Source organism: Peromyscus maniculatus, chromosome 1 (genome assembly GCF_049852395.1).
Source record: "Peromyscus maniculatus bairdii isolate BWxNUB_F1_BW_parent chromosome 1, HU_Pman_BW_mat_3.1, whole genome shotgun sequence".
Classification (NCBI taxonomy): Eukaryota; Metazoa; Chordata; class Mammalia; order Rodentia; family Cricetidae; genus Peromyscus; species Peromyscus maniculatus.
The window spans coordinates 38277247-38348222 of record NC_134852.1 but is presented as its reverse complement, the minus strand read 5'-3'; the positions used below and the strand labels follow the sequence as shown (position 1 = coordinate 38348222).

The 70976-nt window shown below is 43.4% G+C and overlaps 3 protein-coding genes and 1 long non-coding RNA gene across 16 annotated transcripts; 2 read left to right on the top strand and 2 right to left on the bottom strand.

The window, feature by feature from the left end:
- Positions 1-17077: 17077 nt before the first annotated feature.
- Siglec7 (sialic acid binding Ig like lectin 7) lies at positions 17078-28413 on the bottom strand. 5 transcript variants are annotated; one of them, XM_042273862.2, is made up of 7 exons: positions 26727-28413; positions 26262-26531; positions 25988-26035; positions 23491-23748; positions 23138-23231; positions 22741-22820; positions 17078-18065 (listed from the first exon to the last, which is right to left on the bottom strand). In XM_042273862.2, exons 1-6 carry the CDS (start codon positions 27151-27153, stop codon positions 22748-22750), a joined length of 1170 nt encoding a protein of 389 aa, XP_042129796.1. In that variant the 5' UTR covers positions 27154-28413; the 3' UTR covers positions 17078-18065; positions 22741-22747. The 5 variants fall into 5 exon arrangements, with proteins under 5 accessions (XP_042129796.1, XP_015860249.1, XP_076432826.1 ...); XM_016004763.3 differs by lacking the exon at positions 17078-18065 and adding an exon at positions 21934-22330; XM_076576711.1 differs by lacking the exon at positions 17078-18065 and adding an exon at positions 21934-22280.
- A 6995-nt stretch (positions 28414-35408) lies between these two features.
- Positions 35409-46531, top strand: LOC102918185 (uncharacterized). 5 transcript variants are annotated; one of them, XM_042273782.2, is made up of 5 exons: positions 35432-35596; positions 37913-38087; positions 39320-39452; positions 39714-39815; positions 43369-46531. In XM_042273782.2, the coding sequence occupies exons 2-5, from the start codon at positions 38028-38030 to the stop codon at positions 45747-45749; spliced, it is 2676 nt and encodes an 891-aa protein (XP_042129716.1). In that variant the 5' UTR covers positions 35432-35596; positions 37913-38027; the 3' UTR covers positions 45750-46531. The 5 variants fall into 5 exon arrangements, with proteins under 5 accessions (XP_006986221.1, XP_015860253.1, XP_042129716.1 ...); XM_042273766.2 differs by having other exon boundaries at positions 35432-35608; XM_042273772.2 differs by having other exon boundaries at positions 35432-35651.
- Positions 46532-49095: 2564 nt separating this feature from the next.
- LOC121828091 (uncharacterized) lies at positions 49096-50661 on the bottom strand. The gene is made up of 4 exons (XR_013052856.1): positions 50532-50661; positions 50244-50387; positions 49958-50041; positions 49096-49274 (listed from the first exon to the last, which is right to left on the bottom strand). It is a non-coding gene; the product is annotated as an uncharacterized LOC121828091 (long non-coding RNA).
- LOC102917665 (uncharacterized) lies at positions 50541-66472 on the top strand. 5 transcript variants are annotated; one of them, XM_006986158.4, is made up of 4 exons: positions 50541-50680; positions 57434-57682; positions 59725-59851; positions 61166-66472. In XM_006986158.4, the coding sequence occupies exons 2-4, from the start codon at positions 57611-57613 to the stop codon at positions 63130-63132; spliced, it is 2166 nt and encodes a 721-aa protein (XP_006986220.3). In that variant the 5' UTR covers positions 50541-50680; positions 57434-57610; the 3' UTR covers positions 63133-66472. The 5 variants fall into 5 exon arrangements, with proteins under 5 accessions (XP_006986220.3, XP_042129743.2, XP_015860254.3 ...); XM_042273809.2 differs by having other exon boundaries at positions 50550-50680; positions 57462-57682; XM_016004768.3 differs by having other exon boundaries at positions 50670-50780.
- The last annotated feature ends 4504 nt before the right edge of the window (positions 66473-70976 follow it).

The window sequence follows — 70976 nt, the reverse complement described above, 5'->3', positions numbered from 1 at the left end:
CTTGCCCCAATTTCTGGGCATCCAAAATAGACCCACACTTGTCTTCAGATTGGATTCTCACATGACCTGGCCAGAGCTCCTTACAATCCTCCTGCTCTATGCCCTTGTTGTGAACCCCTTGTACACCACAAACCCCAAGCTGGGGCTCACATGAAGAAGATGAGACAGAGGCAGCAGGCAAACAGGACTTTGACACTAGCACCACCAATGGCCATCTTTGTCTCTGAATTCCCTGCTGAAGAAGGGAATGTGGGTGATCTCTGGCTTTAATAAACAAGGGAAACACACACACACACACACACACACACACACACACACACCAAAAGATAACAGGAATTAACAATCACGGGTCATTAATATCAATGGTTTCAATTTGACTATAAAACGACACAGGCTGGGCTGGAGAGATGGATCAGAGGTTAAGAGCACTGACTGCTCTTCCGGAGGTCCTGAGTTCAATTCCCAGCAACCACATGGTGGCTAACAACCCTCTGTAATGAGATCTGATGCCCTCTTCTGGCCTGCAGACATACATGCAGGCAGAACATTGTATGCATAATAAATAAATAAATCTTTAAAAAAAATGACACAGGCTAACAGAATGGATACAAAAACAGTATCCATCCTTCTGCTGCATACAAGAAACACACCTGAACTTCAAAGACAGACACTATCTCAGAGTAAAAGGTTGGGAAAGGCTTTCCAATCAAATGGACTTAAGAAGCAAGCTGGTGTAGCTATCCTAATATCTAACAAAATAGACTTCAAACTAAAATCAATCAGAAGAGATCGAGGAGGACATTTCATATTCACCAGAGGAAAAACCATCCACCAAGATGAAGTCTCAATTCTGAACACTTATGCCCCAAATACAAGGGCACCCACATTTGTAAAAGAAACATTACTAAAGCTTAAATCACATATCAAACCCCACACACTAGTAGTGGGAGATTTCAAGACCCCACTCACACCAGTGGACAGGTCTGCCAGACTTAAACTTAACAGAGAAGTAAGGGACCTAACAGATGTTATGATTCAAATGGACTTAATAGATATCTACAGAACATTCCACCCTAACACAAAAGAATATACCTTCTCAGCACCCCATGAACCTTCTCTAAAATCAAACACATGCTTGGTCACAAAGCAAATCTTAACAGATACAAAAATTTGGAATAACTTCCTGTATTTTATCAGACCACCATGGCTTATAATAGGATTTCAACAACAACAAAAATTACAGAAATCCTACAACCACATGGAAACTCAGTAATGCTCAACTGAATCACCAATGGGTCAAGGAAGGAATAAAGAAAGAAATTAGAGATTTTCTAGAATTCAATGAAAATGGATGAACAACATACCCAAACTGATGGGACACTATGAAAGCAGTGCTAAGAGGAAAATTCATAGCACTAAATGCCCCCATAAAGAAGATGGAGAAATCTCACACTAGTGACTTAACAGCACACCTGAAAGCTCTAGAACAAAAAAAGCAAACTCACCCAGGAGGAAAAGATGCCAAGAAATAATCAAATTGAGGGCTGAAATCAATGAAATAGAAACAAAGAGAACAATACAAAGAATCAATAAAACAAAGACTTGGTTCTTTGAGAAAATAAGTAAGATAGACAAGCCCTTATCCAAACTAACCAAAAGGCAGAGAGAGAACATCCCAATTAAGAAAATCAGAAACGAAAAGGGAGACATAACAACAGACAACAAGGAAATCCAGAGAATCATCAGGTCATACTTCAAAAACCTATACTCCATAAAATGGGAAAATCTAAAATAAATGGACAATTTTCTATATAAATACCACATACCAAAACTAAATCAAAACCAGATAAACAATTTAAATAGGCTTATAACCTTTAAGGAAATAGAAACAGTCATTAAATGTCTCTCAACCAAAAAACAAAAACAAAACAAACAAACAAAAAAAACCCAGGAGCAGATGGTTTCAGTGTAGAATTTTACCAGAATTTCAAAGCAGAGCTAATACCAATACTATTCAAATTTTTCCACACAATAGAAAGAGAAGGAACACTACCCAACTCTTTTTATGAGGCTACAGTTACCCTGATACCCAAGCCACACAAAGATGCAACAAAGAAAGAGAATTACAGACCAATCTCCCTCAGGAACATTGATGCAAAAATACTCAATAAAATATTGGCAAACCAAATCTAAGAACACACCAAAAAAATTATCTACCATGACTAAGTAGGCTTCATCTCAGAGAAGCAAGGATGGCTTAACATAAGGAAATCTGTCAATGTGATACACCATATAAACAAACTGAAAGACAAAAAACCACATTATCATCTCATTTGATGCTGAAAAGGCCTTTGACAAAATCTAACACCCCTTCATGATAAAGGTCTTGGAGAGATCAGGAATACAGGGAACATACCTAAACATAACAAAGGCAATTTACAGCAGGCCACTAAAATCAGGAACAAGACAAGGCTGTCCAGTGTCCCCATATATAATCAACTTGAAGTCCTAGCTAAAGCAATAAGACAACAAAAGGAGATCAAGAGGATACAACTTGGAAAGGAAGAAGTCAAACTTTCACTATTTGCAGATGACATGATAGTCTACATAAGTGACCACAAAAATTCTACCAGGGCACTCTTACAGCTAATAAACACCTTCAGTAATATGGCAGAATACAAGTTTAACTAAAAAAAAATCAGTAGCCCTCCTATATACAAATGATAAATGAACTGAGAAAGAAATCAGAGAAACATTAACCTATACAATATTCACAAATAATATAAAATACCTTGGGGTAACTCTAAGCAAGTGAAAGATCTGTATGACAAGAACTTTAAGTCTCTGGAGAAGGAAATTGAAGAAGATATCAGAAAATGGAAAGATTGTCCATGCTCATGGATAGATAGGATTAACATAGTAAAAATGACAATATTACCAAAAGCAATCTAAAGATTCAATGCAATCCCCATCAAAATCCCAGACCTGAAAAGAACAATACTTAACTTCATATGGAAAAACAAAAAAACCTAGGATAGCTAAAACAAGCCTGTGCAATAAAGCCACCTCTGGAGGCATCACCATCCCTGACCTCAAGCTCTACTACAGAACTATAGTAATAAAAACAGCTTGGTACTGGCATAAAAACTGACATGAGGACCAATGGAATCAAATTGATGACCCTGACATTAATCCACACACCTATGAACACCTGATTTTTGACAAAGAAGTCAAAACTGTACAACAGAAAAAAGAAAGCATCTTCAGCAAATAGTGCTGGCATAACTGGATGTCAACATATAGAAGATTGCAAATATCCATATCTATTGCCATGCACAAAACTCAAGTCCAAGTGGATCAAAGACCTCAACATAAATCCAATTATGCTGAACCTGATAGAAGAGAAAGTAGGAAGTAGTCTTGAACACATTGGCACAGGAGATCACTTCCTAAATATAACACCAGTAGCACAGACACTGAGAGCAACAATTAATAAATGGGACCTAAGGCACTGAGAAGCTTCTGTAAGGCAAAAGACATGGTAAATAACACAAAATGACATCCTACAGAATGGGAAAAGATATTCACCAACCTGACATCTGACAGAGGGATGATCTCTAAAATACATAAAGAACTCAGGAAATCAGACATCAAAATACTGAATAATCCAATTAGAAAATGGGCTACAGAGCTAAACAGAGAATTCTCAATAGAAGAATTTCAAATGGTCAAAAGACATTCAAGGAATTGCTCAACATCCTTAGTCATCAGGGAGATGCAAATCAAAATGACTCTGAGATATCATCTTACACCTCTCAGAATGGCTAAAATCAAAAGCACTGATGACAGCTTATGTTAGAGAGGATGCTGAGCAAGGAGAACACTCCTCCACTGTTGGTGGGAGTGCAAATTTGTACCACCACTTTGGAAATTGTGGCAGTATGGCTGTTTCTCAGAAAACTGGGAGTCTTCCTCAAGACCCAGCTATACCACTCTTGGGCATATACCTAAGGAATGCTCAATCACACCACAAAGACACATGCTCAACTTTGTTCATAGCAGCCTTATTTGTAACAGCCAGAACATAAGAACATCCTAGATGCCCCTCAACTGAAGAATGGATAAAGAAAATATGGTACATATACACAATGGAGTACTACTCAGCAGAGAAAAACAATGAAATTTACAGGCAAATGGATGGAACTAGAAAATACCATCCTGAGTGAGGTAACCCAGACTCAGAAGGACAAACATGGTATGTATTCACTCACAAGTGGATACTATATGTAAAGCAAAGGATAACCAGACTACAACCCACAGCTCCAGAGAAGCTAGCTAACAATGAGAACCCAAAGAGGGATTCATGGATAGCCCTGGGAAGGGGAAATAGATGAGATCTCCATGAGTAAACTGGGGATGGGAGGCAATGGAGGGTGGTGGATAGAGGATGGAAACATGAGGGAATATGATGGTTGAGTTGGAGCAGGGAGGGAGTGGGGGAGCAGTGAGGGAGATACTGTGATGGAGGGAGACGTCATGGGGATGAGGAGAGGCCAGGTGCTAAGGAGGTTTCCAGGAATCCACAAGGATGACCCCAGCTTAGACTACTAGCAATAGTGGAGAGGGTGCCTGAACTGGCTCACCTCAGTAATCTGATCAGCGATTATCCTAACTATCATCATAGACCCTTCATCCAGTAACTGACAGAAGCAGATGTAGAGATCCACAGCCAAGCACCAGGTCAAGCTCCAGGAGTCCAGTCAAAGAGAGAGAAGAGGGATTCTATGAGCAAGGGGCATCAAGATCGTGATGACCTACAGAGACAACCAAGCCAAGCTAGTGGGAACTCATGAACTTTAGATCGACAGTTGTGGAGCCTCCATGGGACTGGATTCGGCCCTCTGCATAAGGGGGACAGTTATGTCGCCTGATCTGCTGAAGGCACCCCCTGGCAGTAAGATCAGGATCCATCCCTGGTGCATGAGCCAGCTCTTTGGAGCCCACTACCTACGGTGGGAAACCTTGCACAGCCTTGATGCAGGGAGTGAGTCTTAGACCCGCCTCTACTGAATGTACCAGGCTCTGCTGACTCCCCATGGGAGACCTTGCCTTGTTGGAGGAGGGAATGGGGGGTGGATTATGACTAGAGGGGTGGGAGGAGGGAGGAGAGGGAGGATCTGTGATTGATATGTAAAATGAATAAAAAATTCCTTAAGGAAAGAAAAAGAAAAAAATATTAATAACCAAAAAAAATTATGAAGGCTCAGCCTTAGCTTAGTCTTGTTTCTAACTAGCTCTTTTAACTTAAATTAACCCATTTCTATTCATCTACATGCTGTTGCATGGCTTTTGGCTTTCACTTCTTCTGTATATCTTGCTTCATCTGTGTCTGGCTGGCAACTCCACTTTCTTCTTCTCAGAGTTCTCTGTCCCTAGAAGCCCCACCTAACCTCTTCTAGCCTAGCTAATGGGCGTTCCGCTCCGTATTAAACCAATCACAGTGACACATCTTCACACAATGTAAAGAACTATTCCACACCTTGTGTTATCTTGAGGATGCTATGTGTTTCCACAAGGAAGTTGTTCAGTCTTCCCTAGATCACATGGGGTGCAGTCTACAGGGTGTCAAGGATGTCTATGAGATGGGGCAGTGTAAAGATGGGAAAAGAGTGGGAGGGAAAGGTTGTGCCACCACGGAAAGCATCTGTGCACCATGACAAGATCTAGACCTACAGAAAGGTTATAGTGCCATGTCACATATGCTATCCTCTTTCCATGACAGAACAGGTCCAGTCTGTGGACATGTGTCCCTAGATGATGTGCTGGGATTGACAGGCTCTGGAAGGATTCATGGGGAGCAAGGTGCAAGGAAACAGGACCACAGTTCACCCTAAGCTACCCTGTATGGTCCTCAGATTGGGACTGGTTTAGTTTGTCACCCCTCAATCACTTGTTCACCCTGTCACTCCTGAAGTAACCTGTTCACCTTGTCCCCTACCAGTCTCCTGTTCATCCTGTCACCCCCCAGTCCCTGTTTATCCTGTTACCCCTCCATCACCTATTCAATCGTCCCCTCAGTCACTTGGTCAGCTACACCAGCAATAGCTGCACCACAAACCATGAGGGTTTCCAAGTCTGACACATTCGCCATCTGGACCTTGAGAAAACAGATGAGCTTTTGATTCCTTACCTAGATGATACAGTTTAAAAGTTTTTCAACATTGTTTTGAGGTGTGAGCTGGGAAGGTATTTTACTCTGGTTAGATCTCAGGCATCCAAAGTCTTCTAATCCCTAATTTGTCATTTTACCTAAAGCGGGAGAAATGTGCATAGGCAAAAGAAGTGTGAATGCAAGGAGTGAAGACTTGGAGTGAAGGAAGAGAGAGGATGTTGGAGGGGAGGCAAGTCAGGACAGGAAAGGATTTTCTGTAGGGTTACAAGCAGGCAAGCAGGGAGTGAGGCTGGTTATATTTTTCCTTCCCACTCTCCTCCCATATATATATGGAGAGAGAGACAGAGACAGAGACAGAGACAGAGACACAGAGAGACAGACAGAGAGAGGGAGGGAGGGAGAGCGACCATACACTGAGCATGTGGACCCAGTTATCCAAGGGGGAAGAACCAGTATGCCCACCCTATATCTTTACCAGGATTCCTGGAGTGTCCTCAGTATGAGCCTTTATTGACTCTCATTGAAATATTGAGATGTAGGAATCTTGACACTCATTATACAGAGAAGTAAAACAAGATACTGCCAGGCGGCAGTGGTGCACACCTTTAATCCCAGCACTCAGGAGGTAGAGCCAGGCAGATCTCTGTGAGTTCAAGGTCAACCTGGTCTACAGAGCGAGATCCAGGACAGGCACCAAAACTACAAAGAGAAACCCCGTCAAAAAAAAAAAAAAGAGAGAGAGAGATATAGAGGGGACATCTTTCCTGATGTTACTCTGTTAGAAAAATGGCAGGGCACACACTTGATCCTATGCCTTTGACCTCAATGTTGAATAATTTCCACACAGTGAAAGATTCACATATAGCAGTCTATAACCATTGCCTATGGGGATGTGAAGTCTTTGAGTTTGGGCATCCATAGATTCATAGAGAACACAGGTGTTTTGGATGAGAGTGATGCTCCTGACAGCTCTTCAGTGGGTCTCTGGACCTCTGAGTACTAGGATGGAGGTAGAATGTGTCCTCCTGAATCCTCGACCCATACGAGCTATGGGAGGTGTAATATATTCTCTTATCTGTTTCTGGAGCAGAAGTGTGGTGACATATTGTGTCCCCCAATATATTGTGTATCCTAATAACGCCTATCTGAGGATCAGAGGAAAGAGCCAGTCACTATATTAAACATAGAAGTCAGGCAATGGTAGCACACACCTTTAATCCTAGCGTTCTGGGAGGCAGAGATCCTCTGGATCTCTGTGAGTTCAAGGCCACACGAGAATAGAGCCAGGCAGGGTGGCACACACCTTTAATCCCAGCACTTGAGATCTCATGTCTTTGCTTGGGAAGGACAATGGGTTATGGATAATTGTCATTGTTTAGGATGGTTGGTTACAAGTTGTTCATTGTTAATGGTCATAAAAAAGGTAAACAAAGGAGATTAGATTCAGGGTTCTTGTTTAAAAAAACAGAAAACAAAAAAAGAGGATATAGATAAGAGGTAGATTATTGAATCTACTCTGGGAAAAAAGAGATATAGAAATGATAGAATAAAGGGTAGATATTGAATCTACCCTGAAAAGAAAAAAGAGAGGATATAGATGAAAAGGTAGATTATTAAATCTACTTTTAAAAAGGCAGCTGCTGTTTTAAGTATTTTACATTGGATTGGATTTTTGTATATTTTATACAAATTATTACTTGTACATATTGTATATAGTTATTGTACTTATTGTATATAGTTTTTCTTACATTAGTTACAATTTTTTATTTTTTTTATCTTAGACCAAAAAGGGGAATTGTGATGAGATTTTGTGTCCCCCAATATATTGTGCATCCTAATAAAGCTTATCTGGGGATCAGAGGAAAAATCCAGCCACTATATTAAACATAGAAGTCAGACAATGGTAGCACTTGCCTTTAATCCTATCACTTGGGAGACCAACTTGAGTTCAAGGCCACAATGGGAACAGAGCCAGGCATGATGGCACACACCTTTAGCCCCAGCACTTGAGATCTCATGTCTTTACTTGGGAAGGACACATGCCTTTAATCCCAGGAAGTGATGGCAGGAAGTAGAAAGGCATATAAGGCATGAGGAGCAGGAACTAGAGGCTTTTGAGCAGTTCAGCTGAGATTCATTCTAGTGAGACTCAGGCTTCCAGTCTGAGGAAACAGGATTGGCTGAGGAGCTGGTTGGCTGTGGCTTGTTCTATTCCTCTGATTTCTCAGTTTTCACTCCAATATCTGGCTCTGAGTTTTTTATTATTACTATTATTATTATTATTAAGACCTTTTAAGATTCATGTTACACAGAAGCCTCCCCTGAAGAGCATGGGGGCTTAGCAGAGCTGTGTAACTTAGAATCCTGCATGGAGAGGAAATAGGTGAGTCACAATGGGGCATGGGGAAGAGCACCCAATGAAGGTAGACAAGGTCTCTGAGGTGAATTCATTCATCAATGAACAGTTTCTGAAGTCATCTATCTTAGGGTTGCTGTGATGAAATACCATGACCAAAGCAACCTGGAGATGAAAATGTTTATTTGAATTATGCTTCCACATCCCTGTTCATCACTGAAGGAAGTCAGGACAGGAACTCAAACAGGGCAAGAACCTGGAGGCAGGAGCTGATGCAGAGGCCTTGGAGGGGTGCTGTTTATCAGCTTGTTTCTTATGGATTGCTCAGCCTGTTTTCTTATAGAACCTAGGACCACCAAGCCAGGAGTGGTACCACTCACAATGGGCTGGGCTCTCCCACATTGAACACTAATTAAGAAAATGTCCTGCAGGCTTGCCTACACCTCCGTCTCTTGGAGGCATGTTCACATTTGAGGCTTCCTCCTCTCTGATGACTTTAGCTTACGTAAAATTGACATAACACCAGCCAATACAACATTACTTAGTCCATTGTTCAATATGAGAGCATTTGCTGGTTCTTGGAAGACCTGCTAAACAGACAGAAGACCTAGGTGAGAAAGCTACTTTGCCCATTCTACACACACGGGGAAATTAAGTGTGTGTATGTCGGGGGTCTTTCACAAGGTCATCCATCTGTTGCTCATGACCTCTAGCAGATCTCTTTAAAAGATCGTGTATGCAGGGCACTGGATCCATAGGAGGGAAGCAATGCAGAGATGGACCTTGTGCTTCAGGTGCTAGAAGGATGAAGACAGATTGCTAAATAAAGAGGGACATTCAAAAGAGCCAGGAAGAGATCGAATACTATTTTCTCCTCCTCCTTCTCCTTGTGGGTCTTCAAGTGGTGTGGATGACATAGCAGTGCCATTAGCACAAGTGAGGTCGTGACGGTGCCATTTGCATTGGGCCTGAGGTGCCCTTCACAGAAAGGTGCATGGAGCATCCTGATGCTACTGCACGTGACCAGTGATTACAGAATATGACCACTTCCTGATACCAGCCTATTTTCTAGCTCTGATTAACCACAAGGATTCCCCAAAGTGTTCTTAGCACCCACCATGCTCACCCTCCCCACATCCACCTCCCTGCTTCTCCCATCAACTTTCATCACACACCAGAGATATCTTCTCTCCAGGTTCCTAGACCCACTTGATCTATTCAGTTGAATCCCGGGGTCTTATCACCCCTGGCTCCCTGAACTTGACATCATCTAAGAAAGAGACATCCAAGCCTTTCCTTGACCCCTCATCACCTGTAACCACAGGACACAGTCTTCACTCTTCTCATAGGTGACTTCATTCAGTGGCTTCTCCTCCTAGCCTTCTTCCACCTCGTTTCCCTGACTCTGAGTGATGGGGAGCCCAGGGTGCTCCCCGTGGGCTTATCTCTTCTTTGTGGTTTATCCACATCAGGTCTTGAAGTCTAGGGTCCTCAAACCCTGCTCCACTTGGGCTCCTCCCCTATCTCTAGATCTGAGCATCCACTGTTCATCTCTTCTTGGATCTCTCAGAGCTTCCTCATCCTTGTAGGAGCAGGAGTAATAGTGATCCTCTGAAAGTTTACTTCACCTACAAGACTGGCCCCGTCAGTCACTGGCAATTCATTAGGTTCTTGAAGTTACTTGGTGTAGCCACAGAGCTGTGGTTTCTTACCTCTAGGGCCATCACTAGCATCTGTAGATATATGTGCAACCATGTTTGATGCTTATGACACTGAGCTAGAGAGAGCTAACTGTCTTGGATTACAAAACATAGGCAGTTATTTCTCTGTTGGCTTGTTCTTCGAGTTGCCTTATTGAACTAACACCAAAGAGGACTTTCCCATAGCTGCATAGATGGAGGCCCTGTTCCAGTCTTCCCCAGACTCTACATAATCTAGCCCCTCCCCCAGGCCATATGAGCGTTGCCAGGTGATAGGGACCTACTCTACCCCTCTATGCAGGGTATAAACCACCAACCAGCCCAGCTTGGATGATCTTTTGCAAGGGGGCACAGCTGAATTCCACTAGAAGACAGTTTGTTAGCTTAGAGAACAGTCAATTATAATAACATGAAAGTAGACAGGGTACATTAGAAAAAAAGATTCAGAGGGAGCCAGGGAGAAAAGGGAAGGAGGGCTTTTGGGTGGATAATAGAGGTGAATATCATAAGATCATATGATTACAATTTATTACAAACATGTAATTAATTGCTAAAGAGGGGTGGCAAGATGACTCATCAGGTAAAGGTGGTTGCTCCTAAGCCTGACAATGTAGGTGGAGTTTTCCTGTCCCATAGCTGTTCTCAAATAATCACTCAGAGGGTTAATATTAATTACAAATGCTTAGCCAATAGCTCAGGTTCATTACTAACTAAATCTTACTTTTTAAAGTTAACCCATATTCCTTATTTACGCTCTTCCACATGGCAGTCCCTTTATTAACATGGCACGTTCATCTCCTGCTCCCTCTGTGTCTGGCTGGCAACTCCAGACTCTGCCCTTCTTCCTCCCAGCATTCTCCTAGTCTGGCTCTTATTCTGTTCAGCTATTGGCCAGTCAGCTTCTTTATTAAACCAATCACAGTGACATATATTCACACAGTGTAAAGGAATATTCCACAGAATTTCCCCCTTTTTTGTCTAAATAAAAAGGTTTTAACTTTAACATAGTAAAATTATATACAACAAAAAAGTTATCAAGTAAGAATTAGTTACAATAGCTAGTTTATTTGTATTTGGCAAAATTTAAAAAAAATACTCTATTATCGATCTTATCTTGGTGAGTCTAAAGTTTTATACCTAATTTGTTTTCTATAATAACTAATTAAAACTATAAGTTAACTATTTAGTCTTTAACTCCATCAGAGACCCCAGAAGGATGAAATGTTAGCTAATGACAGGGATATAAGGCTGTCTGGACAGTTACCCAGTTCCTCTATAGCATTGGGGTATTCAACTCTAGCTTACAGACCTAGCATATCTGACAGACTTTCCTGTGAAGCAGGGAATTTTGAAGGACTGTCCTACCTTGTCTTAGCAAAGTTTGGCAGTTGCCTTTCTTGCATCCTCCTGGTCCAGTATGCATAGTATATTGTCAGTAATTGAGGCAAGGGCAGTTTCTTTGCCCACATGGCCAGCTTTTGCCATAAAGAAAACAAATTTCATATGGAGTTTCTTTGATGTCCATCATCTTCTCTGAAGTAAATAAGTGCTGCCAAGAGCAGACATCTCATTGTCACGAAAAGCCTTATGTTATTAAGACATTTTCTTTTTTTTTTTCTTTTTTTTTTTTTTTTTGGTTTTTCGAGACAGGGTTTCTCTATGTAGCTTTGCGCCTTTCCTGGAACTCACTCTGTAGCCCAGGCTGGCCTCGAACTCACAGAGATCCGCCTACCTCTGCCTCCCAAGTGCTGGGATTAAAGGCGTGCGCCACCACCGCCCGGCCTTCTTTTTTGATTTCTTTTTTTTTTTTTTTTTGGTTTTTCGAGACAGGGTTTCTCTGTGTAGCTTTGCGCCTTTCCTGGGACTCACTTGGTAGCCCAGGCTGGCCTCGAACTCACAGAGATCCGCCTGGCTCTGCCTCTCGAGTGCTGGGATTAAAGGCGTGCGCCACCACCGCCCGGCTATTAAGACATTTTCAATGCCATATTTTGTAGGTCTTTGAAGTGTTTGAAGACCATCTGTATATCTAAATATATCTGTGTATGATCTTAAAAACATAACCTAACATGACGTAAGTTTGACTATTATAGATTATTATTAACCTGTACTTTTGGGGGGACTTTCAAGACAGAGTTTCTCTGTAAAACAGTCCTGGTTATCCTGGAACCAGGGTGGCCTCAAACTCACAGAGATCCTCCTGCCTCTGCCTCCTCTGCCTCCCGAGTGCTGGGATTAAAGGTGTGTGCCACCACCGCCTGGCTAGCCTACATTAATCATACATTATATTTTAAATGATCTGTATAAGCACAATACCCCCAAGAAGAGTAGAAACATACATACAGTATAACAGAAATAACTTTTTAAATTTGTGTCAATAAACTAAAATCCATACCAATATAAAATATTTTGAGATTAATAGTCATTTTTTGGATTAGAGTAGATTCAATAATCTATCCTTTTATCTCATCATTTCCCCCTTTTTCCTACTGAAAGAGATTTTTGAATTTAACTCCTTTGTCTAGTTTTTCTTTCCTGACTATGACCAATAACAACTTGTAACCAGCCCTCCTAAACAATGACAAACATTTATAATCCATTGAACAACTAAAACCCCCACATACCCTATTTCTTGGGAATGTGGGCATCATTCTCTAAACTACTTTCTGTTGTCTGTGGGATACTGACATTTTGGGGGGAACCTTGAGAAAATCAGAATAATTATTAGGTTTTGGCTAGAGTATTCTATGAGGCTGAATCATCTCAGTCAACAGTCTTGGAGCTGTTCTGGATGTTGGATCTCTTGGACCATCCATATTTTCATTGGTGTCTAGTCTCCTTGCTCTGAAAATATATAAACATTTAAAAGTAACATGAATAATCTGCATTAATACAAGTATAGACTATGCATTGTACACAAGTCAGTCAAAGATTTTTTTTTTTGTTTTATGTTTGAACAGGTGAAATATATATCACATGTCTTGTAATTCTTTTAGGTTTATTTCTTTATGTTTATAGCCAGGATTTTCAGGAAGTCTTCCTTGATCAAACCTGATTGTTTTTAACCCAGAATGAATCCACAGCTTCTCATTCCCTGTGGAAATAAAAAAATAACCTCTCCCCAAAAGCAGCATACCATTTGACTTAAATTTTGAAGTCAAGGTATTTTTAAAACTTATAGGTTGGTTTAATCTAACAGCTTTAATCCAGTGTCTCTTAGCAGCCTTTGCTCCTTCCTCAGCAGTCAAAAAATTCAAAGACAACACAATAACAAACAGTATCCAAACTCTCTGTGCATTTTCCATCTTTATGTGGCCTTTTATTTTTATATTACTTTATTCCCTTTTTAAGAACTTTATTATTTTAAACTGTATTTTTCCATCTAAGACTGTATATACTCTTTCTCTTCTGTCTCCTAAGCCTTTGCACATTTTAAACATACTGCAACCCATTTAGAGATTTTTTTTTTCATCTGAACCTGTGTTTACTGCATATCTGTAGTCCTTTTCTGTCTGCATGAGCAAAATTTAAACTGCTGTGTAATTTAGATCAAGGCGTGCTGGTAGCTGGTTCCTCCTCCTCAGTTCCCTGAGAGACTAGTCTCATGCTGGAGGTACATTTACAGCCAGCTCTGGGAGCCATGTTTACCATACCAACTCTGGGAAGTTTCTGGGTCTAGGCCATCACTGAGCTGCATGTAACCCACTGCTTATAAACACCATATAAGTGGTTGGCAGCAGGGCCTCTCAAAAGAGCTGCCTGCCTGTTTTTGCCACTAGCACTGAGCCAGAAAACTGTCTCTTAAAGGAGCCAGGCCTCTGCTCACCGCCAGCCAACAGAGCCCACCAGAGAAGAGACAGTTACCAAGAAGCCGAACTTGACTCTGTTTTTGTGTGTTTAGAATCCTTTCCCAAGCTCTCTCAGGTTTTATGTGACATAGTTGCCCCATGTTTGGCACCATATGTAGGTGGAGTTTTCCTGTTCTGACCACCTGCTCCCAAATAACCAGCAGCCATTTTCCAAATAACTGACTCAGAGACTTAATATAAATTACAATAAATTAAATTAATATAAATTCCCATATGCTGAGAAGAGAGAACCACGTCCTGCAAGCTGTTCTCTGACCTCCACACTTTTTTTTTTTTTAAGATTTATTTATTATGTATACAGTGTTTTGCCTGCATATATGGATGCAGGCCAGAAGAGGGCGCCAGATCTCATTACAGATGATTGTGAGCCACCATGTGGTTGCTGGGAATTGAACTCAGAACCTTTGGAAGAGCAAGCAGTGCTCTTAACCTCTGAGCCATCTCTCCAGCCCCACACTTTTTTTATTGTATTGTCTTCTATACCATCCCACAAAGCAGATGCGCTAAAGAATGTCACTGTAGAAATTCAGGAACCAAACACAAGCACACCCTCTGGGCAGTGACAGCTCATTATGTTAGGTTCCTTTTGGATTTTATATTTTCTTTCATTTAATTTTCACATATTATCATTTGTAGTTGTTTCTTTGATGCAGAATAGCTGCTTTTTTTTTTGTGATATATATTTTTTATTTTACAATACCATTCAGTTCTACATATCAGCCATGGGTTCCCCTATTCTCCCCCCTCCCACGCCCTCCCCTTACCCCCAGCCCACCCTCCATTCCCATCTCCTCCAGGACAAGTCCTCCCCCGAGGACTGTGATCGACTTGGTAGACTCAGTCCAGGGAGGTCCAGTCCCTTCCTCCCAGACTGAGCCAAGTGTCCCTGCATAAGTTCCTGGTTTCCAACAGCCAACTCATGGAATGAGCACAGGACTTGGTCCCACTGCCTAAATGCCTCCCAAACTGATCAAGCCAATCAACTGTCTCACCTATTCAGAGGGCCTGATCCAGCTGGGAGCCCCTCAGTCTTTGGTTCATAGTTCATGTGTTTCCATTCATTTGGCTATTTTTTTTTCAATAATTGAGTAAAACTGAAATTTATTATATGCCACAGTCGTCCTACGGACCTCCATGCTATATATATATAGCCTCTATGGTTCTATGGGTTGTGGTCTGATTGTTCATTTTATATCTAGAATCCACCAATGAGTGAGTACATACCATAACTGTCTTTCTGGGTTTGGGTTACCTCACTCAGGATGATATTTTCTAGTTCCATCCATTTGCCTGCAAATTTCATGCTTTCATTGTTTTTCTCTGCTGAGTAGTACTCCATTGTGTATATGTACCACATTTTTTTCATCCATTCTTCCGTTGATGGGCATCTAGGTTGTTTCCAGGTTCTGGCTATTACAAATAGTGCTGCTATGAACATAGCTGAGCATGTATCTTTATGGTATGTATCAGCATTCTTTGGGTATATGCCCAAGAGTGGGATGGCTGGGTCTTGAGGTAGTTTGATTCCTAATTTTCTGAGAAACCGCCATACTGATTTCCATAGTGGTTGTACAAGTTTACATTCCCACCAACAGTGGAGGAGTGTTCCCTTTGCTCCACATCCTCTCCAACATTGGTTGTCATTGGTGTTTTTGATCTTAGCCATTCTAACAGGTGTAAGGTGGTATCTCAGAGTCGTTTTGATTTGCATTTCTCTGATGATTAAGGATGTTGAGCATTTCTTTAAATGTCTTTCAGCCATTTGTAGTTCTTGTTTTGTGAATTCTCTGTTTAGCTCTTTAGCCCATGCTGCTTTTTTAATAAACTGGAATGTCTGTGCACTGTTTAAGAATCATTCATATCCTGTGGCTACAGATACATAGTCTCAGATATTCCTCCCGTGGGTCCTTTTAACCCTTCTGCAATCCCTTTCAGGACAGCAGGCTACGGTGGCAACGTTTGTGTATCACATGAGGAGCCCACTAGTGTGTCAGAGAGGAAGAGCGGGGAAAGATGGTGAGAGAGGCCGAGTCTGAAGTATACAGAAGTGACCCGGGGGGGGGGGGGCGGTGAGGGTGGGGTGGACACACGGCAGCTCAGCAGGCTGAGCCCATGGGAACCCAAGCCCACTCCCTGTAACCTGAAATGTTACTTTTCCCTTAAATTAAAGTTTAAAAAAAGTCTTATCAGAATTGGATGTGACTAAGCAAAGAACCTTGTGCAACGGGAGATCTGCACTATCCAGTTGGTCTAATCGTAGGTGTCCTTCTAAGGAGGAGCAGAGGGAAATGGATGCACAGTAAAGGTGAGGCCTCATGACCACAGAGGCAAAGATTGGAGTGGAGGAATAGGCTAGGATGGCCGTAGCCTTCACCAATAGGGAAAAAGAGGCTGACCCACTCTGTGGAGAGACAACCATGTGATACACGACAAGCATCCAGGGAGCCCGACTTCAGATTCCCACACCCCGATCCATGAGAGAGATGTCTGTGTTTCTGTGGCTGTTGTATGTGATCGTGTCAAGTGCCATCGGAGGTCTTGGGGACAGATCTGTCAAGTAGTTCTCAGGACCCACAGAAGAACGAGGAAGCAGAGCTTCTACCCACAGCCGCTTCTCTCCATGCTGCAATCAGACTCTTCGGTGTCCTTGTACTTCCTCATCCATCTCCTAAACTTCCTCCTTACAGCACCCCTCCTTCAAATACCACGTACTAAAGTGGCTCAACGTGGATGGAAACCTAAATGCAGGCCCCAAAAACGTGCTGATGGGATCACTGCCTCATGTGACACTGGTCTATAAGATAGTACTTTTAGAGGTATTATAAAAATCACAGGAGTCGGGCGGTGTGGCGCACGCCTTTAATCCCAGCACTCGGGAGGCAGAGGCAGGCAGATCTCTGTGAGTTCGAGGCTATCCTGGACTACAGAGTGAGTTCCAGGAAAGGCACAAAGCTACACAGTGAAACCCTGTCTCAGAAAAAAAAATCACAGGAAACAAAATATAAACAGATAAACAGGATTGCATTTTAAAAACTAAACTTCTGTAGCCTTGGTGACAAAGGTTCATAATCCCAGCAACTTCACCAACTCAGGCAGAGGAATTACACAGTTCAGGCCAGCCTGGATGGTGGAGTAACCCCAAGGCAAACCTGGGCAACTCAGTGAGACTCTATTTCAAAATAAAAATTGCAGAGGCCTGAGAGTGTCAAAGGGTACTTACCTAGCATGTGTGAAGTCCAACAGTCACATCACATCCTGGGGGCTGGAGAGGTGGCTCAGTGGTTAAAAGCACTTGCTGCTTCTCCAGAGACCTTGAGTCCAGTTCCCAGAGTCTATGTCAGGTAGCTCACAGCCACCTGTAGCTCCAACCCCAGGAGATCAGAGGCCTTCTTCTGGCCTGTGAGCATCAGCACTCATGTGGCGCACACACACACACACACACACACACACTCTCTCTCTCTCTCTCTCTCAAATAAAATAAAATCTTAAAAGAAATAAATATCAGCCCTGATAAATATATACATTTAATATGTACACATTATATGAAGTTATATGAACTTCTTTGCAATAAGAAAGATGACCAGGTAACCAATAGGAAAGTAAGCATGCATTACAGAAGGAACAAAGTGACCTAAGCTGAAGGAAAGAGCATTATTAAAGGCATCTATATTGATAGTACTTAGAAGTAGATGTACATGGACACAGGAAGTTAAATAAAGGGCCCACCTTACTATTCTAATCAACATGTCATGGCAGCTCCCCACTGTTAGGACAACTTCTATCAAAAAGAAGAGATAAGGAACTGTAGAGATGGCTCAGCAGTTAAGAGCACTAACTGCTCTTCCAGAAAATGTGGGTTCAATTCCCAGAAGCCATATGGCAGCTCTCGGCATCCATTTTAACTCCAAATCCAGGGGATCTGATGCTTTCTTCTAACTTCCATGGATACTGCCTGGACCTGGGCAAGACATCTATACACATAAAATAAAAACAAATTAATTTTTTAAAAAAGAAAAGATGAATGTTCCAAGGGTGTGGGGCAAAGAAAATCTTTTTACACTACTGTGGGGACATGTTAGTACAGACATTGTGCTAATCAGTATGAAGAGTTAAAAACAATTAAGCAATAGAATGGCCTCGGTGCAGAACTGTTCTTGAAGGCGCTGGCAGATAAAGGGAATGGAGTCAATGCCTCAAGGAGACACCTGCACCTCTGTCCATTACAGCCAAGAAACAGAATCAAACTGAATGTCTATCAGTGGGTGATTGGAGGAGATAAATGGATGGAGGAGATAAAAAGAAGGGAGGAGAAAGAAGGGGGAGAGAAAAAGAAGAGTAGGAGGAGAGAGGAGGAAGAGAGAAGAGGAAAGGAAAAGGAAGGAGGATTATTATTTATAATAATTTATCATTTATTTTATAATAGTAATAATTATTACTATTATTATAAGAAGAAGACTTAAAAAGCAGAAAATCCTACCATTTGCAAAAACAGATGAACTTGGAGGATGTTACACAAGGCAGGTACAGAACAATGGTTGTCACATTGTGACAGTTTATGTGCAATCACATACTGTGTGCAGCTCACAGGAAGGACTATAGTTGACACACAGTGGCTGATGCCAGAGGCTGAGGGCAAGAGCTGCAGCTTGGTGAAACTGCAAGAGGCCCTTGGAGAGCAGGAGAAGGTGCTGGAAACCAGCCACACTGCGCCAAGACCACACTGCAGCTGCAGATTTCAAAATCGCTCCGTTTAAATTTCAAATTTTCTGATGACAAAGCAAAAACACAACAAACAGCAGCAGAAGCAATCCATGCAAGAGCACGGCATGTTTGTCACCGGTGTCGAGGACGTTTGTGAATGAGGATGCGAGGTGAGTCTTGTTACACAGCCACATCTCAGTGAACATCTACTTCAGATTCACGCTGTTCGCTCTAAATAAATACAACTTCTATTTGTCAATAACATAAGTAAGGTGATGATAAAGGGAAGTGGTGAGTATCCAGGAAAATTACATTCTGCTGCTGGGAGGACCAGCCTTCAGCAGCTCAGGAACTGAAGGGGAGCCACAGAGTCTGAGGACTAATCACTCAGCTGACCTTTCTATCTGAGGGAGCAAAACCTAATTCTGTGGGGGCAGCAAAAAGGGGAAACACACACAGGTTGAGGGTCTCTCTATAATCTCTTTTCTTTATTTTTCAGAAACCCTTTTTATATTGCCCACACCAAGTCCATTACAAGAAGAGGATTTTCCCCAAAACCAAAAGTTACACAGGTACCACATAATCACCTTACAAGAAGAGGATTTTTCCTATAACCAAAAGTTACACAGTTACCACATAATCACCTTTAAAACATATTTTTCTGGAACAAGTCAATCCCTTTATATTTCTCAACCACATCTTTATGCACTTTCTGAGAAGCCCACACTCAGTTAAACATTTATCTTTTAGACTCCTCATAGATCAGGTACCTTTCAGCTTCATAACCATTTACATTGGCAGTAGTTTTTATAATTGCCAGAAAAACAGGTTACTTGTTTCACTTTTCATATTTTAGAGTCCTGTCCAATTATCTTAACTAACCATTCAACTCTTTGTTTTTTAGTTACATTAAGTCATTATTTAAAGCTTTGTTTTAGTTATGATGCACATCAAAACCCATGAATACATTTCCCAATATTAAGATTAAAAGCACTTGAGCTAGTCTAGCTTCTGGGAGTTAATTGCTTTCCTTAATCATTAACCTAAGCCACAGTCTATATGGCTCCTCAAGAAAAACTCGTAGGTCCTAGCTGTGTGACACTTTCTTTTTCCTATTTTCTACCCTTCACAGACCCTGCTTTATCAGGGGTGGGCACAACACTGTATTCTACCTTTACCTGTATTAATTTTTCCACTAAACTAACCTCTATCATAATCCTTTACTAATATTGTTAAAAACTCTTAGTCAACAAAATTCTATTTAAACTAACACTATTATTGTATAAAATTATTATTTTAATTAAACAGTACAGCTTAAGAGGAAATCATCTCTACAATGACCCACAGGTAGAAATGCCCGGCAGAAGGGGATATTTCCATGAGATAATCACACTACATTGAAGGCAGTGGGGATCTCCCCAAACCCATTCACACCATGCCAGATACCAGAGAAAAATGGCAGTGGCAATCATGTAAACGCACAGCAGTAGCAAGAGACATTCTGGAGCCCAAGTCCTCAAGGCCTTGCCTATCCGATATTCACCAATCAGAGCCCTGCGTTCTGGTGAGCCAAACTCCTGGAGCTCAGTTGCCACCTGCTGCTCCTCTGCCATGGCCACAGTAATATTCTACCCAAGGACACTAACTTTTAATGTTAAATTTTTGTTTATGTATGAGTAAACTTATTTGTCTTGCCTGCCTATATGTCTGTGCTGCACGTGTGTGCCTGGCTCCTGAGGAGTCCAGGAAAGGAAATCCAGGAACTGTTACAGAAGGTTGTGTCCCAACATGTGGGACAACCAAACCCAGGTTCTCTGCAAGAGCAGTGAGTGATTTTAAACTTGATCCACCTCTCTTTAACCTCTAAATTTTAGTTTTTCCATTTACTTTAATAAGCTGAAAATATTTTGTGAAAATATCCAAGGGCAATTCAAATAAATTATCACAATTTGTTAGCGAACACCTGCTGTTGCTAAGGTCTTGGGAACAGCTCAGTTTCTCATTTGCTGTCTGTTCCCACCCTTGTGGGTGTCACTTTTCCCAACATGGCATTGACATGCTAAATCTGACCCTGCCCTCCATCCACAGGCTGATACAACCCTCCTGACATCACCGTGTGCATGGAAGACCCCTCTCAGAATTGACACCTTCCCCTCACACCGACCACTGAGGGAGCAGGAGCCCTCATTCCTGGTGCTCAGGAAGCATCCTAAGACAGGTCCAGCTCTTTTCTGCCCTTCACTGCCAAAGGCCATTAGATATGTCGGTCTGAGCTCCACCCGTGGCAGCTCACACCCCTGTCACTGCACCTCCTCCAGGAGGCAGAGTAGCTCTTCCCCCGCCCCCAGGATAGCTTTGGTCTAATGTTCCCTAAGGTTTGTGTGTTAAAGCCTGGTACCCAGCTGGCAGTGATATGGGTGTGATGGATTGTGTAGGGAGCGGGTATAGGGAAGAGTGAGGTCACTGGACGTGTGCACCTGAAATGGATCTTGGGACCCTGGCTGATTCCTCTCTGTCTCTTTTGCCTCTCCTAGCTTTCATGGGGGGAACAGGCCTCTACCACACGTTCCTGTCACCACAGCCCCATGGCAAGGGCCCATGACCATGAAACCTATGAAATCATGAGCCCAGAGAAACCTTTCTTCCTTCTGAATTGTTTTCCTCAGATATTGGGTGACAGTGACAAGCACACTCTTCTTTCAGCTGTTCCAGGATGTATTAGCAGATAAGCCTTGGGATTCCATTAACATGAAAATCCAGTCACAGCTCTGCTTCTCTCAAAGACTCTTGTTTCTCACCATGCCCTATAGATTAACATCTTCCATTGCCCTCCCTCTGCCTCCCTCTGTTCTAAATCTCAGTCCTTTTCTGTGAGTACCACACTTTGGCCAGCTTCTGCCTCTAGCCATTGGGTACACTGTTCTCCAGTCCATCTCCTGGAGGCCTCTTCCTCCAACAGACTCAAAGAGGCTGCTTCTTCTCACTTGAGAGCTTTCCAAGCATCACTCAAGTGTCACCAGCTCATCTCCTGCATCAATTGTCTTCACACTCACATCTCCAGTTGACATGTCCTCATTCTTTGCATATTTTTATTCCTGTTCTCATCTTTACATCAGTCAATCTTTGGTAACAGAAATGGAAGCAGTTCTGTGTCCTGAGGTATGAAAATGGTCCATATGTAGTAATATTGTCACTTCTGCATGTGATCAGAGGTGCATGACAAGCACATGCCTACCCAGAGTAATATACAGCTAGAGGCTGAGGTGCTCAGGTAAGGGACAGGGGGAGAGGTTGGGGAAGGGCTTTGAGGCATGGAGACTCACATATACAATTTTCCATATAGGGGACTGGGAAGGCCGAGTAAGCAATTCATGATGCAATGAACAGAGAACATTGGGAGAAGAGTCCAGCAGCACATAGACCATGCAAGGCTCTCACTGCAGGCTGTGACGTCTGCCCATCTCCATCTATGTGACAGTTCAGGACTGTTCAGGCAGTGGAGGAAGTGAGTGATGGTTGCATCTGGAAGATCATTCTGAAGGCCAGTGTCAAGAACATAAAGATAGTGGATGGAGGGAATTCTGTGACTAGGAACATTTGAGGACCAGAGATGATCAGAATTCAGAAAGAGAACAGGGTAAGGGTAAGGATGGTCCAGGATGAGGGGAGAGAGAGAGAGAGAGAGAGAGAGAGAGAGAGAGAGAGAGAGAGAGAGAGAGAGAGAGAGAGAGAGAGAGAGAAGGCAGTGGTTCATGGCATGAAGGGTGGAGAGAGCTCATGGTAGAGATAAGACCCAGAGCATCATGGTGCTTGGCAGGGACAAGGGTTTAGAATGGGGTTGGGCAGCTGACCTGTGGCCATGCTGAGCCAGGCAGGTCATTCTATGGTCTTTACAAAGAGGGTCCAAAAGGAAGTGAGACAGATGCAGGGCTCTGCTTCACTCACCTGAGAACTAACTGGTGGCCGTGTCTGAACAGTCCCTGTGCACTGCTGCCCTCGCTGTCCTCTTCCTACGTGACCTCACTCTGAGTGAAGAGACCAGGAACATCTCAGAGGACACTCTGGCAGCCACCTCCCCAGTGTCCTTGTCAAAGGCTGGATGGGGAACTGAAGAAGAGACATGCACTATCCCCAAGATATCCTTGCTGAAACCAACTTCTTCCTACATGAGCGACAGCTGGGGTCAGCATCTGACTTATGGGGAGTTCTCACTGCCTACAATCCCCTTACCTGTCCCCACACCCCAGACCCTTTCCTAGTACCCCAGTACTGGAACTCTGGTATTTAGCATCAGGCACCCACCTTCCCCATACATATTCCCGCTCTCAGGGGCAGCACTCACCTGAGAATAATGAGGCACAGCCCAAGAAGCAGGACTTTAACAGCTGCCTCTACCACAGCCACCAGAACCACCTCGGCCATCAGTCCTGATTTCCCTGCAGAAATGTGGTCAGTGCTAGCATCATGCGCTAACCACTGCCCAAAGACCTTTCTTTCTCAGTAGGATTCAGTCCTCTAAATGCCCCCTCATCTCTGAACGTAAGACCATATAATCCCAGGAGTACCCCGCCCTACATCCTGACTATCCAGAGCTCTGGACCAAGTATGTGGATGTGCATTGATGTGAGGCAGAGAAGGGCCCACACTCTTCCCTTGCTGTTCAGTGACCAGGAACCCTGGATCCTTGACACTCACGCTTTAAGAACAGGCTCAGAGACATGTGCTGAGATCCAAGAACATTCTGTGCAGAGCAGGTGAATTTTCCTTCATATCTTAGGTGCATTCGAGGTAGCTCTAACAACCCAGGAGTTGAGAACTGTATGGGACTCAGAATGAGGTTCTCATGAGCCCAGCTCAGCCTGGCAGGAGGGTTACTGTCAACAGTACAGACCACATGAAGGGATTCTCCTTCCAGTAAAGTCAGTGTTGAGCCATTTCTCAGGGCTGTAGTTGCTGGAGAGGAAGAGTCATGGAGTCATTATCAACAAAGAACTCAAGAGAGGGGGAGATCACAGAAGGAGATTCGTAAAGATTCAATGTGGATTTAGTCACACAGGTACAGATGAAGGCAACTCCTCCGATGAGTCCCATCCCTACTCTGTGTGTGTGTGTGTGTGTGTGTGTGTGTGTGTGTGTGTGTGTGTGTGTGTGTGTGTGAATTTTTTACTGTTTGTATAAGTTGTGGAAGGGGTCTTGTGACTCTCTTAACATTTTGAGTTTCCCAGATCTTATAAATTCCAGTACCTCCATGAGTCATGAGCGTCTAAATGTTCTGGTTTGGAAGAAATATCAGCTTGTAGGCAGAGTACACCTTGTGGTCCAGGAGTGCTTGCTGGAGGAAGGATATCTGTCTACCTCATCCCAGAGTCATAAGTAAGGGTCGAGTTTGAAACCATAGCATGATGAAGGTAGAAGAGGATTCCAGAAGGGACAGGGAATGCAAAGCTGCACCAGGGCAGAGCACATCAGAACCACACAGGAAGGACCCTCAGGTTGAACGGAGAAAAAGACAAGGTCAGAGTGGCAGACACTTCCGGTCCATCTTCAGGAGGTCAAAGATGAAGTGTGTGTGTTTTAAGAAACTCACATGTGAAAATTATAACATGCATATGAGTAGGTCAATGTGACTATAAAAAATTCCTTCTGCTTTTTACAAACTACTGAACTCCAAGAAAGGGCAATTAGGATAGGCAATTATAAATGTGCATTTATAATTAACTTCACAAGGAATTGGTAATTTCTCTACCTTGGAAAGACTGTTCAAGACAAAACAACAAAAAGTGAATGACTCTAGAAATCCACATAAAGAATATTCCTAGCAGTTCCAGGAATGAAAGAATGGTGACTGAGATGGGTCTGGTGGTACGGACAGACCTGGATCCCATCTCTCAGAGAATCACAGACAGTGCCGGCATGGGCTACATACCTGCACCTGGTCTCAACTATGTCATTAAGGTATGACAAACACAAATTTTCAAATAATATGGAGGCTCTGGGAACATGGCAGAAGAGGAGGAAAGAATGTGAGACTGGGAGGATGGAGAGGAATGCTGTGAATCAATGTCTTCTGGGCATAACATGGCTGCTTTATCCGTGACCTGTGGCTACCTGAACAAGACCTGCACTAGACTGGGCCCATCAACCTTCCAGTTATGGATGGGGTAGGGGTTCAGAAGGTCTACTATCCCTGAGAAGTTAATGTTGCTGACAGGGAGTAGGGGAAGAGTGGGGAAGAAATCACAGTCCTCAGTAGTTCGGCCACTGGTAAGTTGCCTTTGCTTAAATAAACAACTTCACCCCACGCTCATGGTGGTAAGCCTAATTAAATGCAGTGGGCCACAAACAAAAGACATGAAGGCAGGAGGGGGCTTGATAAAATTGTGAAAGAGCAAATATATTTTTAAAAACCACATAGACATTTCCATTGTCACTCTCTACTGGTAAAGTACAAAAGGTCACACCGCACACATGGGAGGTGAGGCTCTAAAAAACATACGTTCTCATCCCACAGTGCTGGAAATATAATGATGGAAAATATCCTACAACTCCTCTTAAAATTTGTATTTATTCCACTGATCAACTCACATTTGTGAACATAGATTACTGTGTATTTTTTTGATATAATGAAATTAGTGCCATGGCTGCCTATTAATACAGGAAGCCCTTGGAGACAGAGTTCATCCATATATGATGGACCAAAGTGTTGAAGAACAAAGACCATCTAAGCTCTTAACATTTAGTTCCCTCTCAGACTTTCAAGTTCAACTCAGCCTGTGTAGACACTGATTACACCTTGAGAGGGGACTGAGATGCTTGGGACAGACCACCATAGGTTCTGAATATTTACCCATGTGGAAGTGTCTCCTCAGTCACTCAAATCAAAGCTGTAAGGAAAGAAATAGCTGAAGCTGGAGGTTGATCCAAAAAGATGGATGAGAGAGACCAATTATGTCTGTTTGGCTACGTTAAGGCTGCCCTGTGCTGTTGTGATCAAGGTGAATGTACAGCTCTCCTAAGAAGTAAGAGTTATTTAGGGATAGATGCTCAAGTGGACAATAAAGATTCAATGGGGAAAAGGCACTGTCTCCCATAAGGGGTCGATGTACCTAGAGTGAATCTACTATGGAGAAGGACAGGATTTGCCCTTTGATGAACAGGCCCTGCATCCCCCATCCATAAAGTCTTCTCTTACCTGGACCAACTCCTTTGTAGACAGTCATGGTTAGATTCTTTGGAGCATCTGAGAAAGGATGACACAGTAGATCCATTAGTGGAAAGGCTAGGTGAACACCCTTCTTCTGGCCCCAGTAGATGCCTAGGTGAGGATGATGGGGTTCTATCTGTTTCCATCAATTCCTGATCTGCCCAATCCATATTCAATGACCAGTGTACAGACCTTAATCTCATCCCCACTGTCCCCTTGGAGTTTTATCCATTGAAGACACGATGACCCAACCCAGTCTCACATGACACATTGAGACGGATGGTCATCCTTGTGGTCACACCAGTTCCAGGCAGGGTCACCTGACAAGTGAGGTTGGTGCCATGGTCCCAGGGCTGGGGGATGATGGTCAGCACTGAGGAACCAATGGCATTGGTGCTCAAGAGTGACACAGAGGTACCAGTCCAGGAGAAGGTGGGGGGCTCACAGGCCCAAGGCGCAGAGCAGGTCAGGTTGCTGGGACATCCAGCCTCCAGGGTGTCCGGGATAAGGATGTCGGGGGTGTTAGTGAGGGCTGGTGAGGAGAGGGGAGAAATGGAGGATCAGGAGGGGTGAGGTGCAGCTTCAGGGGAAGCCCTGGCTCTGATCCATCTCCTCCCCTGAGCCCTGATGCTCAGACCCAGCTGCTCCCAGGATGGAGTCCTATCCCAGGCCTGCCCTGTGGCACCCATGGCTTTCCCTGGTGGCTTCTCTGCAAGCCATGTCTGACCTGTCACATTCAGAGTCATCGTGTTCCAAACATAATTATACTTCGCTTGTCCTCTTTCCAGGCGAAAGTAGTATGAGCCTGTGTCCTCCTTCCTGGTCTTTCTGATGTCCAGGGAGCAATTCTTCTTCTGTGGGTCTCCCAGCAGGAAGAATCGGCCCTGGGTCTCCTTCAGTGCTGGCCTTTGTGGGTTATTTGTGGCCACTGGGGAATCACTCCCTATTTTGGCTCCACTATGGAACCAGTATCCATGAATCGGGCCTCTGTAGGTCCATTTCTCCTCAGGGTAGGAGAACGTACAAGGTACGCGGATACACAGGCCCTCTTGCACCACCACCTCCCTTTCCACACTCAGGGTGTAACCCTCCATGGCTTCACGCCCACCCTCTACGCCTTTCATTCCCCAGAGCAGCAGCAGCAACAGCAGCATGTCGAGCTGAAGCTGCAGGGCCACCAGAAGTCTGACTCTCTGGGCTCTTCTCTGAGGAACTAAGAGATGCAAGGTCTGGAGGAAGTCCTACCGGAAGCAGGGGGAGGCCAGGACAGTGACTGCTGTGGGAGGAGCTTGGACCTTGAAGATCAGCCACCCAGATCTCCTGAGGCCAAAGAAGGCAACTGCCTCCTCCAAATTCACCCGTGTGGGGTCTGATCCCATCTTCTCCCTCTCTGCACTGACCTTGGCCTTTGAGTGACTTGTCCTGCCCAGTGAAAATGGGTTTGCTTCATCCAGAGCCCCCAGAGCCTCCCCTGAGGCTGATGATATTGGTGGAGTTGGGGATGGATGTAGAGCACAGGGGAGAAGAGGGCCTGGGAGATGCAGGCTGGGGGTAACCAGCCTCTCCTCCCTCCCTCCGCAGCTTGTCATGGGCACACCCTCTCTGAACACACCTGGGCTGTGTTCCAAAGCACCACGGTCCAGGGGGAGGTGGATCTCAGGCCCCGGGATTGTCTCACAGCCAGAGCTATTGGAACACCTTGTGGGCCAAACAAGCATGTGTCACTGATGGGCACCACCACACCTTGACCAGGACTGCTTGATCATGCCTACCTCTTGCCCTCTAATTAAACCTAAACTTCACATCAGGACCCTGAAGATGGACTTGAGGGTCAGTGAACCTCTATTTGTTTCTCTTCCTGGTGTAACCAAGTTACATTAAATCTCCCTCTTTCTTATGTCTTTAGTTGGTGTATGGAGGGTGAGTGTGGTCAAGCCTGCTTTGTTGGGGCTACTAGTGCTCAAGCATTGACCTTGAAAACTACAATAACACAGATTATTGGAAAAAGCAAAATTTCCTTCCTTGTTCTAGGATGGATTTCTTGTTGGCATTGGAATTCAGTGTCACTCATATTAGGCAGATGCTCTACTCCTGAGCCATGTCTCCAGCCCCTCACTGGAGGATTCTAGGCAGGGGCTCTAACCCTGAGTCCCACCCCATCCTCTCACTGAGTATTCCAGACAGGCTCTCTACTGCTGAGTCATGGCCACAGTCCATCATTACATATTTCTTCTTTGCTGTTGTCTCTTACTGTCCCCTTGCTCCAGAATACTACTTGTTTGCGCACAGACTACTCCAGTCAGTCAGGACTTGGCCATAATTCTTAATTTTCTCAGGATCCCCATTAGATTGCCAGTGCCCTCTATCAGCAGGAAGTAGTATGAGAAGCTATGCCCAAATTCCCAAAATATTGCTTATGAATGTTTATTTTCATTTAAAGTAGGTTGATTATAAATGCAATCTGTTTCTAAAGAAGAAAAGGGGATAGTATAGATATGATGGGATGAAAGGATAGATTGTTGAACCTACTTTTAAAGAGCAACTTGTTTAAAATGTTTTACATTGGTATAGATCTTCATTTATTACAAATTTAATTTTATACTGTATATATATATATATATATATATATTTCTACTTTCATTTAACGTATTATGTTTATGTAACTCTTTTAAATTGTAATGGATAATTAAGAAATACAGATTAATAAGTAGTTTTTTATGATAATCAAACTTATAGTCATGTTAGTTAAGTTTTCTAGGTGTACATAGATATATTTCAGATAGGTAATCTTCAAACACTTCAAAGACCTACAGAATATGGCATTTAAAATGTTTTAAAAACTTTCTGGACAGTGAGACATGTCTGCTCTTGGCAGCACTGATTTACTTCAAGGAGTGCAGTTTATCTTCTTGGCAAAAATAGCCATTGGGCAAAAAACTGTTCTTGACTGGACATGCAGGACTCATGGGAAGGTGACCACTGAACTTTGCAAGGCAAAATGGTCCTTCAGGTTCCTGCTTTGCAGAAGAAACTACCAAACATTCTACAGGACACAGAGAAAAGTGACTGAGAGACTCTAGGCCTGTAGGCTAAAGAATGAATGCCACAACATTGCAGAGAATCTTTGGATGACTGTCCAGGCAGGCAGCTGTCTCTGTCATATCCAAATTTTTGGAAGTTGCTTACAATGCTCTTCCTGTTTACTTAGGTAGTATTATATCCTTCTGTGGTCTTTGATGTAGTTGAAGACTAGATAGTTACAATTTTCCTTGGTTATAATTAAAAAAATTATGATGTGTTAAAGTTAAAATCTGCCTTTTTAATTAAACAGACAAGGGGAAATGCTGAGGGATAATGCTTTTGTACAATGGTTTAATAAAATGCTGATTGGCCAGTAGACAGGCAGGAAGTATAGGTAGGATAAGCAGACAAGGAGAATTGTGGGAAGAGGACGGCTGAGTGAAGAGATGCCAGTGAGCTGCCCAAGGAACAACATGTAATGGGGCACAGGTAAAGTCACAGAACATGTGGCAATACATAGATTAATAATTATGGGCTAATTTATCATATAATAGCTAGCTAGCAAAAGGCTGGAGCCATGGCCATACAGGTATAATTAATATAAGCCTCTGTGTGTTTACTTGGGTCTAAGTGGCTACAGACCAGGTGGGACACAGAAAATTTCCAGCTACATATATATATATATATATCTTGTACAAGAGAGCACACACACCACTTTCTGCATTTTCAAGTGGCAACTAACCTTTACCCCCATCTTTACCCAAATACTCTCTCTCTTAGTTAGCAGAAACTGCAGCAACTCAGTGGTCAGAAGGGCTGGGCCATTGCCCATCTGGTTCCCTGTTGTCCCCAGTTTGTAAAGAAAGCAGGACAGGAAGAGAAGACTCCGAGAATCTGCATCCGAGAGAGGAACTTACGACTCACACAGCCCACGAGAACTGAGAAGACCTAGAGTGTCACTTCCCCATTTTCAGAAGACCTTGAGTTCCAGGATGGAAGTGCTAAGGTGGCATCTGATCCCTCCCAAACACACGTGCTGAGATCCTTATCCCCAAGGCTGTTGTGATAGCAGGTAGGTTCTTGTGGATGGAGGGAGGTCAGTGTGTAGAGGGGTGCACCTGCCTGCACATGCGCATATACAATCCAGAGCTCTGCTTTGGGTATCTTCTTCTGTCACTCTCCACCTTAATTTCTGAGCAGGATCTGTGATGGTTAGTTTCAATGGTCAATTTGGCAAGACCTAAGACCACATAGGAGCTGGGTCTCTGGTCATGCCTGTGGGGCATTATCTTGATTAGAGTAGTTGAGATGGGAAGGCCTGCTCACTGTGGGTGGCTCCATTCGCTGGGCTGGGACCCTGGATCGTATGAAAAGGAGAAAGTGGCTGAGCACCACCATGCATTGCTCTCTGCTTCCTGAGTGTGGAGCAACGTGATCAGCTGCTTCAAGCTCCTCCTGCCCTGATTCTCTGCCATGGTGGACTGTATCGTGAACTGCAAGCATAAATAAATGTTTGCCCTTTAAGTTGCTTTGTCAGGGTATTTTATCAACAGGAAAAAAAGAACACTAAGGGGGGTTGGAGAGATGGCTCAGTGGTTAAGAGCACTGACTGCTCTTCCAGAGGTCCTGAGTTCAATTCCCAGCAACCACATGGTGGCTCACAACCATCTGTAATGAGATCTGGTGCCCTCTTCTGGCCTGCAGTCACATATGCTGTATACATAATAAATAAATAAATAAATAAATAAATAAACAAATAAATAAATAAATAAATCTTAAAAAAAAAAGAACACTAAGACAGGCTCTCCTGGCTGGCCAGTGAGCCTCTGGGATCTGCCCTCTCTGCCTCCACACTCCAGCACTGTCATTACAGATTCACACCACCTCTCCTGGTTCTTATGTGGGAGCTGGGGATCCGAACTCAGATCCCACGCTTGTGTAACAAGCACTCTACTGAGTCATCTTTCCCATCTCATGGAAGTGAGTTGTTTAGTGTCTTAGTTAAGGTTACTATTGCTGTGTTAAGACACCATGATCAAAGCAACTCGGGAAGAAAAGGGCTTATTTCACTCACAGTTCCATCATCAAAATTAGTAGGGGCAGGAACTCAGGCAGGAGCTGATGCAGAGCCCATAGAGGAGTGCTGCTTAATGGCTTGCTCCCTGAGGCTTGCTCACCCTGACTTCGTAGAGAATCCAGGATCACCAGCGCCAGACTGGTAACTCAGGTTGAACATCCTTAATCCAGGAGTTTAAAATCTAAAATGCTTCAAGGCCTAGAACTTATTGAGCAGTTTAAGATTTTGAATTTCTAAATCAAATATGCTACCTCATCTAGCGTATTTTCTTTAATTCCATGTTTATGAATGTTTTGCCTATGTGTATGGCTGGGCAACATATGTTGCCTGGTGCCCTCTGATGTCAGAAGAAGACATCAGAACTCATTATGTATGGTTGGATACCACCACTTTGTGGGTGCTGGGAACCAATCACGGGACCTCAGCAAGAGCAGCAAGTGTCTTGACCTCTGAACTATCTTTCCAGCCCCTGAAGGTTTATTATTTTTATTTATATGTATGTGTGTATATGTGTCATTGAATGTCACATGTGTTGGGGTGCCCTGATGGGCCAGAGGAAGATACTTGACTCACCTATAACTGGGGATAGGTAGATATGAGCCACTCAATATGGGTGCTGGGAATGAACTCAAGTCCTAAGAACAGCAAGCACTCTTCACTGTGGAACCATCTCTCCAGCCTTGACCCTATGATGTTTGGATATTGTCATCATCCAAATCCAAAACACATGAAGTAGGCTGGATCTGATTGTGAAAAAAAAATACGGGTTTTAAAATTGTGATTAAAGGGCCAAGTATGGCGATGCATGCCTTTAATCCCAACTTTTAGGAGGCAGACTACACACACACACACACACACACACACACACACACACACACACACACACCAGTCCACCAGAAGTACAAAGACTGAGTCCTCTGTTAAATGACAGCATATAACATGAGGAATAACATGGGCCTATATATGTATATATAATGTGTCACAACCTGAAAGCAAACATGACTGTGGCAGCTCAGCTGATAACAGTGCTGGGCTAGCCTGCTCAAGGCCCTGGGTTCAATCCCCAGCACCACATAAACTAGGTATAGTAACTCACATATATAATCCTAGCACTGGAAGGTGGAGGCAAGCTGAACATGAGTTCAAGGACAACGTGGCACACATGAGACCCTGTGTATTAGTCAGAGTTCTTAGAGTAACAGAACTTACAACCTGAACTGAGAGAGAGAGAGAGAGAGAGAGAGAGAGAGAGAGAGAGAGAGAGAGAGAGAGAAGAGAGGAGGGAGAGGGATATTTAGAGGATTTATTGGAATGACTTACAGGCTGAGGTTCAGCTAATCCAACAGTGGCTGCCTATGAATAGAAGGTCCTAGAATTTAATAGTTGTTCAGTCCATGAGGCTGGATGTCTCAGCTGGTCTTCAGTATACCCTGGAATCCCAAAGAAGTAAGCTCTAATGTTAGTGAAGGAATAGACTTGCTGGTGAGGCAAGAGCAATCAGGCAAAGAGCCGAGTTTCCTTCTTCCATGTCCTCATAGAGGCTTCTAGCAGAAGGGAGTGACTCTGATTAGAGGTTGATTTTCCCAGCTCAAAAGATCTGGATTAAAGGTGTGCCTTCCTACCTCAAAGATCCAGATTAGAAGTGAGTTTTCCTACTTTAAATTAAGCAAAACTCCCTCACAGCTATGCCACTCCATATTTTGGTTTTAGTTAATTCCATCTATAGTCAAGTTGACAAACAAGAATAGCTATCACAAGTCCATCCCTTTCAACTTGACACATAATCATATCTCCTTATGTCATGATTAATTTGCAAATGAAAACAAAAAACCAAGTCATAATGATGCTTAAACATGGTATCACTATCCCACATATAATTGCAAACCCATTGGATATCTAACCAGGTTGTAATTATGACTAATAAGATATAACTATGCCTCACAAAACTACATTATAATTATAAATTATAAATTTAGAATAGGTGACAATGACACTTGAGGGACATCCTTTTAATATCTCTAATAAAATAACCATTGATATTCTCCAAATTGATGTTATATTACATAATAAAGAAATTGAGGAAAGAAAACACAAATGTTTGTACAGATGCATTTTTAACAAAATATGAAACACTCATGTCAATTATGATCCTCATTTTGCAACTGGTTGTGTGACCTTAGCCGGTGTTTAGAATTAGCTTCCTCTACTACCCATTCTGTATTCCCTCCACCCTCAGAAAGCACCTCATCATGAGGCAGGCTTTCTCTGGATAACCAACCAGCTCCCAAATAAAGACACAAAGACTTATTATTAGTTATGAATGTTTTGTCTTATCTTATTGTCCCACTTATAAATTATTTTAACCTGCTTCCCTTCATCTACATTTTGCTTCAAGGCTTTTTAACTTTTTTTCATTCTGCATGTCCTGCTTTCACTGCTTCCTCTATGTCTGTCTGGTTGACTGGTGGCTGTCTGGCTGGCCCTGGGCACCCCCCTAGTTCTCTCCTCTGAAGCCTAGATTCCTCCAACTACTTATTCTCTCTACCCATCAGTCCCACCTATACCTCTACTGCTCAGCTTTTTATTGACCAATCAGGTGCCTTAGGCCTGAAAAGTGAAATAGAAACAATGAAGAAGACACAAACAGATGGAATGCTGGAAATAGAAAATCTGAGTAAATGAGCAGGAACTACAGATGCAAGCATAACCAACAGAATGAAACAGATGGAAGAGAGAATCTCTGGCGTTGAAGATACAATAGAGGAAATAGATTCATGAGTCAAAGAAAACACTAAAGCCAAAAAAGTCATACACAAACAGTCCAGGAAATTTGGGATATCATGAAAAGACCAAACCTAAGGATAATAGGGATAGAAGAAGGAGAAGAATACCAACTCAAAGGCACAGAAAATATATTCAACAAAATCATAGAAGAAAGCTTTCCCAACTTACAGTAGGAAATGCCTATAAAGGTATATGAAGCTTACAGAACACCAAATAGACTGGATCCAAAAAAAAAGACCCCTCTCCACATAATAATCAAACCACTAAACATAGAGAATAAAGAAAAATATTAAGAGCTGCAAAGGAAAAAGCCCAAGTAACATATAAAGGCAGACCCATCAGAATAACACCTGACTTCTCAATGGAGGCTCTGAAAGCCAGAGGGTCCTGGACAGATGATATGCAGACACTAAGAGACCATGGGTGCCAACCCAGACTATTATATCCAGCAAAACTCTCAATTGCCATAGATGGAGTAAAAAAAAATATTCCACCATAAAATCAGATTTAAACAATACCTGTCCACAAATCCAGCACTACAGAAAGCAATAGAAGGAAATATCCAACCTAAGGAAGTTAGATACACCCATGAAACCATAAGGCAATAGATAATCCCACACCAACAAATACCAAAGAAGAGAAACACACAACACTACCAACAAAAAAGTAACAGGAATTAACAATCACTGGTCATTAATATCCATTAATAATCAATGGTCTCAACTCACCTATAAAAAGACACAGACTAACAGAATGGTAACAAATACAGGATCCATACTTCTGCTGCATACAAGACACACACCTCAACTTTAAAGACAGACACTATCTCAGAGTAAAAGACTGGGAAAAGACTTTCCAATCAAATGGACTTAAGAAGCAAGCTGGTGTAGCTATCCTAATATCTAACAAAATAGACTTCAAACTAAAATCAATCAAAAGAGATTAGGAAGGACATTACATACATATCACAGGGAAAATCCACCAAGATGAAGTCTCAATTCTGAACACTTATGCCCCAAATACAAGGGCACCTGAATTTGTAAAAAGAAACATTACTAAAGCTTGAATTGCTCATCAAACCCCGACACTAGTAGTGGGAGATTTCAACACCCCACTCTCACCAGTGGACAGATCTGCCAGACTTAAACTTAACAGAGAAATAAGGGTCTTAACTGATGTTATTATTAATTTTTTTTAATTTAGAGAAAAAAGAAAATTTTAAGTCCCTGATAACATACATAGAAATGCTATTTTTAGTAATATGTAATGTCACAGTCTCTTAGAAATAGATGACATACACGTACAGGTAGGAAATTAAGCCCCTGACAACATGAGACAGCCTTGGACTTTCATTGTAATCACATTCCATAAGCCTTACCTGGCTATGTGGAACTAAGGTACCGTAATGGTGGGAGTGACCATGACAGCTACTAATGGAACAGAAACTACCTGATGATCCAAAGTGAGTATTGGCAAGATGTACCTTCACAAGTGGTGGTGCGCATGCGTTGCGCCATCCTCCACTGGAAAAAAGGCTAGGAACATTGATTTACAGTAAACGGAAGTGGTCTGGAGCGGTCATATCCGCTTAAATCTTGACGCTGATCGGTTCTGTTATGGTTGCTCGCACAGCACCAGAGTTTGGATTCTGAACACTGAGCGTCCGTGGGAGGAAGTCGCGGGGCCCCGGCGTGCGGTGTGCAGAACTCACTGAGGTCTGGTGTGAGGTGAATGACGGCGACCTAGGGAGGACTCTGCTGGTGAACGCTGGTTTGTGCTGAGTGACAGCTGATACGGCCGCAGGGGGTTGCTGTAGCTGAGCTGGGGAGTCGGGAAAGCGGGGTTACTGATGGAGCCTGCCATGGCGAGCCTGGGGCTGGTGACTGGGGGTGATCGCGCTGCACTTGGATCGAGCAGTGGCCTGCGAGAAGAGAAAAAGTAGATAAAAATGGAAAGTGAGCTTATTCGTAGTTTGAACTCATTTTGGGAAGACCAACCATTGTCAGTTAGCCTGTGGCTTCTCTGGGCAGGGCTAATACTAAGAATGCATGGGACAAAAGCCAGGGAATTCGCACGTGCACATTTAGCTGTGGGCACAGACAGCCCGGAGAGCTGGGAGATGATTAGCCTTTGTGCAGACAACAGGGCTTCCAGGACGGACCATTTCATTCTCAGCATGTCGTCTCCTGTAGGGAGCTTGAGATGCAAAACAAACCTTTAAAAGGCAAATCCTAATCCCTGAGTCCACTTCACTTGAAGGCTGGGGTCCTTTGCAGATAAGGTGGGTCAGTGCTGGCCTCTGCTGGGGACCATGTGACCACAGTAAGGGCCAGTGATTGGCATTTGAGCAGAATAATGCTGTGTCCTTATTGGGGATGTTGTTTGGGCCTCACTTTTTAGTTTATTGAAGGTTCTCTGGAAACCTGTAAATAGTCATCTCTGGCTATTTCTTGGCTGTCAAAGTAGTAATGTTCTGTGGAAATGGGCATGCCAATGTTTAATTTTGTGGTACTATGGTCCACTTATTGGAGGTCACTGAGTCCAGGATGTCAGTGAGTACATCCTATTTACCATGAAGACATTGTGGATAGGGGAGAAATGCTTTGTGTGTGCCTCCACAAGCATTTTCGTGGCCTGGTGCTTATGTGGGTGTTTCCAAGTCAGGGAAGGGATTGGGCCACTGAATTTAAGGGAAGAGAATGGGATGTTGATGTATCAGTAGATGGACACAAAAATGCCTAGAAGCGCAGAAAGAACCAGGAATGGCCATTACCACATCACACTGCACCACATCTCTGCTCTCAGAAGGCAGGAAGAACCAGAAAAGTTTCTGGGTGCTGAGCACACAAGGAACTGCATTTGGTAGTGGGGACTGTGTGTGGCTTAGAAGAGGTGAGACTGATCCCCACTCTCCCTTTTAAGATGCATTATGGAACAAAGCACATAGTCTTCTTTGTCATGTCTGGGGAAAAAGGATTATACTAATGCTTATGGCATGGTTAAGAGTTCTGTGAGACCTGGGCCTGATGGCACACACCTTTAGTCCTAGTGCTCAGGGAGCAGAGGCAGGTGGAGCTCTGTGAGTTAAGGCCAGCCTGGTCTGCCAGCCTGGTCTACAGAGAAAGCTCCAGGCCGGGAAGAGCTACATAAGTAAGACCGTGTCTCAAAAAGCTGGGGGTTGGCCAGCTGTATGTGAACAGCTTGACAAGCTCAGAAAAAGGAGCAGCCTGGCAGGTGCTGAGATTATGCTGAGCTTCATATCGCATCAGGTCCCCAGTGCTCACAGTACACACTTGCACCCTCACTTTGGAAACAACTAGGTTTATACCTCCTCTTCTCCAATTAGAAACTGCGGAGCTGCAGTGAATCTTTCCTAAACTTTAGTGCTAACTATGGTGTTTGGTGTTTACCCCGAGGGAGGGGAGTTGTTTGGGTTTTTGGTATGTGTATGGTTGTGTGTAATGTTTGTACGTGGATGTGGGTAGAGGTACATGTATGTGTCCGTCAGTGCACATGCACTGAGACTAGAGTAAGCTGTTGAGTGTCCTGCTCCATCACTGCCAGCCTTACTCCCTTGAGGTTGGGTCTCTCACTGAACCTGGAGCTAGGCTGATAGACAGAGAGCCCTACTCTCTGAAGGCAGGACAGATGCTCCTCTCTTAGTCCCACCCAGTGCTGGAGTGACAGGCATTTGTGGCCAAGCCTGCCTTCTTCAGGCTACTGGGGATGTGAACTCAGGTCCTCATGCACCAGCAGCAAGCTCTCTTACCCACTGCACCATCTCCCAGACCCCAGACTATGGTGTTGGGTTTTCTTTTTCATCACACTGGTCAATACTAGAGGAAGGCTTTTCTGAGCTTTGTCTGTTGTACCGTGTCTACACTGTGACTGTCTTGGGCCCTCAGAAACTCATGTGTGGCAAATGTTGTCTAAGGACACAAAGCCCTTCCCTCTCTGGAACTTTCTGCTGTCTCTTTACACCTAAGTCAGGCCACATCATCCAGGCTGTGGGATTTTCTGCTTCATCACAGATGGCCTCTGCTCAGCTGCCCTCCTCAGAACCTCTAAACACTCACCCAGCTTCCAGTTCCTGAGAAAATCGGATCTGCCAGCAAAGAGGCCAAGGGAGGAAACATACCTGCTGACATGAATTTATCCCAGGAACCCCAGAGACTGAGCCTACAGGAGCAGGATGGGTCATGCAAGGTAAACAGCAGTTGCCTGGGGTCCAGTTCTGTAAAACTGGAGGGCAGACATGGAAGTAGCAGATCCTGGGCCCCCCAGTCCAGAGGCAGACTTGCTCCTCCAGCTGAGAGCAGACCACAGGGGCCAGTGCCCCTGCACCTCCTAGTCTTTCATGTCACTCCGTGTCCTGCCTCTTAGATGTAGCCCTCAATCCTGTGTCTTCTTGTCCCATTTCATAGCCACTGTCATTTGGTGAGTATCTTTGAAGGAGTTCGTTTGATGTGAATGCATGGCAGGTAAGTCTTGGAGACCATGAGTGTCTGATGCTGCCTTGCCAAAAATCAGTATGAAACTGTTTACTACTCTAGAGGTGGTCGGTCCTGGGAGAATGCAGCTGACAAAGGAGACAGACTAAATATAGCCAGCTTTATTCAGAGCATCAGACAATTTATACTCTGAGGGTTAAGAGGAGTCACGTGAGCAAAGTGTCCAGTCACAAGGGCAAGCCTCCCATGGCAAGCAAATGGCACACAGCAAAAACATGTTTTTCCATAGAGACACATAAACAAATAATGATAGCCAGCTGTAATGATTAATCTGAAGTAAACTCACTCCTAACCACTACACCTGGAGGAGCATGAAAACACCTTCCTATATAGCCTACTCTGGCTAGAACTCACTGTGTAGACCAGACTAGCCCCAAACTTATAGAGATCCACCTGCCTCTTTCTTCAGAGTGCTGGGATTAAAGGAGTGCACCACACCCAGCTTTTATTGTTGTTTTAAGAAGGGATTTCAAACTGTTTTTTAACAGATCCTGACATGTGGTTTTCTGAGTTAATGAGAATTCCCAAAACTAAAATGAAGCAGTGCAGTTGATTTTGTTTAAAGTCTTCAGTCTCTGAATGCTCCTCCTTCCTCTGGTTCTCAACCTTTCATGATATTTCACCCCTTCCCTGAAGCCTAGACTAATGTTGGCTCTAAGTGTCAGGCTGCTTATTCCTTTTTGAAGCATTTATAACAACCCATTTCTGGTTGCTTTAAGGAAGAAAATCTGAGTGTGCAAAAATCTGAGTATTCCTTGACTTCTGAAATATTCATATAATATATATTATTCATGTAATATGAAATAGGTGTTTTCTGGAAAGCCTAACGATAAATCACAGTAAAGAATCACTGAACCACATTGTTATGTGTAATGTCCTCCTCTTCAGTGATGACTGACTCACAATGACTGCACTTTGTTGTTACAGAGATTAGGGGTGGTGTCCTTTGAGGATGTGACCGTGGACTTCAGCCAGGAGGAGTGGCGGCGCCTGGACCCTGCCCAGAGACGCCTGTACCAGGACGTGATGCTGGAGATCTACAGCCACCTCTTGGCAGTGGGTGAGCACAGCTGGCCGGGGGTCCAGGATGAGCGTCAGTACCCCCTTCTTTTTGAGGAACATGATGGGATATCAGAAGTGTGCCATGGTTTTCCCCCATGGTCTGTCCTGATAATCTGTTACTTTTTGACACTCCAAGTTAATAATTCTGTGCCCACTACAAAGTGTTGATTTTTCCAATCAGCCAGTGGCAAAGCTCATTGGGTGACCGCTAAAGCCCAAAAGCTACACACTGAGCAAATATTCTTCTTCCAATGTACAGGGTACCCCATTCCCAGCTCTGGGGCCATCCTCAGGATAAAGCAAAGAAAGGAGGCATGGATGGGAGAGGTTAAGTTCCCACATCAGCAGTGTGGGTGTCGAGGTAAGTGAATATGACCTAGATGGGGGTGGATGTCATTAGAGGGCCATTATCAGCCTTCCTCACTTACCAGCCCCCTAGTGTTGGGCACCTAGTTTGCTTCCTACTGTCACTCTCTACAACTTAGGGTGCAGGACATTGTGAATATGGACCACAGTAGTGGGTACCAAGCTTGCTTCCTACCCCAGCTCTCTACAGCTAATGCCACAATGCTCTGTGAATATGGAGGAGGAGCGAGGATAAGACTCGCAGAGGTGAACAGTAGGTATGGGCTGCCTCATCATGGAGATTACCTAAGTTGACTAACTCAACCATATTCTCCAGAAGGTCTACACAGAGATTCATATTTGTACACCTTGTTTGTCTATAACAAACAAAAAAAGCAGATGAGGGAAACTTAGTGGTGGCTGATGATATAGATAAATGTACTGGTGGATGAATGCACTGGTGGATAAATGCATTGGTAGATAAATACACTGGTGGATGAATGCACTGGTGGATAAATGCATTGGTAGATAAATGCACTGGTGGATGAATGCATTGGTGGATGAATGCATCGGTGGATAAATGGTTAGGAAGAAAGTTGGCCTTTTTTGTTTTCATGTTAACCATGGTTAGGGCTGGGGATATATATCTCAGTAGTAGAGTGCCAGCCTAGCATGCACAGAGCCTTGGGCTCAGTCCCAAGTGTGGTAGAAGTAATGACAGACAGATGTGTCAACATTGATAAGATCCATTAGTGAGGTACAAAGCTTTTAGCATGGTTGGTGATAGTTTACATTGGATGTTTTTCACATTAGCTTCCTTGTCATGTCCTTGTAATATCTGTCATTATGTTTCCTCCTCTCCTAGTTCTTTCCCTACTGACCTCCCCAGTCGCCTCTTGCTGGGCCCCTTCCTTGCCGCAGATTGTCTCCCTTCTGCCTGTGTGTCCCATGTGTGCCCTCTCCTGACTTTTCCTTCCTCCCTTAAGATCCTTTCTCCTGTCAGAGTCCATTTCGTTTTTTTTTTTTTTTAAGGATTTATTTATTTATTATGTATATAGTGTTCTGCACGCATATATGCCTGAGTGCCAGAAGAGGGCACCAGATCTCATTACAGATGGTTGTGAGCCACCATGTGGTTGCTGGGAATTGAACTCAGGACCTCTGGAAGAACAGCTAGTGCTCTTAACCTCTGAGCCATTTCTCCAGCCCCCATAGTCCATTTTCTACTTTCACTATTTACACACAACACATGCAGACAGACATACATATATACATATATACAGAAATTAAATATATACATACATACATATACACAGAAATTAAATCTGGAGTCTACATGTAAGAAAAAATGTGACATTTGTCTTTGAGTCTCACTTAATTCATCTAACGTAATGTCCATTGAGATCATTTTGCTACAGTTTTCATGATTTTATATTTTTTCTTTAAATCCCATTGTGTATATGTTCTACATTTTCTTCATATATTCATCTATTGAGAGACATCTGGTTCCATTTCTTAGTGCATCAGTAAATATGGCTGTGCAAGTGTGTCTGCTGATGTTCATACAGAGTTCTTCAGGCGTTCAGGCAGGGTTGGTCTGGCTGGGTCACATGATAGCTCTATTTTCAGTTCTTTGAGGAACTTCACTGGCTTCTTTAGTGACTTCTTTGCAGTTCCTGCAGCAGTGGTCAGGGCTGTAACTGTCTTTGGTGCATTTGCTGTTCGTTCCATTGACAATAGCCATTCTGACCGGGGTCAGCTAGAATATGAAAGAAGCTTTCATTTGCATTTCCCTGGTCACTAACAATATTGAATACTTGTTCAAATACCTGTTGGCCATTTGTATGCCTTTTGAGAAGTATTCATTAAATATATTAGCTGTTTCTTGGGTTGTTTTGGTGTTTTGGTATTTGATTCTTTTATAGTTCTTCATATAGTCTATATGTTAATCTATAGTTAGGAAGATTCTTTCCCATTACATAGGCTGTCTCCTCCTTCTGATGATTGTTTCTTTCGTGGTGCAGGTTTTTAATTTTCTATAACCACACTTATCAATTCACAGGATTTCTTCCTGTGCTATTGCGGTCTTTTCCTACAAGTCCTAGCACGCCTATGTCTTTAGGAGTTTTGCATCGGTCTTCCTTTAGCAGTTTCAGAATTTCATACATTGCATTAAGACCTTCAGTCTGTTTAATGTTGTTCATTAGGAGTCAAGAGCACTGGCTGCTCTTCCAAAGGACCTGTGTTCAGTTCCCGGTGCCCACATGGCAGCTCACAACTATTTATAATTCCAGTTCTAGAGGATCTGACTTCCCTTCTGGCCCCTTCAGGTGCTACAGCAAACACCCATACACTTAAAATAAAATAAATAAATCTTTTCTACAGGAAAAGAAGCTGCTTCTCTCCCAAGCAGAGGCAGCCACCTTGTAGTTTCTCTCCCAGTAAATCTCTTGTGTGAGGTTTGTTGTGTGTTGTGACTCTGTGGTATTCCTTGGCTCCTGACTGCCAGGATACCTTCAAAAGAAAAAAAAGAAAGAAAGAAAGAAAGAGAGAGAGAGAGAAAGAAAGAAAGGAAGAAAGGAAGGAAGGAAGGAAGGAAGAAAGGAAGAAAAGAAAGCCAGATAGTAGTGATGCACACCTTTAATCCCAGCACTCAGGAGGAGGAGACAGGTGGATCTCTAGTATTTTCTTATTTAGATTTATTTTTGTGTGCCTGTGTGTGTATCTGTGTAAGTATATGCCACATATGTGGGGTTTCCACAAAGTCCAGAGAGGATGTTGGATCCCCTGGAGCTGGAGTAAGAGCAGTTTGTGAACTGCCTGATGTAAGTACTGGAAACTAAACTCCAGTCCTTTGAAAAAGAGCAAATGCATTTAACCACTCTTACACTATAGTATGAGATTGGAAAAGTAAGGAAAGGCCACTATATAATATAAATTGTTGTTAAAAAAGAAAAACTTGCTTGTCTTAGGTTGTAGCTCAAGGATACAGTATTTTCCTAGATGGAGTACGACTTCCATCCCTAGCAACAGAGAGCTGAGGACATCATTATATGAGCACTTAACTTGATGGAAAATACAGGCAAAAGGCATGAGTATGTTTTTTTCTAGAACTGATGAAGTCCTCTGTCTGGTGTTCTCTTCTGTCTTTCAACATTTTGCTGTCCACTGAAGCTACCTTATAACAACCTTGTCAGTTTCCTCCCCTACATCTTACCCTACAAGGTCTCCTCTATAAATCAAATGTGTTGGTTTGTTCAGTCTTCTGCACAAATTATTGAAGCCATCTCTGCCACTGACCTAAGTATTCATATTAGTATTTCATTTCTAAAACAGGAAGAGTAGTTATAACTGCTTTATGGGATGGTTTGGGGGATAAAATGAGTTTGTTTCCATCATAAAGTTGCCTGTATACCTAATGTTTGGCATGTCATGTGGGAGGTAGGAATGTTCTACTCATTGTCATAAGTACCTCACAGATATTTTGTGCTCACTGTTTATTAATTCTATGTGATTCCTCACCCATACTGTTCATTATGCATGTTCTTCCATCTCTTTTCTTCTCCCAGAAGTGGAATCAGAGTTTTACACCCCTCCACAGAAAGTTTCTGAGAATGCAGCATTTCAAATTAGTAAGGCAAGTGAAATCATAAGACATGGTTTGTGGTGCTCTGTTTTAGAAGAACTGTGGCAAGATCCTGACCCCACAAAAAGAGATCAGCAAAACCATATCCCACCCTGGAATCCTGGTGCTTTCCTCAACAAGAAAACACAGAGAACAGACAGAGACTGTGAATATAACGAGCCTGGGAAAACCATTCCTTTAGTGTCCAATCTTATTTCTACACAAAAGGGAGCTCCAAAGTTATGTGTAAAAGGTTTGAAGCCTAACCTTGAAGCAAATGGTGAAGATCAAAACAATATCACAAAACAGCTCAATGATGTTGTTACATCTGGTCAGCTCTTCACACAAGACTCTTCTAATGCTGACCGTACAATTCCTCATGAAGGACAGAATTCATGCAAAGGTAGCCAGTGCAGAAAAGTTCTCATCCATAAACAAACACTTACACAGCGAGCAGTTCATCCTAAGGAGAAACCAGATGAATGCACTGAGTGTGGAAAGGTCTTCTATGACATGTCTGCTTTCAGTAAACATCAGGCAACTCACACTGGAGAAAGACCTTTTGTCTGTCACAAGTGTGGAAAAACCTTCCTCCAGAAGTCAGAGTTGACCTTTCATCAAGAAACTCACATAGAGAAACCTTATGAGTGTCCCGACTGTGGGAAATCATTTAGTCGTACATCCAACCTGCAGGTCCATCATCGAATTCACACTGGAGAGAAACCTTATGAATGCCGTGACTGTGGGAAATCCTTCAATAATACATCCCAACTGAAGGTACATTATCGAATACATACAGGGGAGAGACCGTATGTGTGTCCTGTATGTGGGAAAGCCTTCAAGCAGAAGTCAATCCTCAGTACTCATGAGACAATTCACACTGGGGAGAAGCCTTACAAATGTACTCTTTGTGGGAAATTATTTAGTTGTACATCCCGACTGAAAGTGCATTATCAGATTCACATGAAGGAGAAACCTTATGAATGTGGTGACTGTGGGAAAGCCTTCAAGCGAAAGTCAAGTCTCACCGTTCACCAGAAAATACATGTTAGACAAATACACCATATATGCAGTGAGTGTGGGAAAGCTTTCAACCAGAAGTCAGAGCTCAGCATGCACCAGAGAATTCATCTGGGGGAGAATTCTCACAAATGCAGTGACTGTGGGAAGTCATTTACTTACGCATCCCAGTTGAAGATGCACCATCGAGTTCACACAGGGGAGAAGCCTTACAAGTGCCGGGACTGTGGGAAATCATTTACTTATTCATTCACACTGAATGTGCACCGTCGAATTCACAAAGTGGAGAAGCCTCACAAATGTAGTGTCTGTGGGAAAGCATTGGCTTCTAAGTACCAACTCGAAGAGCATGAGAGAATTCACACAGGAGAAAAACCTTATGTGTGCACAGAATGTGGAAAAGGTTTTCATGGTAGATCAGGTTTCCTAAGACATCAGATAACTCACACTAGGGATAAATCTTTTGTCTGTCACAAATGTGGAAAGGCCTTCTTTCAGAGGTCACAGCTGACATCTCATCAGCAAACTCATACGGGAGAGAAGCCTTATAAATGTCGTTACTGTGGGAAATCATTCAGTCATACATCCCAACTGACAGTACATCATCGAATTCACACAGGAGAGAGACCTTACAAATGCAACTACTGTGGGAAGTCATTCAGTAATTCCTCCCAACTGAAAGAGCATCTCCGAATTCATACCGGGGAGACACCTTATGCATGTTCTGAATGTGGGAAGGCCTTCAGCCGAAGATCGTCCCTTAATCTCCACACAAAAATTCATACTGGAGAAAAACACCATGTATGTAGTGAGTGTGGGAAAGCCTTTAGTCAGAAGTCAGTACTTCGAACACATCAGAGAATTCACACTGGGGAAAAGCCTTACAAATGCAGTGACTGTGGGAAAGCCTTGGCTTCAAAGGGACAACTCCGAGATCATCAGAGAATTCACACGGGTGAGAAACCCTATGTTTGCACTGAATGTGGGAAGGGTTTCTTTGGCAGGTCATCTTTGCATAGACATCAGATAACTCACACTAAGGAGAGACCTTTTATCTGTCAAAAATGTGGGAAAACCTTCATCCAGAAGTCAGCATTGACATCACATCAGCAAATTCATACAGGCGAGAAACCCTATGTGTGCCCTGAATGTGGAAAGGGCTTCTACAATAAGTCATCTTTACCTAGACATCAGATGACTCACACTAGAGGGAGATCTTTTGTCTGTCAAAAATGTGGGAAGGCATTCCTCCAGAAGTCCGTGTTGAAATGCCATCAACGGACTCACACTTGCAAGAAACCATAGGAGTGCCATGGGAAGTCATTCCATAACACATTCCACTGAAGGCCATCATCGTATACACAGAAATTGCAGAGAGGGGCCGGGCAGCAGTGGCACACGCCTTTAATCCCAGCACTCAGGAGGCAGAGCCAGGCAGATCTCTGTACGTTTGAAGCCAGCCTGGGCTACAGAGCGAGATCCGGGATAGGCACCAAAACTACAGAGAAACCCTGTCTTGAAAAACCAAAAAAAAAAAAAAAAAAAAAAAAAAAAAATGCAAAGAGGATGGGAAGTCATCCAGCAGTGCATCCCAGCTGGATGTGCAGCACTGGATTCATATTGACCCTATTGTGTTCTGAATGTAGAAAGGCCTTCAACAGCATGTCAGATTACAATAAATACCAAGCAACTCATACCAGACACAGTTTTTATAGACTGTTTTTGTGTGAAATGCATTTCCAAGAAATCAGTTCATAGTCTATAAACAGATTTCCAACTGAGGTATAGTCCTTAAATCCTTTGAAGAAAATGTTTTGAAAGAACTTATTGTACACTATAGCTTCTGTATGTTAAAAGATCTACATATGCACTGCTTGTTTAAACACATTATTCAGGAGAGAATTTGTAGTATGATTATGGATTTCATCCTAGGAGAAAACCCTAAAGCAATGGTCTGAGAAAAGTTTCTCTATAGAAAATGCCAAAAGACACATTGGTACCAGACTATAGAAAAGTTTTGGGGATTTTGCATCAACAATATTCCTGTTTATTATGGGATAATAATATTTATAATGCAAGAAAGAAAATGACAAGATTGTGTGATCTGTTAAAACTGTCTAATGTGTATGTATGATTGCATATTTATTTGTTTATGTGACATCAATGTTTACATATGTATTGCCTCAGACTAGTGGGGTTTGATATGGAAGTCATTGCCTAACATGAGTTTCTTTTTTAAGAATCTGATGTGTGTTGACAGTCTATCCCTTATTCTTGAGGCTGCACTATCAGTAATTACTAGTCTTTTCATCATATGAAAATAACTTTTGAGAAAAATCCGTAAGTGAAATTCTATAGCATTCACTGCTCCTGGTATTGTAAATTTTCTCTTCCTGATTAGCTCAGCTTATGTTTTTCCATGTGTCCCATCTGTAAATGAACTATATAGACAGAGCCATTATAGAATTATTATAGAATAATATAATTATAGAATCACTGAAGACTTCTTCATAGTCTTATGCAGGCTTCTAATACACACAAGAAGACAGTAAATAGTGTAGTGTGTGTGTGTGTGTGTGTGTGTGTGTGTGTGTGTGTGTGTGTACACATGCATGAGTGCCAAGGCACATGTGTGGAAAAAGTCAAAGAACAATTTGTGGGAGTTGGTTCTTTGCTAACAACATGCAAGTCCCAGGAATTGAACTCAGGTAGGTCATCAGGCATGGCAACATGTGCCATTAACCACTGAGCTAGCTCATGCCCACCTATGGATTTTTTTTTTTTTTTGAGAGTTTCACTGTGTAGCCTTGGCTGACCTGGAGCATGAGCTGGTCTTGAACTCAGAGACCTACCTGCCACTGTCTCCCAAGTGCTGGGACTAAAGGCATGCACCATCATGCCTGCTTGAATTTTTTAAATAAAGTTTTATGCAGCGTAGCTATGATCATTTGTATATATTCTGGGGATGCTTTGTTGCTCCACTAGTACAACTGAGTAGTTGTGGGAGAAACCGTGTGATCTCCAAGCTACAAATATTTACTATCTGGCTCTTCACAGAACATATTTGCCAATATGTGACACGTACATCACTATCCACATAATCATATCCCTGTATAGAATTTCTTTTCTTTGTTTTTTTTTTTTTTTTTTTTTTTTTTGTTTTTTTTGTTTTTTTTTGTTTTTCAAGACAGGGTTTCTCTGTGTAGCTTTGCGCCTTTCCTGGAGCTCACTTGGTAGCCCAGGCTGGCCTCGAACTCACAAAGATCCGCCTGCCTCTGCCTCCCGAGTGCTCTTTTCTTTGTTTTATAAAAAGCAAACCACATCTGTGTATATATTGTTTTTCTACTCTAAAATATATACCTTCATTGGCAGCATGGTGTGCTGTGAAGTTGAGATACCATAATCCAGAGCCAGGTGTAGTGACACACATCTTTGATCGCTGATTACAGCACTCAGGACACAGGCAGGCGGAACTCTGAGTTTGAGGTCAGCTTGGGCTACATAATGAGTTCCAGGACTACCAGGGCAATAGAGAAGGACCTTGTCTCAAAGAACAACAACAACAAAGTCAAGATAACTTTCTGAAAAGGGTGAATCAGAAAAGGAGGAGCCAAAGAGAAGGGTAACTGGGTTTAACTGAAGCAGCAGCCTATTTCACCCAAAACTTTGTGAGAACTGACAGAAAAGAGTCTGAGCTGCTGTAGCCCATTCCCTGTAAATCATGGCTTAGTGTAAAAAAAAAGGGGGTGGGGGAGACCTAGACTATTAAAAAAAAAAATCAAGAAAACATGGACTAAGGAACTGAGCAGAGAATTCTCTGAAGAAGTTCTTTTTGGCCATTATCAATCAACAACAAACCTGCTACGAATGTGAAGAAAAGGGAACCTTTATTGACTGTTGGAGGAAATGCAGATCGTTGCAACCCTAATGAAATCAGTCCGGGGTTCTGTTGTCGTGTTTGGTTTGTTTGTTTGATTTGATTTGATTTTGAGACAGGATCTCACTAAGCAGCCTTAGTGGTGGTTTCTGAAATTACTAAAACTAGACAGGATCTCACTATGCAGCCTTAGTGGTGGTTTCTGAAATTACTAAAATTAGAACTGCCCCATGACCCAGCTAACCACTTCCGAATGTACACCCTGGGAATCTGGATCGTACCACAGAGATACAACACACCCGTTTTTAGCACTACTCTTTTCACAATTGCAAAGAAATGAAATCAGTCCAGATGTCCATCAGTGTAGATGGGTGTGTGTGTGATGAGCTTGTAGTATAAATACAATGGAATTTACTTAAATTAAATTGGAAAGTTTGAGGTAAGGTCATCCAGGAAGACAATAACTTATTCTTTCTCATATACAGATACTTCTGATTTTATGTTTGTACAGCTTTAGCTTCTGAGTGCCTCTAACGGCTCATCACCTCCATGAGGCAAATGCTTCATCTTGGTGAACTAGCTGTGTTTTGGACTGCAAGACAGATGGGCATTGCGCAAGGTTTATTGACTAAAAAAAGTCAATTTTGAAAGAAATTCTGGAAGAACAAGATTGTGCCTGAGATGCAATAAATGGAGATAGTTAACAATAATGATATGTTTAAAAGTAGCAGATAAATGAAGAGCAGACTGACACTTGCATAACACTAACCTTGATGTCGTTTACTATAATTTTGCCCATGGTGATGGATGGCTGAGCCTTCTTTGGAGACTCGAGCTGCATCTTTGATGATAAACTGTGTTCTCCAAATCATCACTCCTGTAGTCTGTTTTCAATGGGAAGAACTAGATCATCTGTGAATTGGGCAGGATGACACATTGTTGCAATCCTAGCACTTGAATAGCATAGGCAAGAAGATCAGAGTAAGTTCAAGGCCAGCCTAATCCATGTAGTTCTAGCCCAGTGGTTCTCAGCTGTCCTAATGCTGTGACCCTTTAATACAGTTCCTCATGTAATATGGTTCCTCATGTTGTGCTGACCCCCAACAATAAAATTATTTTTGTTGCTACTTCATAACTAATTTTGCTACCGTTATAAATTGTAAATATTTTTATGGAGATAGAGGTTTGCTGAAAGGGTCATGACCCATGGGCTGAGAACCACTGATCTAGACCATATAGGGCTAGAATGTGTTTACCCTGGAGATAACTCACACAGTCTTTGACTTTTTTCTCATACTCTACATTAGGTCTACTGATTTATTCATTACAGTGCTAGGTGATTTCACCATTTGACTGGTCTCTCTCCATTTACCATTATTTCCACTGTCCACCTAGGTCTACATTGTTTCTGTTATGCAACTTAAAAAAAAAAAATTTACTTCTAGGTAAGAACAGATTTCTATCCTTTGGGAACCATGAGATACCCCATGAAGTCCTCCCCAGTATGAAGTTCATGATGGTTCATCGCAGATTTTCACCTTTAATGTTCCATATGGCTTCATTTTCTGTTTCCTAATAACCCCACATAGTTCTCAACCTTTGAAAAATCAGAAAGGATCATTGTGGTGGTACACACCTTTAATCTTAGCACTCAGGACACAGAGGTATGGAATGTTCCAACATAGAGAGACCATCTCAAAAATAAGAATCCTTTTCAGTTCTGGTGAAAATACAGGCAAAAGGTGAAAAGGAGAGATGGCTCAGTAGGAAAAGGGAACTTGCTGCTCTTGCAGATGTCGTGGGTGCTGTGAGCTCAACATGCAGGCAAAAATACATAAAATAGATCTAATAAAATAAATACAGAGAAAGGATACTTTTGGTAACATGTAGTGTCAATGTCTCTTAGAAATAGATACACTTACAAGTAAATAAATGCCCTAGCAATATAAGACAGTCTTGGGTTTTCACTGTAACACATTCCGCAGGCCTTGCGTGGCTGTATGGAACTGCTGCACTTTGATGGTGGCTTCCGTGTCATTGGAGTATGGGTGCGGCCATGACACTTTCTGAAAGAACAGAAAATACCAGATGAGCCATAATAAGTATTGGCAAGATTTACCTCCGCCAGTCGTGGTGCGCATGCGCGTCATCCACGAGGGGGATGTGGTAATGGGCTGAGGGAACCATTATTCAAATCGGAAGTGATCTACAGTGGTCACATCGGCTCGGCTCTTTGGGTAGTTCGCTTTGGCTATCGTTGCCAGGACAGCGTGGGTGTTTGGAGTAGGAACTCTTCGTATTGTGGGTGTCTGCGGGCGGAAGTCGCGGCCCTGGCGTGCGGCGCGCAGAGCTCTGGGAGGTGAGTGGCTGCGGGGCAGGGCGGACGCTGTGCTGCTGCGCGCTGGTTTGTGCAGACTGACCGCTGAGGCGGCTGCAGGGGGATGCTGTGGATAAATAAGGTGGGGGTCGTTCGGTTCGTTTTCATTCCGTTCTCGCGGGTCTTCCGCGCCCTGTGTGTTTTGTCACTTCCCAGGGTGCTCTCCTTTGGGATTTCACTCCGTCGTCCGGGCAAGTTGTCCTGTGAGGACGATCGGGGCAGGACTCGGGGAGTGGGCGCTGCAGCAGCCCGTCCTGGGTGGGAGCCTGGAGCTTCAGACGAGGACCTTGATGCCGAGAGGATGGCTCAGGCGGAGATGGAGCCTGAGGGCCGGTGTAGGGTCCTTGTGAAGGCGACCGCGCTGCTTTCTGGACCGGTAGTGTTTGAGTAGCTGGTAACTGGAGCCTTGGCTCCTGGTCAAACCCTGGCCTGTGAGTGCAGAAAAACTGCAAAGAATAAGTGAAAACGGGAAAATGCATGTATTTACGTTTGGGCCCAAACTGGCCCCAACAGTGTCTTCCATCTATGTCAGCTCAAGCAGTATTAGCAATAGAAGGAACTGCATGAAAGCCAGGAGATACGGATAGGTATATTTAATGTGGGCTCAGTCACCTGAGCATAAGCCTTGGTGGTGACCCCAGAGACCAAGTGTTCTGGTCATTTCCATTCCCCGTATTATATTTCCTGTATGGAGGAGGAGCTGTAAACAGAAAAAGGTTTTTTGTTTTTGTTTTAACTAATTCTAATCCAATTCCTATTGCCAATTTACATAACTATATGCAGATGTGAGGCCTGATTGGAGGTTTGGCCTGTGTTGGGACCTGTGGATATGGTAAGGATAGGTGACTGGCAGTTAAGCAAAGTGGTGCTGTAAAGAGGTTTTAGGACAGAAGCCTGGTTTCTGCATCCGAACAGGCAAGGGCCAGCCTCATCTAGTATGCCTATTGAGATGAAAAGCGCAGAGCGGGAGCTGGAGAGATGGCTCAGCAGGGTTGCGTTCCCAGCACCCACACTCACATGGTGGCTTTGAACGCCCAGGAACAGTTCCAGGGGCTCTGATGCTCTCTTCCGCCCCCTAGGGCACTGCTCGCTTTTGATGCACAGACACACAGACAAGCAAGACACACACAAGATTTAAAATTTTTTAAAGGGTAAGAATAAATCTTTTTTTTTTTTTTTGGTTTTTCGAGACAGGGTTTCTCTATGTAGCTTTGCGCCTTTCCTGGAGCTCACTTGGTAGCCCAGGCTGGCCTCGAACTCACAGAGATCCGCCTGGCTCTGCCTCCCGAGTGCTGGGATTAAAGGCGTGCGCCACCACCGCCCGGCTTAAGAATAAATCTTTTAAGAATTTTTTTTTCTCTAACCCCCAGTGAACTACTTTTTCCAACTAAGCCCCATGTGGTGATTTAAAAGAAAATGGCCCCAGAGGGAGTGGCACTATTCGGAGGTGTGGCTTTGTTGTTGGAGGAAGTGTGTCACTGTGGGAATGGCCTTTGAGCTCTTATTTTGCTCAAGCTTCTCGCAGTGTGACACTAAGACCACTTCCAGTTACCTTCTGATCAAGGTGTAACCAGAACCATGTCTGCCTGCATGCCGCCATGCTACCTGCCATGATGATAATGGACTAAACCTCTGAAACTGTAAGTTGCCACCTCCATAAAATGTTTTCCTTTATAGGAGTTGCCATGGTTATGGTGTCTCTTCACAGCAATAGAAATCCTGATACCCCACCTCTTAAAAAAAAAAAATGTTTATGGGAAAAACAACAAGCAGAGGATGAGATTCCAAAATTGGTTACATTAAGCAGAAGAAAAGTTCAAGTGACCTACTGACCCCATGTCTGTCTCTGATGTACTGATTTGAGGTCTACATTAGAATTCAAGAGTTATGTATTACAGTAGCCAAGAGGGCTGTGGTGGCACATTACTGTCCTGTAATCTTAGCACTCTGGAGGCAGAGGCTGGAGGGTCACTACAAGTTAGAAGCCAGGCTGGGGATGAAATAGGTTAGGAATTGGAGCAGAGTAGAAGTCAGAGCCAAAGTGAAGGAGACATGCATAATGCTTTTTAAGTAAAAGCAGCTCGTGTGTGTGTGTGTGTGTGTGTGTGTGTGTGTGTGTGTGTGTGTGTGTGTTTCATTTTTAAGATGTATTTTATGTATATTTTTTGATTATGTATATGCTTGTATATAGTATGCCTAGAGAAGCCAGAGTGTAGCTAGAGTTTTCCGCCTTGCCCACAGTCAGGACAAATCTTTGTCACCCGCCAGTCCCATAGCCGCTCAGACCCAACCAAGTAAACACAGAGACTTATATTGCTTACAAACTGTATGGCCGTGGCAGGCTTCTTGCTAACTGTGCTTATAGCTTAAATTAATCCATTTCCATAAATCTATACCTTGCCACGTGGCTGGTGGCTTACCGGTATCTTCACATGCTGCTTGTCCTGGCAGTGGCTGCAGTGTCTCTCCGCCTCAGCCTTCTGCTTCCCACAATTCTCCTCTCTCCTTCTCCCACCTACTTCCTGCCTGGCCACTGGCCAATCAGTGTTTTATTTATTGACCAATCAGAGCAATCTTCACATGCTGCTGGTCATGGCGGCGGCTGCAGTGTCTCTCCGCCTCAGCCTTCTGCTTCCCAGAATTCTCCTCTCTCCTTGTCCCACCTACTTCCTGCCTGGCCACTGGCCATTCAGTGTTTTATTTATTGACCAATCAGAGCAACAGATTTGATATACAGACCATCCCACAGCACTTCCCCTTTTCTTTTTTTAAAAAGGAAGGTTTTAACTTTTATACATCTCCAAAGCCAGCTTGGTATTTTTGGGAATTTGGGCGTAGCTTCTCTTAACTACTTCCTGCCTGGCCACTGGCCAATCAGTGTTTTATTTATTGACCAATCAGAGCAATTTGACATACAGACCATCCCACAGCACCAGAGTTTCTCTGGAATTAGAGTGACAGGAGGTTGTGAGCCACATGCAGGTGCTGAACCTGAGACGTCTGCAAGAGCAGCAATTGCTCTTAACCACTGATCCATCTCTCTAGCCTGTTTCTTTTCCTTCCTTCCTCCCTTTCTTCCTTCCAACAGGATATTTCTCTGTACCCCTGGCTAGCCTGCAACTCAGTTTGTAGACCAGTCTGACCTCAAATGTGGTTGTGATGCCCCTGCCTCTGGAGTGCTGGGATTGTAGGTCTACAACTGAAGTTTGTTTAAAAGCCACACCTATGTTAAAGATTCTTCAAGGCCAATGAACTGAAAAGTACTAGAGTAGCTGTGGGGAGTTTGTGTATTATGGGTATGGAGTCTAACTGTCTTTAGCTGTCTTTTGCCCACTCAACAGTTAGTCAGTATCCACATATGTACCTTATCTAAACATCGCCCTAGTTTTCAACAACTGAGAAGCTAAGAATGTCATTGGAGAGCATGTGAGACCTGTAATAGAGATTTTCCCACCTTGTTGTAACCTGCCTACCTGGTGGTCCCACCAGTGTTCATTTTGTTGTTGTTTTGGTGTGTATGTTATGTACATGTTTATTTGGCCATGGGTACATGTATGTGTACAGGTGAGCATGGAAGCCAGAGGATAATATCCAATCTTTTCCTCAAGCCCTCTCTACCTTACTTTTTGAGTCAGGGTCTCTATGTATTTGTATGTCTCTGTGTGTGTCTGTGTCTGTGTGTATGTGTTTTGTGTGGGGACATTGAAGGATCATGTGCATCTTAAGGTCAGAGGACAACTTTCAGAAATTAGTTCTCTCCTACCTTGTGTATCCCAGGTATCACTCATGTTGTCAGGCTTGTCGGCAAGCACCTTTACCCTCTAAGGCAGTGGGTCTCAGCCTTCCTACTGCTGCGACCCTTTAATAGTTCCTCATGGTGTGGTGACCCCCAGCCATAAAATGATTTCATTGCTACTTCATAACTGTAATTTTGCTACTGTCATAATATAAATATCTGATATGCATCCCCCAAAGGGGTTGTGACAACATCTCAAGAACTGGCGCTCTGAGGTATCTTTGGCTCACACCAATATACTTGAGAAGTGCTTTGATTTATGGCTTCATTTTGTTCTCTTACTATGAAAATTTCATGCAACATGGTAATTTGGTAAGCTGAATCTGCACTCTTAGGCCATGGTAACACCTACATAGCTCTAGAATAAACTGATCCTACACCCTTTAACATGAGAGCTGTGTTTTTGTATAGCCAGCCACCATGCCTGGCTGACAGAAGTATCTTCTAGAAGCTCATTTCAATGCTGCTTCCAAGCCGGGCTTGGTGGAGCACACAGGCATTCCCTGCACTGGGGGATGAGGCAGGGTGATCAGGATACTGGAACCAACCTCTCTTTCATATAATGAGTTCAAGGCCAGCCTCAAAAAGAAACCTTCCTCAAAAAAAAAAAAAAAAAAAAAAAAAAGGAAGAAAGAAAGCCACATCAATATTGCTTCCCTGCTGGGGTCTATTATTTGGACCCCTGTGTTGTGAGTTATGTGGTGTTATGTGGGAACCAAAAAATAACACTCTGGGGAAAGTTTATTGGCTATTAAGGTAGCCATAATTTCAGTGTCTTGAGGCATGTTAGTGACTGGGAAGAAGTCCTGTGTCGGGTCTTTAGAGGTCACTGGAAGGTGTTTGTCCTAGGTTGTTTTAACTCTTTGGGCTATTTTACTCTTTTGAGGGCCCTCCACCCAGCTCCCAAATAAATACACACAGTCTTATTCTTACTTATGAATGGCCAGCCTTAGCTTGGCTGATTTCCAGCTTTCCTTAACTTAAATTATCCCATCTACCTTTTGCCTCTGGGCTTTTCCCTTTTGTAGCATGAATTCTAATTGGTTTTAATGATAAAAACCCGGAGGTGTGGGGTAAATGCTGAAAGGTTAGAGAAGTAAAGGAGCTAGCCAAAGTCACCTCTTACCTCCACGACTTCTCAGCCTGAAAAGGGCTGAGCTCCTGCCTCCACCTCCCTAGTGCTGGCATTAAAGGTGTGAGCTTCCACCACCTGGCTCAGTTTCTCTTTTAGACTGGATCAATCTTGTGTAGCCCAGGGTGGCCTTGAACTGATCTTCCTGCTTCCTCCTCCCAAGTGCTGGGATTAAAGGTGTGTGCCACCTTTACCTGGCCTCTATGGTTAACTATTGGCAAGCTCCACACTCTGGTCTCCAGGCAAGCTTTATTTGTTAAAGCACAAATAAAATATCACCACACCTTTTCTTACTTCTGTATATCTCACTTTCACTCTTACCCCGTGGCTGACTGGGTGGCTGGGTGACTGGGTGGCCGGCCTCTAGTGCCCTCCTCTCCTTGTTCTCTTGCTCCTTCCTTGATCTATTTATTCTCTCTGCCTGCCAGCCCCACCTATTTGCCTTGGAAATGGCCGTTCAGCTCTTTATTAGACCAATCAGTGTTTTAGACAGGCAAAGTAACACAGCTTCACAGAGTTAAATAAATGCAACATAAAAGAACACAACACATCTTTACATCATTAAAACATGTTCCACAGCATAAACAAATGTAACATATCTTAAAATAATATTCCACGACAGGTATTGGTCTGAGTTACTGCATAAGGGAAACATGCATAGTCAGCCAGAGGGTTGTTGATACCTGTAATACCTACATGTTATAGGCTGATGGAGCTGAGTCCATCCTGGAGTATATAATGAGTTCTCTGTCAGCCTGTGCTACACAATAACACATTGGCTCAAATAAAATCAAGTGGGGCAAAATTAAAAGGAGGAAAGGGTAGGCTTTCAAAATAGAGGTCCTGGTCCTTGTGTGTGTGTACTTGGACATTTCTCTCCTACCTGCCTATTCCCAAATACCCTGCAGCCACTTCCCAAATTACCACACAGAGGCTTATATTAATTATAAATATTTATATTAACTATAAATATATGATATATAAATATAAAAAAGCCTGCTGATAATTGAGGCTTGTTAAGTGTAAGCTAAGTCTTACACTTAAATTAACCCATAAGACTTACCTATGTTGAGCCATGTGACTTGGTACCTTTTCTCAGTATGACATTCTCATCTTGCTTCTCTTCATTTGCCAGTGACTCTCTGACTCCGCCCTTCCTCTTCCCAAAATTCTCCTAGTCTGGTTCTTGCACTCAAGCTCTTCCTGCCTAGCTATCAGCCAGTCAGCTTTTTATTAGCAAATGAGAGTAATACATATTCATAGTGTAGAAAAGAAGTGTCCCACAGTCTGTATACCTATATACTTTTTTGATATAGGAGGGGATTGTGGGAGTAAACTACGGGGATATGTCAGAAGAGAATAGGCTATGGGATGCATCAGTAAGTTTCAATAGTGTCTAGAAACTAGAAAAACATGAACTGTGGCATGATGTCATTTTGTGTAAGTCAGATATATACTGATCCTCTTCTTTTCTATTTGGTGACCTTGGGTCATATTAGAGACTATAACACAGTCTCACTTGCCCTCTTAAAACACCAGCTGAAAGGTTGTTTGTGAAATAAGCTGATAGCTAGCTGATTTTTGTCATATTTATAACCTACCAGGCTGATGAGCCTCATCTTTGCTTTACATCACCTTACTTAATACCTTCCTGTTGTCACAGTTACGAGGTGAGAGGAAGAGTTGGACATTTCTGGGTAGGTTTTTTGTGCTCTGCTGTGTCTACATTGATGGCCTTCAGTTAGGGCCTTCAGCTCTTCGTCGCAAATTTGTTGAGGGAGTGACAATATTGTCATTGACTTTCCAGGGTTTCTGATGTCTTTGCAAACCTCCAGGTGAGGCTGAGTCATCCACATTGCCAATTTTCCCAGCATAACCAAGCTGACCTCTGCGCTGCAACTCTACGTGGATCCTCCACACGCTCAAGTATCTTCAGAATCCTGAGGAAATCAAAGACAGGCCAAGAGTAGAAACCACAGAGAACATGCCTACTGACATGAATTTCTGCCAGATGCCCCCGAGATTAGAAGCAGAAGAGCTGAATGGATCGTGTGAGGTGAGGAGAGATGCCCCAGGTTCCACTTTTCACAGCTAGATTGCAAAAGCTGGAAGCAGCAGATTGGATTCCTGTTCTTGAGACAACCTTGATTTCCAGCTAAGAGTGAAACTCAGAGGGCTGAGACCTTACCATTTCCCCATCTTTTCATTGACATGTTTATTGTGCCGCTTCTTAGGTTTAGGTTTATCTGCCCAGCTATGACTTCCTGGGGAGTCCTGTTTCTATCCAACCCAGAGGATTGGCAGAAAAAAGAAGTGGGTGCATCCAAATCTAGCTTAGCTTGGTAAACAAGAGGTGTGTGTGTGTGTGTGTGTGTGTGTGTGTGTGTGTGTGTGTGTGTTTATTAATTATGGCAGTATATGTAAAGTGCAACCTTCAAAGGCCTGGAGCACTCAGGCAGCTGCATCATCCTTCCCCCAGCTGTGTGTCCAGCTTACACATTTATGTAACATGAAGGAGTGGTCTCTTGAATCTCTCCCTTCCTCCAGGAGGGAATGTTTCTGTGCCAAGGCAACACCTTACATAGCACTGTCTTTACCCCACATGTGTACAGAAACCTGAGTCTTTTGATTTTCTCTTCCAGTTCATAGCTACACATTGGCTCCTCAAAGCTCAGTACCTTAATTTTTTTTTTAATTATATTATTTTGTGTGTATGGATGTGTTGCCTGCCTGTATATCTGTGTACCATGTGCATGCAGTACCCACAGCAGCCAGAAGAGGGCATCAGATCCTCTAGAACTGGAGTTACAGCCAGTTGTGAGCTACCATGTGGGTGTTGGGAATTGAACCCAGACCTCTGGAAGCCAGCACTCTTAACTGCTGAGCCTGCTCTTTAACCTGAAGCTGAGTATCCTAAAATAATAATTTGGATATATTGGGCTAAATTAAGTATGGTATTAAGTTGATTCCATCTGTTTGTAATTAATATGTCTACTAGAAACTCTGAGATGACTTGTGGCTACTATTGTATTTGAATTGGAGATTTCCACTCTGGAGAACGATCAAACTCCAGTTTTATTTTATTCTTGTAAGAACACTTCACAGTGGTAACATGCCTGCACTATTGCATCCTGCCAGGTTCACATCATGCTGGTCATCTCTCTGCTGTGATGCTAAAACCATCACTGGGTTCAGGTGTCTTCATCCCAAAATCCTCGCGCAGGCAGACCTGGCCGTGCTTCTCGTGTGGTTTAGCAGCCAGTGTCAAGGAGGAAAGTGCTGTAGTAACAGCTGCCCTCTGGCTGCACTTGTGTCCTCCGCATCACATCTTAGAGTGACACAAACCGGATGCATCTTCGTTTCCCTGCAGTTCATTATTTAAGTGACAGTCCACGACCCAAGGTTGAAAAGCCCACACCGGTTTCACCCACCTCAGACCCACCCCAGAATACCTCCCTGTAACTTGGATGACAACCACTTTTGAGACATTGTGGATGTTACTGTCTCCTCCTACCCAGAGCTCTCTGCCTCTGCCTGAAACCGTGGCTTTTCCTATCATCCCTCCTTCGTGCTAGTTCTCTTCTAGAATGGGATGTTCTCCACATTCCAGTCAAGCTTCTTACCTCCAGTTTCAGTTGCTGTGCTCGGTCAGCATGCGGCCATTTCCAGGCATGTGCCTGATTTGCCCTCCCCAACAATTTGCTTTATAGATTTCTGAAAGTGTTCCTTTATGGCCCAATACTTGGACCTTTATATTTGCTATTCTGCAAGTCGGAGTTTCTCTGAGCATACAAACTCATATAGTGTTGAATCCCAAGGACCCAGCACAGCTATGGACAGGTACAATGTGGCTTAATAACTGTCATGCTGTTTAATCTATGACAGAATGGAAAAGAATCCATTTCGGGCCTCCTGGGGAGGGGATGACACTGTTTAATAGGTGGCCAGTTATTTTTTTATAGCTTTTCTTTATGCCCAAAAATACAGTGGGAAAGAGGTATTTTGTGGAAAGCTTAAAGCTTAACCTGGGGGCAGAGGATCACTGAAAACACATGTCCTATTTGTCAGTGTTGATTCACAGTGAGTATGTTGTTACAGAGATTGGTGTCCTTTGAGGATGTGACCGTGGACTTCAGCCAGGAGGAGTGGCAGCAGCTGGACCCTGCCCAGAGACGCCTGTACCAGGACGTGATGCTCGAGATCTACAGCCACCTCTTGGCAGTGGGTGAGCACAGCTGGCCGGGGGTCCAGGATGGGCCTCCTTTCCTTATTTCTCTTTTCAAAACATGGTGGAATATCAATCTTCTATGAATTTTTTCCTTTTATCTTGATGCTCTATTCCTCTTTGGATATTTCCATGTGTTGTTTTGTGCTGGCAATAGTGAGTGTGATTCATGGAGCCTGCATGTGAGAGGCAAGGCTGACTCCCCAAGTTGTCCTTTGAATTCACACATACCATGGCATGTGCAACACGTGCAAGTGCAGAGAGAGGGAGAGGGAGAGGGAGAGGGAGAGGGAGAATGTGAGTGTAGGTATGTATTAAGATTTTATTTTATTTTATTTTGTTATGGGTGTTTTGCCTTCCCTTATGTCCGTGCACCATGTATTGTGCAGTGCCTGTAGAAGCCAGAGGAGGGTGTCAGATTCCTTGGAACTGTAGTTATAATTTAGTTGCCATGTGGGTGCTGGGAACCAAACCTGGGTCATCAGCAAGAGCAGCAAGTGTTCTTAACCACAGCATCTCTCCAGCCCCACCTCCTCTGCACATGCATGTGTGTGTGTGTGTGATTTAAAAAAATAAAGAACAGCAATCTGAGAGCATGGGTTTATTGCTCAGGGTCGGATGCTTGATTAGCATGGGTGAGGCTCTGCTTTAGTCCTCACTACCACAATAAAGAAAAAAAAAACGCAACCAAAAAAGCAGACGAGAAAAGAGCAAAGGGCATGAATATTCATCTCTAAGAGCTAATGAAGTCTTCTGGGCAGTCTGTTCCTTAGGTCCTAGCTATCCACCAACAATGCAGTATAACAGCCTTGTCAGAGTCCATCCTATTTACTACATGTGTATAGCTAGGTCTCGTATTTGTTGAACTGGTTGCCTTTGCCCAAACCAAATCTTGGCCCACTCAACTAAGAGATTTTGGCCACACTGACCATAGTTCCCAATTTCTCACATATAAAGAAAAGGGTGGGGTTGGGGATTTAGCTCAGTGGTAGAGCGCTTGCCTAGCGCTAGTCCTCAGCTCCAGGGAAAAAAAGAAGAAGTCTGTAAAAAAGGAGAGTAGATGTGGCTCTTTGGGGAATTGTTTTGAGTTCATGTGTCTGGTGCATGCCAAGTTGCCTCGCATGCATGGGTGCTGTATACATGTAGCGTGGTATGTAATAAGGGCTGTGGTAGTGTTCCTTACCACCGTCATCCACATGATGAGCATGACTGCTGCCCGACTCAGATTTCTCAGGGTTCAAATTCAGTTCCATGTGATTCCTCCTCCGTCCTGTTCACTGTGCCTGCTCCTTCATCTCTTCCTCTTCTCTGCAGGTGAATTACAGCTTGACACACCACATCAACAAACTTTTGTGAAAGCTTCACTTCTAAATGATGCATCCAGCGAAGTCGCAGGACATGGTTCATATTGTTCCGTTTTAGAGAAACTGTGGCAGGACGGCAAAACTACAGCAAAGACAGATCAGCAAAGACAGATCCCACCCGTAAATCCTGGTGCTTTCCAAAGTCCGAAAACACTGAACAGAGACGGTGGCTGTGACTGTGAAGAAACTGGAGAGTCTATTCTTTTGGGACCCCACCTCATTTCTACACAATATGTACCTCCAAGGGGTTTCTCACTGGCAAAAAGTCTGAAGCCTAACCTTGAAGCCTACAGTGACAATCAAAGCAGTACCACAAAGCAGGTTAGTGACACTGGATCTCATCAGTTTTTCACACAAGGCTCTTCTAATAGTGTGTGTACAATTCCTCATCAAAGAGAGAAATCATACAGTGAAAGTCAGTTTGGAAACATTCTTTCTCCCAGTCTACCACTTATGGAGCATGAAATTAATTTTCAAGACAAAGCAGTTGACTATACTGGATGTGGGAAGGTCTTCACTGCTGAGTCAGCTTTCTGTCAACAACAAATAACTAACAACATGGAGACGTCTTTTATCTGTCACACATGTGGGAAGACCTTTCTCCACAAGTCTAAATTGACCTCCCATCCAGACACTCATAGAGAAGAAACACCTTATGAATGTCCTGACTGTGCAAAATCACTTAGGAGTATGTCCAGCCTGCAGGTGCACCGTGACATCCACACAAAGGAGAAGCGTTATGAATGCCATGTGTGTGGGAAATCATTCAGCTATACATCCCACCTAAAGGTGCACCTTCGAACACACACTGGTGAGAAACCGTATGCATGTTCTGACTGTGGAAAAGCCTTCAGCCAAAAGTCAGTCCTCACCATACATCAGAGAATTCACACTGGAGAAAAGCCTTACACATGCAGTGACTGTGGAAAAATGTTTGTTTGTGCATCAGATCTGACAAAGCATTGTCGATTTCACACAGGGGAAAAGCCTTATGAATGCCCTGACTGTGGGAAATCTTTCAGTATTAAATCTAACCTGCTTGCACACCATCGAATTCACACCAGTGAGGGACCTTACAAATGCTTTGACTGTGGGGAATCATTCAGGAAAATATCCCAATTGAAGGTACATCATCAAATTCACACTGATGGAAGATCTTTTGTGTGCTCTGACTGTGGGATGGCCTTCAGCCAAAAGTCAGTCCTCACCACACATCAGAGAATTCACACTGGGGAGAAGTGCTACCCATGTAGCGACTGTGGAAAGTTGTTTCTGTATGCTTCAGATCTGAAGAAGCATTGTCGAGTTCACACAGGGGAGAAGCCTTACAAATGCCATGACTGTGGGAAATCATACAGTGTGAAGTCACACCTACATGTACATCATCGAATTCACACTGGCGAGAGACCTTACACATGTGATGACTGTGGGAAGTCATTCAGAAGGAACTCTCACCTGCAGATGCATCAGCAAACTCACACTGGTGAGAAGCCTTACAAATGCTCTGACTGTGGGAAGTCATTCCGGAGAGCATCCCACCTGAAGGTCCATCATCGAATTCACACCGGGGAGAAACCTTATGTGTGTTCTGAGTGTGGGAAGGCCTTCAATGACAGGTCGGTTCTCAGCACACATCAGAGAATTCACACTGGAGAAAAGCCTTACATATGCAGCGACTGTGGGAAAGCCATGTCTTCTAAAGCCAATCTCAAAGAGCATCAGCGAATTCACACGGGCGAGAAGCCGTATGTGTGTGCCGAGTGTGGGAGGGCCTTCAGTGATAAGTCCTCTTTCTATAGACATTGTAAAATTCACAGTAAGGAGAGATCTTTTGTCCGTAACAAAGCAGAAAAGGGCTTCCTGCAGAATTCACACGGGACATCCTACGAGCACACTCACAGTGCAGAGAAGCTATAGTGATGCCCTGTCTATGGGAAGTCTGTCATTGTTGTGTATCAGCTGAAGGTGTGTCACCAGGTCACTCATATTACCATCACTGGAGCTGTGGGATACTGTTGGCGCACCATCCTCGCCATACTGGGAAGAGACATTATTTGTGTTGTGAATGCACCAAGTCCTTCAAAATCATGTCATTTCAGTAGACTCGAGTGTTCATACCAGGCAATCTTCTTAAAGACACCTGATCATATAAAAGAATTCATTGTAGAGTCAATTCCTCACCCCTCATCAAAATATTCTTGGTTTTCATGAAAAAATATTTTATCACAGACCTAAGTAGGACTAGGGAGATATTACACTCAGTTGTTAAATTCTTTGTCTTCTAGATTCCACAGGCACACATATACACACATACATGCCACAGGTATCTACACACAATACATATGCAAACCTAACTACAAGCCATAGTTCATAGTTGAAAAAAAAGTATAGCTATGCATTGCTTGTTTAAACATATAAATAATTATATGTGAGAGAATTATTAATGAACTTGTAGGAAGAAGCACAAATATTGTTTCCTTGCATGAAGGAATGTTGATGAATGATTTGAGGTAAACCTTCCATAGTTAATGGTACAAAGTTTCTAGGCTATAGGAAGTTTGTTGAAAATTACATCAGTGGTTTTTCTGTTTATTGTGGGATACTATTGTTTGTTTGTTTGTTTGTTTTTATAAGATGAGGTCTCACTATATAGTTCAGTTCAGGCTGTCCTAGAACTCACTATATAGACCAGGCTGGCCTTTAACCCACAGAGAGCTGCCTGCCTCTACCTCCCAAGTGCTGGGATTAAATGTGTGCGCCACTCTGCCTGGATGGATACTAATGTTTTTAAATGTCACAAAACATTTCTCATATCTGTCTAGGAAAGGATATAAGTCCTAGGCTTGTCCATAGCATGGTGGCCGGCAGACAAAGTGACCAGTTTTGACTTCCCAGGTCTTTCAATGAATTCTTCACCACCATGTCCAGTCTCAGGTACTTACAGAGCATCTCCTTCAGGGTTCCATTTGAGAGAGAAACAGAAACTCAGAATGTTTATGAACCCATGGTAGTGCCTCCCCAGTGCTGGTGTGAGTAATATTCCTCCATAATTTATGTTCTTCAAGAACCTCAGAATGTAGCCTTATGGAAATGGCTTCTTTGTAGAAGTAACTTAGAATGCAGACATGCTTGGTCAGTGTTGGTTCTAAATCTAATGAGTGGCAGTCTAGTGAGGAAGCCATATGAAGACTCAACATTTTTGAAAGACAGGACCAGGGAGGCAGGGGTTTCAGTGCCACACCTCCAAGCCATGGGATGTTAGCAACAGAAGCTAGAGAAGCTTTCTTCTTGGGAGTTCCCAAAATTAGCCATCACTTGGCCAGTACCTTGTTTCCCAAACATGGCAAGAAAATCAGTTCCTAATATTTTGTGAACCATTCTAAAGCAATCTAGGAAAATCAGCGGAGTACAGCAGGCTCTTGGATGTAGCTCGAGTTTTCCTGCCTTGCCCACAGTCAGGACAAATCTTTGTCACCCGCCAGTCCCACAGCCACTCAGACCCAACCAAGTAAACACAGAGACTTATATTGCTTACAAACTGTATGGCCGTGGCTGGCTTCTTGCTAACTTTTCTTATATCTTAAATTAATCCATTTCCATAAATCTATACCTTGCCACGTGGCTCGTGGCTTACCGGCATCTTTTCATGCTGCTTGTCAGGGTGGCGGCTGGCAGTGTGTCCTTCTGCCTTCCTGTTCTTTTATTTCTCCTCTCTGTTAGTCCCGCCTATACTTCCTGCCTAGCCACGGCCAATCAGGTTTTATTTATTGACCAAACAGAGCAACTTGACATACAGACCATCCCACAGCACAGCCAAGTGCAGACCATCTCAGACACCTGCACTCAGGCCTGTGGTCCTAATCATCCTCTATGTGGACCTGCTGGGTAAAGCCACGAGGAACCCAAGAATGGGCTCCCACAGGACATACAGAACATCCCACAGCACTTGGATGCCAGTGTGTACTCATGGCCTGCCCTCCTGGACCTCCTGTCACGTCTCGGGACCTTCTTGGGTCATTCTTTTCTCATCCACTGTTCCTGAATTTCCTGTTCCTCTTTGTTCTCACTCTGCTTCCCATGTTTGAACTCCTTTCACTAAGCCTGTCCCATGTTGCTGTTCTTCCTATGGAACCCTGGCCCTCAACTTACCCAGTGTCTGCTCTTTATGTTTCCCAAACCACCTGTGCCCCTCATTTTTCTCTCACCGAGGCCCTCTAGACATGAATATTCCCTCCTCTGTCGGATCATGTATTTCTTGTTTGTTTACTTCAGCTTTGTTTGTTTCTTTGAGACTGAGCCTCACATAGTCCAGGCTAGATTCTGATTTGCTGTATAGCAGATGATGGCCATGAAATCTTGAATCTTCTGCTTCCACCTCCCAAGTGCTGGGATTACAGGGATGTGCCACTACCTTGGCCAGATGGTATTTTTACAAAACACTATCATAATAACGTCTTCCATCCAACATGTACACAGTGTCAATCTGACTACCCTGTTGAAAGGTGAGTCTGTGTCCCTACTTTCTCCAAGTTCAATGGGATTTTATCTTAGTTTCAATGGGTAAAATAATAACCGAAGCAATGTGATGTTTGAGGCCACACTAAAAGCAGTAGAGCGTCTACATTGCTTATCTGAATGCTTGTTCTTGAAGCTGTCCTCTGTCATTTAGTAAATTAAGTCATATTGAGGCCAATATACTATGAGAAAAAACAATTGAGCCAATGCAGAGGTCCAGAGATTAACATTGAAGACATGAAGATTGATCCAGGACATCATTCCTATGGTTGTGATTCTGGTTAAACCTCATCAGCTGTAAGGAAAACTAATTCCACAGCCACTCAGATGATCCTTCCCAAGTCCCTGACTTAACATGAACCTTGGAAGGTAACAGTAACTCTAGAACATTAAAAGTTATCTTGATTTGTTGTGTTGCAGCAACAAGTAACTAGAATATTCTCCCTCGTCTGCACCAACCATGCCTCTTCCCCTGTGATGTATTACTCATGGATCTTGCCAAGTCCTTAAACTCTAGGGGGTGGTTAGAGGTGGGAAAGACCCACCTGCAAGCTTAGTGCTTTAGGGTGAGGTTGTGGGGCGGTTGGACAAATCCTCCTCACTGATGGCCATGGCTTAGGTCTAGCCAAGATTGGGTTAGGCGTTCCAGTGAGGCATTCCTGCCCGTCAATGGCAGTTTGCTCATCTTTGGCCTGCCTTTTGTTAGGAGGTGCATAAAAGAAATAAAGTCTAATTGATGATACTTTTGTTAAAAGGATGTATAGACAAGTACCATTTACACCCAGAAATGACACCAGGACACCTGTGCTGCTACATCCTGGAAAATGACACAGAAGTTCATTCTTCCTGGTGCCTATCATTCAGTTTAGTCCATCACCCTGTGAGACCTGCACCCAGCCCTGTCTTACTGGCTTTGAAGACATCACAGAGGTGAGGCCAGAGTAAAAGGCAGCCCGAAGTACTCAGTGCAACACTGAACTGCCTTTCAGCTTATGTCCAGCATGTTGTTTTCCACCCTGGCCCTGTCTAGATCATTAGTAACTACCTTTCCTAGTAAGCAATTCATCATGAGTTGTGATGTGTAAAGCGGGAATTATGACTATCAGCCATGCCGGGTTGTAGTAAGTACATCCATTATGCATAGGCTAGGCTGTAACACCAGTTCAACATTGTTTTATGACTGATTTCTGGTTCTTGTGTCTCCGGAAACTGGTGTGAAAGCATACCACAGCACTTGTGCTGAATCGGAATGCCAACCCGCCCCAGCCCCAGTAACAACAAACTCATGGAGGTTCTGTCACTCAGCCGTCCCCCCATGCCTGCTGTAATCCATCATGGATGTGTCTGTCTACAACCTCCCTGTCAGAATAACCACTTGCTGAGGGCAAGGCTGAGGACTCACTTGTATCTGGGTCCCCTAAGGACCCAGGACCCAGCTTTGACTACTCCAAATCAGCTCTTCATCTTAGCGCAGCATTCAATGTGGAAGACAGATGAGGCAGAGCTCAAGAAGCAGATCTTAATGACCACCACAATTTCAGCTGCCAGGGGTCTGGTTTCCCTTTAGAAATATGGGTGAAGCTGGTCAACTGCTAACTAACCTGGATTCTTCCTCTTAACATCAGGACTTGGATATATATAGTTCTCCAGACCTTCCTTTATCTAACCAGCTCAAGTGTCACCCAACCTCAAGTCCAACTACTACACAATTACAGAAATAGGAATGTCTCGCCTTTTATACTTAATACCTGTGTCTCATAGTTCATCCCCAGTACAAACAAACAAACAAACGTTTTGTCCTGCATTCAGTAGGTGGAAACATACCTCTTTGATATCCATCAAGAATTGTTAATGCATCATGAACAACATAGCCATGATTCTCAGAATGACACATGATCCAGCTACATTTGGCATTTAGGAATTGATCTAGAAGATATACACACATAATACAAATACAAGATAATTGACTGCACATTTCTTTTAGCAGAAATCAGCTGTAATTGCCCATTAGTACAAGACTGCCACCCAGTTGGGGCCCATTAATGGACTGGGTTTCTCAGTCATGGGAAACAGGGATGATCTGTGCTTCTAACATCCAGTCTCACCTTTGACACTCAGTGGACAAACCCAAAATCAAGAAAAGCTGTATGGAAATGGGTCATTTTGGGAGAAAACTGATCGGAACACTAGGGAGCACTACTATGTGTATCTTCTGAATACCGCCAGATGGTTCTGTCTCCCAGAACAATCACTTAAACTGTTGAGTAAATAAAGATCTGAGACTGGAGACTGACTCCAATGGATCAGAGGGGCCTGAAACATGCAGCTCTTGTGCATGAATGCTGCCCTGTGCCTCTGGTGGCAGTCATCCAGGGGGTGACAAGCAGGTGGACACAAGTGACCTGGCAGCTCACATGGTGACGCTGGTTATGAGCTGAGGTTACTGTCTCCAGGGTCAATGGAGGGGGAAGAGTGACCATTCGGCTGAGGTGAAGAGGCCCTGCTCCTTAGCTCAGGGGGGCTCCCTGCTGCCTGGCCTGCTCCTCTTGAGACATGGGTTTGGGGATTCTATACAGCATCGTGGAGAAGAGACAGTTTCCATCTTTAGGAAAAGATGAGAAGGGGGTACACTACCCCTCAGCACACAAATGCAGAGGGACAAGACAAGGACCCTTTTCTGTCCCCTCGGCTGCACCTCCAGGAAACAACCACCTTCAGTTCCCAGCGCTGGTTCCCCTTTCTCTCTCAGTCTCAAGCACTCAGTGTCAAGACCTCACACAAGAGTCTCTGACAATTCTGCTGCAGTTAGACTGATTCCAGGAGAGGTCACTAGGCAGATAACTTTGGTGTCATGGTTCTAATATACGGTGAACATCATCACTGAGGACTGGATGGATTTTAGGGCCCAGAGAGGTAAGGTAGCTGCCACCCAGGAGGTTAGTTTGTTTCTGGCTCACAGATACAGCACAGGGGAGCTCAGGATACTGGCATGGCTGGGCTCTTAGCTTCTCCAGGATTTGGATGTCAAGGTTCTGTGTGAAGCCAAGGAAGGGAGAGAAAAGTGAAAGAAGCCCTTTTATGTAATAAATGTGCCCTAAAATTCAGTGTCTGCCTCAAGCCAACCATCTTCTGCCAAGCAGGCTAATATCCTGTCTCCATAGTCCGCTCTAGCTCTGCCCTGGCAATCCTCAAGACCCCACATATGACCTTATTCTTTGCTCATGATACAGTGCTGGCCCTCCAACATTTGTCACAGAAGGGTCTCTCTCCTGTGACCCTTTTCCATGCTTTCATGGGACGGGGGCTAGGTTTTGTTCTCCGTTCCCTGAAGAGTTAGAATTGGCCTTCCACTGACTGACCTCTGTTGGTTGTAACCCCAGGACTGCTGTAGTCTGGCCCTATCCTGAATCCACTAGCCCCAAATGAATCATGGGAGGAGGGAGGATGAGACAGAGAAAACCGCGTGCCATGAAGAGTTGCAGACCCTTGTATAGTCACTGAGGTTGGCACTGCCAGCTGTGGGCTTGAGTCCTGACCAAGGAACCCTCTGGGGAGATATAAGGCAGCTCATCTGCCCTCCCCACGGCCTTGGCTCTTGACCCACCTGCCTGCCCTTAGCAGGGGCAGTCACAGCATCACAAAGTGAAAGGGTCATGGGTTCCAGGCTCTTTTTTTCACCGAACTCAAATCCTGGAAGCCAAACATGACATCAGAAAGTCCAGTTACCATGGAGAAGGTGTTTCTCACCCTCATCCTGTCAAGAGTTGTCAAGGCCCTTCAAGAGCAAATACTACCACTTTCCAAAAAGAACTGTGTTTCGACCACACTCAGCTACTATCCATCTAGATAGGTCCATGTGCAAAGCATGGTCTTTTAGGACAAGGAAGAGATAGTAAAACTTCTAGAAGGGCACACACAGTGGGGAGAGGCTTACCCTGGTGAACTCCAAGCTAAGCCAGAGGAAAGTGGAGCTGTAGGATTCCTGCAGGCATGAGGATAGGCCTTCGGGAAAGAGATATGAGCTGAGAGGTGAGGACACTCCAGGCCTTCATGCTGGGTCAAAGCCAGAGACCACAGAGTAAGGATCAGAGGAAATACATATATTTATAAATATATATTTATATAATATATATATTATATATAATCTCTCCACACTATGTACTGGTAAGACAGTCAAACAGTAAAGAGAAAATGTAATTAAGGAGCACAGGGTCAGAAAGTGTGCAAGTATGATTTGTCAAAAGGAACAGTGAACAGTTTTGCAAGATGGAATGTGAGTCCATTCATATGGTCAACACGAGTCACTAGGAAATGAAAATTCAACCCAAACTCATATGTCAGCTTCTGCAACTCTTCTTGCCTCAATTCCACTGAGAACAAAGAGAGACATGCCGTTTTACCTTCTGGTTGTGGCTCATCCACTCAAGGAGCCAACTGACCTATCCTAGTTATCTTTAATTGTCAGTTTGACAATCTAAGGTCACCTGAAGAGGGAGTCTTGATTGAGGAATTGGCCAGATCAGGTTGAAGGAAGGTGGGGGGCTTAGTTATTGATGTAGCACAATTCCCTAGGCAGACGGACTTGGAATGTATAAGAAAGCTAGCTGAGTATTGAGTTCCTGATCTGACTTTACTCAATGAACTTCAGCCTGTGAGCTGAATTAAACCCATATGTTCCCCCAATCTGTTTTTGGTCAAGGCATTTATCATGTAGAAAACTAGAACACACTGTAGTCTTGATGGACTGTGGCTGGCTGCAAGGCTATTGCTGGGAGGTGAAAGTATGGAAAGTGTTTGACTCTGGAAAACCAAGGGGGAGACCGGATGCAATAAGTGGTTGTGCATAATGATATGCTGAGAAGATGCAGACAAACGAGCAGAAATGAATTTTGCATTAATTAACTTTTATGTAGTTTTATTATATTTTGACACGTAGAGACAAATTTCTGAGCCTAGTCTTTTAGGAACCCTGGAGCTATCTATGTCTTTGACCCTAAAACTTCTCACAAGAACAACACTCCTGTAGTCTTCTCTCAAAACCATCTGTGAAGCAGAGAATGATGTGATCTTTCTTAGGTGGCATGGGTAGGAAGGTCATTGCAAATTTAAGGCTACTCTGTTGTACACAGAGGACTCCAAGCAAGCCAAGGCTAGAGCGTATTCACCCACTCCTTCACTTTAATCTTATGTTCTCTGATAGGTATATTGATATTCTCTGCAGTGTTGACTGGATGTTTTCACCCTTT

Coding starts and splice junctions, on each gene's coding strand:
- Siglec7 (XM_042273862.2), bottom strand. CDS start 27,153: ATGCTGCTGTTGCTGCTGCTGCTCTGGGGAATGAAAGGCGTAGAGGGT. Junction 26,532..26,726: donor GATGACTCTGAATGTGACAG/GTCAGACATGGC, acceptor TCTCCTCACCAG/CCCTCACTAACACCCCCGAC. Junction 23,749..25,987: donor CTACAAAGGAGTTGGTCCAG/GTAAGAGAAGAC, acceptor CTTCCTCTCCAG/CAACTACAGCCCTGAGAAAT.
- LOC102918185 (XM_006986159.4), top strand. CDS start 38,028: ATGAATTTATCCCAGGAACCCCAGAGACTGAGCCTACAGGAGCAGGAT. Junction 38,088..39,319: donor AGCAGGATGGGTCATGCAAG/GTAAACAGCAGT, acceptor TTGTTGTTACAG/AGATTAGGGGTGGTGTCCTT. Junction 39,453..39,713: donor CAGCCACCTCTTGGCAGTGG/GTGAGCACAGCT, acceptor TCCAATGTACAG/GGTACCCCATTCCCAGCTCT.
- LOC102917665 (XM_006986158.4), top strand. CDS start 57,611: ATGCCTACTGACATGAATTTCTGCCAGATGCCCCCGAGATTAGAAGCA. Junction 57,683..59,724: donor AGCTGAATGGATCGTGTGAG/GTGAGGAGAGAT, acceptor ATGTTGTTACAG/AGATTGGTGTCCTTTGAGGA. Junction 59,852..61,165: donor CAGCCACCTCTTGGCAGTGG/GTGAGCACAGCT, acceptor TCTTCTCTGCAG/GTGAATTACAGCTTGACACA.